This window comes from Callorhinus ursinus, unplaced genomic scaffold (assembly GCF_003265705.2).
Source record: "Callorhinus ursinus isolate GAN/ISIS: 27379988/994484 unplaced genomic scaffold, GSC_fseal_2.0 scaffold4, whole genome shotgun sequence".
In the NCBI taxonomy this organism is placed as follows: Eukaryota; Metazoa; Chordata; class Mammalia; order Carnivora; family Otariidae; genus Callorhinus; species Callorhinus ursinus.
The window spans coordinates 55,993,590-56,058,497 of record NW_027397066.1 but is presented as its reverse complement, the minus strand read 5'-3'; the positions used below and the strand labels follow the sequence as shown (position 1 = coordinate 56,058,497).

The following is a 64,908-nucleotide window of genomic DNA, read 5'->3' as shown; positions in this document are numbered from 1 at the left end:
GCACGTCCTACCTTCCAGAAAGTGGTCGCTTCTCTGTTCAGAGAGTTGTTGCTACTCTCCTCTTCGATCTCCTGTTGAGTTCGTAGGTGTTCTGAATGGTTTGATCCCTATTCAGCTGAATTCCTGAGACCAGAGGAAATCCAGTCTCCTACTCCTCTGCCATCTTGCTCCGCCCCTCAAAAATTTGTATCTTTTAAAAAATCATCGTAGTGACTATGTATCATTTTAGTACAGTGTTTGGAGTCAAAGATAAACTACGGTGAAAATTTTCAAAAGATGATTGCAAATTGAAATGCTCACTCACTTTTAAAAATTTATTTATTTATTTATTTTAAGTAATTTCTGCAACCCAACGTGGGTCTTGAACTTACAACCTGGGGATCAAGGGTTGCAAGCTCTTCTGACTGAGCCAGTCAGGTGCTCCGGCTCACTCCCTTTTAAAAGTTAAACACAATGAGGGCACCTGGGTGGCTTGGTTAAGTGTTTGACTCTTGATCTCAGCTGAGGTCTGGATCTCACAGTCATGAGTTCAAGCCGCACACAACGTGGAGCCTACTTAAAAGTTAAACACAATGTATATAAAATTCTTATATGGTTAAGAAATCATTAAAACAAAATTTAGTTCCTTATAATGGGATATTATCTAAGAAGTACAAAGAGATGGAAGTAGTGAAAAGAGGAAAAAAAGAAGTGTAGGGGAAAGCAGAGCAGCAGAAAAAGGGAAAAAGAGAAAGAATAGGAAGAGAAAACAGTGCCTTTAGGAGGGTCTTGTCTTCCCATTGTATGTGTCTCCCTAGAGCAATCTCATCCAAGTGGGGACTTCAGCTGCCAGCTCTATGCTCTTGCCTCCCAAGTCTCTATCTATGCAACAGAGCTCTCTCTGAGCTCCAAAACTATATATGTGGTTGTAGGCAACCAAAGGATTTTCCTTCACATTTCCAATGGGAACTCCAACTGATATCTGCAAAATTAAACTAGTAACATGTCTATCTCATCCTGCCTTGTGTCTTTCTGAAATAGCCCCTTCGGAAGGAGTAATACTAGCATTCACACACTTGTTTAAAGAAAAATTTGAAAGTTATTTTTGACTCCTCACTTGTCAAAACTCCTCTTCATTCCATACTTCCACCTCACATTTCAGCAGGATTCACCAATCCTAACAGTGACCAAATGTTCTCTATTCAGTTCATTTGGTTTCCTGATCCTTTTTGCCTTATTCCATGTCCCCATCTGGGGGGACATGAAAAGCTGTAGTTCGGCTTTTCACAATTTCTTAATGTACTATGTAATAATTTCCAAACTGAAGCCCTACTACTCTGCCTTCCACCCTTCCTGCAACTCCTTTCCCTTGGTAACCAGAATGTCCTTCCAAAAATGTGAATGCCTTCATGGTGCTCCCCTGCTTACAATCCTTTGTTTACTTTCCACAGCTGCAGGATGAAATCCAAACTCTCTGGGTGTACAAGATCCTCCGCATTCTGGCTAATGTTTTTTAAAACCGGCTACGCCAGCATGAAGGACTGGCAGTTTTCTAGATATCCTATGTTCTTACTGCCCTTGGTGCTCTTACCTGGAATCTGCATGGCTTCTCTGTCTCCTGTTGCTCCAGTGAGTAGATAACTTCTACTCATCTTTTAAAAGTTTGTTTGGCTATGGTCCCTAAGCCTTCCTGTGTCCTCACATTATGCCCAATACTGTCCCCTGAGCTATACTGTATTATCTACTCTTCTCCCCAGACCACCCCTACATACGTCTAGACTGAGAGTTTCTTCTTAAGATTGGAACTTAAAAACCCCAAATCTCTGTATTCTTAGTGTCTGGCAAAGTACCTCCCACAGAGCTAGCACTAATAAATGTTTCCTCACAGAGTGCAGGTTGAGAGTGAGAAGAAGGGTTGGTAGGTTAGGAAGCAAATATTTTAAATGCTCTTATAATTTTTATTTGAATAATGTACACTACTCTTTGAGATAAGGTTCAACTCTAGACTAAACCTTAGTTTTTTTGTTTTTATTTTTACATTGTAAGATGTTCATTATTTCATTTTAAAGGGGAATTTTTTTTAAAATGAAGTTTTTTTTTTAATGAATCCTGAAGATTTTGCACACACAAAGAAACGACGGGGGTCTTATACATGACTTTCTAACTTCAAATATTTCACCTAGTTCAGTTAGTTTGAAATCACATTCACTTTTTGAGAGATAATGGTTTCCTGAAGATTATATTTTCATAGGTGTTTACTTATTGCAAGTGTTTGGTTAAGTAAATTCAGTTTTGATCTTGTAGACATAATAAGTGATGGGAATAAAAAAAAATCACAGTAAAAAAACACAGTAAAAAAGAAAATATTTTGTTCCTGTTCACTTCATGTTTGGCTCAGATAAAAGAAACCACAGGACATATTGGGGGTTTTTCACTATGACATTTATTTTGACAAGTTCTAACTTAGTTTGCTTTCTATTACCTGTTCTGGTGAACATTACAGAAAATTAAGTTATCCTGAGAGGAATATTTTATTTAAAGGAAAATTGGATGAAAACTTACTGCAAGTCTATTACATGGCAGGAGTATGTGGGACGCTAAGAATCCAACAGTGAGCAAAGCAGAATTCTTCTACCTCATAGAACAAGTTAGGGAGCCAAGCAGTAATTAAATAAAGACACAAATATCCAGTTAGAAGTGGTGGTAAGTGCAATGAAGAATAAGTACAGGTGCTATGGGAGGGTATGTAATGGGACAGTTTTGATTGAGAGGAGTAAGGAATGCAAACGGAAGACCACTTTGGTGAAGTGACATTTAAGCTGACATCTGTAAAGTGAGTAATGTTAGCTAGATAATGAGTATGGGAAGAGGGTTTGAGGCAGACAGACGGCTAAATTTCAAGAAGTCCAGTGTGGCGGGAGGATAGAGGTCAACAGGAGGAATGGTTGAGATAAAGCTGGAGAAATGCCAACAGTAAGACTTATTACTTCTTACACAGGGCTTTTTAAACCATGGTGAGGTCTTGGATTTTGCATTTTATCTTAGTTTCAAGAGTAGTTCCAAAAGAACTGTTTCAAAATACAACAGAAGCTCTTTCTTAGCCACATTCAGTTGCTGAAAACTTTAAATCTTTTTTAAAAAATATTCATTTATTTTAGTAATCATTATACCCAATATGGGGCTTGAACTCACAACCCCAAGATCAAGAGTCACACACTCTTCTGATTGAGTTAGCGAGGTGCCCTGAAAGCTTTAAATCTTAAAAAATATTATGTCCCTCCTCTTTCTCTTGGGGCACATTTTAGTTTTTGGATTGGCTGCAATTAATATCTTCTGGCATTTCTTATATGTATCCTTTATTAGGGACTCTATTGTAAACTGAGGAATTTTAGATAGATTCCAGAATGGACTGGGTATTTCCAAATATCCATACACTTACCCTGTTAGGAATTCCTTCTTGTCACGTTGATTCTTATCAGCTACTCTATGTGAGCATCCTCTTGATGGTAACTAGAAATTAAAAAACAAGATTAAGAAGGAGAATTTATAGGAAAAAACTGGTGATTATATATAGCCCTTTTGCTGGTAACAAAAAAGTTTGATGAACTTATTTCTAGTCTGATGATCTTTTCTTAAACAATGGGTAGTTGTGAGTAGATATTGGCAGGCATGCTCGTGCATATATTCTTTTCTTAGGCAAATAGAGACTCATATTCTTCTGATGAACAGATTGTACATTCAAGTCCATTTTGAAAAGTCTCTCAACTCTTGAATCCCTGGGGTGTGTCTATGGGAAGACCTTTAGTTGATGGAAACTTATTGTCCTTGGTGTCTTTTAATATTATTTTATATAATATCTAACATGCTTTCAGGAGGAACTAAAATATCAGGAGAATTTAAGATTGTCAATTCTCTGGAAATGACATCAAGGGGTTAGAGTTCATTGATATTTAATATTAGTAAGGTAAACGTACTTAAAAGGGAGAGTAAATGCAAACAGGAGTTACTAACCTGTCTCAGATCTTTAGCTATTACTTCAGGCTAAATTCCAGGGACAGTATGATGTCTTAGGCAATGTGACGCAGGGTCTTGACTCTCTAGTCGAATGTTTGAACATCCAGTACTTGTGAAAAATTAAAGTGAAATGAACTGGAAGAAATAAATGAATTGTTCATAATATTATGTTTATAACATTAAATGTCTAAATTTGTTGAGACAGTTTTGTGGGAGAGTTAAATTCAGATAGATTTTACATTAACATAAGTTATTTCTTACAGTTTATAAAAAAGTGTGATTCTTAAGTATAACTTTTAGTATATTTTTAAGTTCTTTTTCTGTGTTTATATGCATATATATGCATATGTTTATATGCATATCTCTAGCACTGTAATGAAACTTAAAAGGAACAAATTCAATCAGTTATCCGTTTTTATTTAGGATGGATTATTTTGATAAAAGAGTAAAATCGTTAAAATAAGCCAGACTATTTTCTATCTTGTGACCTTTGTTCATGGAGACATTGAGAACTAAGGATAAATTGTAAGGAATCTCACAATAGTTTCTATTCCACTTTCCATGCTAAAGTGGATTGTAGAAAGGTTAGACAAACAATTTACACTTTAGAGTAGGTTCGTTTGGGACAAGCATCTTAGTTACTGATTGATGCTAATATGTTTTTGTGTGAAATGACTGTTGAACTTGGAGAGGCTGTTAACAGAACTTTATAGGTTTTGCACTAAATTTAACCTTCACATTGGCATTTCCTCTTTCTTTTTGTACAACTCCAAACCTAGGAATTCTAAAGTTCAGACAGGCTGTCCTTCATGTTGGAAGTTATTTTAACACTTGTGCACAATATTCCATTTTTTGTTCCATTCATCTGTGCTCAGGTGAGAGAGAAGTGTCTTAAACTAAGCAGGGGGACCTCAGAGATGTCGTGACGCAAAGTGCACCTCCTTAAAATCTCCAAGGTGGAGTGCACCCACCTGGGGATATGTATAAGATGGTCAATTAAATGTGGAAAGGAAATTCTAGAACTTAGTCTTTAATTAAAAATAAAAAATAAAGTAAGCATTACTGGTAGCTAACGTAGGTACTGATGGGCCCAAATGTCAAAGATTCATATGTCATGTTTCTACTGAGGAAGCTTGCTTTTTGTTGGTAGACTATTGAGTTAGTATAATAGGGGGCATGTTGCAATGTTTTGTTTTATTTGGTAGTATGCATAGTGAAGTATATGTTGAGAAAAGAAAGGGAGTTTCATAGCGTGGGGTGACCACTGTATTGTAATGTAATATGGTTTAGGTATGTTAGATGAAGAAATTTATCAATTATATTGTTTTAAATAGTAAAATCTTTAAAAAAATTTTTTTTAATGAAATAGAGCGACAATGAAAATCTTTCTTATGGGGTGCCTGGGTGGCTCAGTTGCTTAAGCGTCTGCCTTTGGCTCAGGTCATGATCTCAGGGTCCTGGGATCGAGTCCAGTGTTGAGCTCCCTCCTTGAGCTCCTCCCCAAAAGAATCTTTCTTATGGTGCAGAGGTTTGATAGTAAAGTTTTAGTTAAGTGTTTAAAAAGTCTGTCAAATTTAAAGATGAGATGCATTTTCTTTTACAAAAGGCTTTAAATTTTCTAAACTTTTTCTAGGTTGCTGTTGGCAGTAAGCAACATTTTGATTCTTTGAAAAGTTAGAAGCATTAATATGCCCCTACAAAGTAATTCCTAAAATGAACATACAATGATGAATGAAAAAGTAACTGTTTCTTGAGTACAACTTGTTTTACGAAAAACACAATTTGTAAAATATGTTTTAGAAATATTTCTATAAGTTTTGTTGTCAAAAATTATTTGTGCCTCCTACATAACCTCTCATATATATATGCTTAAAAAACTCAGGGGCGCCTGGATGGCTCAGTCGTTGAGCAGCTGCCTTCAGCTCGGGTCATGGTCCCAGGGTCCAGGGATCGAGTTCCACATCAGGATCCCTGCTCGGCGGGGAGTCTGCTTCTCCCTCTGCCTCTGCTGCTCCCCCTGCTTGTACATGCTCTCTCTCTGTGTCAAATAAATAAATAAAATCTTTAAAAAAAACTCGGAAAATAATACTCTAAACTATTTGAAAACCTTCCAAAGGAAGAGTTTCAGTGGGTTTTGAAACAGTTTGTTAAAAAATGCAAGACCATCTGACTGTTTTATGAGAAAAACTGATTGATAGTAGGAAAAAGGATATAATAAAATACTTATAGACTGGTGAATAGGATGGAAAAACAGGTGTCATGATTCGGCAGTCATAGCCAATCCAAGCTCGGTATGATAATTTGGTAAGCACAACCCAAATGTTCTGTTTGGATCTACACTTACTTGTGAGGTCATATGTGCAGCTGTGACTGCCTATAAAGCCGATTATTAAAATAAACTGAACACTAAAGCAAACTTTTGAATTTCTGTATTTTATAGTATTAAATATTTTAAAAAAGTAATAGAGTTAATTTCATTACTCCCAGTAAATTTCTTAAAATTATTAATGTATTTATGAAAAGTATTTGTTATAACTAACAAGTAAATAAAAATTTAAAGCATTGGGTTTTCTTCCCTATCTTTATCTCATTTGTCTTTACTTTCGTCTTCCCTCATTCTCAAAGGAGACTATTACTTTTATCTGCCTGGTTCCTCGACTTTTATAATACAGAATCAGAGGCCTGTTAGAGAGAACAATACTGGTAGATCAGAAAAAGAGGTAAGGGGAACTCAAAATGAAAGGCTGCCTGGGTTAATATATTGGGGAAAGTTTTTTGGGGCTAGTTGAGAGTACAAGAGAAGCCTGGGGTAGGGATGATATCTTCATCAAGGCTCTTCTCAGAGCCAGCTCCATGCCTGGCACATAATGGGTGCTCAGCAAATATTAGGATGATTGATGCACAATTAACTTGCAGGTTAGAAACAAAACAAAATGAACACTTTAACATTCTCCTTAGTCTAATTGAATTCTAAGCAATTTCATAAAAAGAAAGTCTAAAATTCAATGTTTTGAAAAATGCAGTGCAAAGAACCTAAATAAAAATCTGTCTCTGAGTAGATGTGTGTCAGAATTACCTTGAAAGCATTTAAAAATGCATGACGGCACTCTCTTTTGTTAAATAGAAATTCTACTACGCATTATTTTTGTTGCTCTTTTGGAATAATATGCTACTTTTCTAAATGGGAAAATCAGAAAGATACAACAAAGGAAACATTTCCCCTTGCATAACCTAGTTATCTCTACAATGCATTACTTTGATGTACTGGTGGCCTCTTAACACACAACCAGAGATCACAGAATCAAAAGATTCACAGACCAAATTGGAATGTTTGAGTCCCATGGTTTATTAAATCAATTAAATTTTTTTTATAGATTTGATTTATTTATTTGACAGAGAGAGAGAGATAGAGTGAGAGCACAAGCAGGGGGAGGGACAGAGGGAGAGAGAGAAGCGGGCTCCCCGCTGAGCAAGGAGCCCAATGTGAGATTCGATTCCAGTTGCCCCTATTAAATCAATTTAAAACACTCGTTGAGGGGCACCTGGCCGGTTCAGTTGGTAGAGCATGCGACTCTTGATCTCAGGGTTGTAAGTTCAAGCCTACTTAAAAAAAAATGATTAAAAAAACCCACCACTCATTGAGAAGTAAGAAGAAAGAGATGGGGCAGGTGCAGCGCTTCGGATAGGGTGCAGGTAGGTGGATTCCTGTGTTACACAGCACTCATCTGTCCTGTCTCTCTCTGACACACCCCATTCCCACCGATGGCATCGTCACAAAACCAGAGTGGAGGTTTGGGCAAGGAAGCTCGACAGGAGAGTGACCTGGGCTGATTGTGCCCTTTTCTTTCTCAAAGAGAGGCAGGGAAAGTATGCCTGGCTATTGCTGCAGCTCACCAATTAGCCTGCTGAAAAACTATGGAGTTTATAACATATGGGGCCCAAATGGGATCAGTGTCACCAGTGGATGGCAGAAGAAGAGATGACAGTTGTCAACCTAGAAGTACCATTGTCATCACTTGGTCTGTACATCTTTTTCTATCTCTAAGTAACATTCTTGTTTGTTCCTCATTGTTTCATTTGTTCTACCTTTTAGCATGTCTCACAGGTTATTAATCTATTTGCTATCTATATTTAACACATTTTATGAATTCTGCCTATGTATCACAAGCCATTTACTTACCCTTTATCTAATGTATTCAAGCATACCTCAGAGATGTAAATTTGATTCCAGACCACCGCAATAAAGTGAATATGGCAATAAAGTGAGTCAAATGAACTTCTTGGCTTCCCAGTGTGTATAAAAGTTATGTTTACACTCTACTGTAGTCTATTAAGTGTGAGCATTATGTGTAAAAAATGTACATACCTTAAAAAATACTTCATTACTTAAAAATACCAGCCATCATCTGAACTTCCAGTGAGTTGTGATCCTGAATCACAGATCACCAATAGCAAACACAATAATAATGAAAAGGTTTGAAATGTTGCAAAAATTACCAAAATGTGGCACAGAGACACAGAGTAAGCAAATACTGTTGGAAAAATTGCAGATAGACTTGCTCCATGCATGGTTGCCACAAACCTTCAATTTGTAAAAAAAACACAGTATCTGCAAAAGGCGGTAAAGTGCAGCACAATAAAAGGAGGCGTTCCTGTACTGTTTTGCCTATGTCTCACAAGCTATTATGCTAAATGTGGCTTATGGATTTTATCCATTTGTTGGATTTTTTTGTTTGTTTTTCTTGTTTTCTATGGCAATATTGAATATTCTCAAATAATGCAGAAAACACATATCACACACTCCCTTTTTTATGGGCCCCAAATATCTATGCAGTTGATCTTGAACAACATGAGTTTAAACTGTGCGGATCCACTTGTAAGTGGATTTTTCCTTCTATAAATACAGTACAGTATTGTACATGAATTTTCTCTTTATGATTTTCTTAATAACATTTTCTTTTTTTCTAGCTTACTTTATTGTAGGAACACCATATATAATACATATAACATACAAAAATATGTTAATTGACAGTTTATGTTATTGTAAAGGCTTCAGGTCACCAGCAGTCTAACAGTAGTTAAGTTTTTGGGGAGTCAAAAGTTATAGGTAGATTTTTGACTATGAGTGGTTGGCATCCCTAACTCTTGTTCAAAGGCCAGCTGTACCTTCCTTTATGATTGTGTAATAACTAATGTCTGTCTGAGAAGGTGCAATTAGATAATTTTAAGACTGTACCTTTATTACCTTATTGTCAAGAAAAACTGTTTTAAATAAGATGGTTTAGTTTACTAAAAAGTTTTGGTACACTTTTATTTTAATGGCTGCAAATATGTTGGAATTTGATCATCCTGTGAATTTTATGGGTGAGTCGCTTTCTTGGGTACTACACAGATATGCATGGAGCAGGCCCTGGTTCTCCACTGCCTGGGATTCAAAGTTCTTCTTCCTGGCTCAAGGGAATGTCTTCTGGTGTGGCGTAAGCTTTTCTCTTTCCTTTTTTTAAAATTTTTATTTATTTTATTTTTGAAGATTTTATTTGAGAGCAAGAGAAAGCACGCATATGAGCAGGGGGAGGGGCAGAGAGAGAGGGACAAGCAGACTCCCCGCTGAGCAGGGAGCCCGATGTGGGACTTGATCCCAGGACCCTGAGATGACGACCTGAGCCGAAGGCACCGTTTAACCGACTGAGCCACCCAGGCGCCCAACCTTTCTCTTTCAAACTCCATTCACAGTGACTTAGGCTCTTGGAAGTAAAAGCCAGTAAGACTTATGGACTGTTTCTGCTGTCTAGCTATACACCTTCCTTCTTCAGGTGATGAAGCTCACATCCTGCTATGTGACTGAATATGCAACAAGGGAAAAGAAATATAAATTGATATCTGAAATAATGTTTAGTTGGTGTCCACTGAGGTGAAGTTGTAATCCTCTGGTCTGAAGGGTCTGAGGAGGCTTCTCTCATGTGTCTGATGTCTCGGCAGAGAGGCCTATAAGGCTGGGGCCGTCTACCAGAGAGCCTACATAATAAGACCTCTCCAGCATGATGGTTTCAGGGTACTCAGACTTCTTTATTTCCAGATACATATTTTCTGATATTACTGTAAACTGCCTTTTCTTTTTAATTGTGATTTCTTCTCGAAAGCTGCTGCCTCTTTCGGTCTCTGGCGCCTCAGTGACAGGAGCTGCCACCACGGCTGCCTATCCAGAATGGATGGACGTTCAGAACGAAGAGCTTCTTGAGCAAGAGAAATAAGCCGGCCTCTGCACAGCACCCGGCCCAATAATCTGCAGGCCTGCAACGCCTTCCGCTACAACGGGCTGATTCACCGCAAGACTGTGGGCTTAGAGCTGGCAGCTGAAGGCAAAGGTGTCCTGGTGGTCATAAAGTGGAGATGGGCCAGAAGAATCCTCCATTCCTACCTTTGACCACCATCAACAAGAACGAACGCAGGCAGCACCTGTCACGTGATCTGCAAGATCTGCAGGAACATGTACCGCCCCCATCTGCGCACGCCTGCTATCCGATCTGCGCATGCCTGCTATGCGTCCTGCGCAGCCGGTGACGTCCTGCGTAGTCAGAAGCTGCGGGTTTCCTGAAGAGTTCGCCCGCGATCCGAGAGTCGGCTAATAACCCTTGCTCACCCAAAGCGATAAAATTGTCAGTTTTTCTCGACAACAAAAACAAAATATTTAGAAATGCAGGTAACTCTTACTGTAGGCACCTTGCTAAGTTTTCTCATTATTTTAAATATTTTGCCCGTAGTTTTTCTATAACAATGACTATGGCCTGTACAACTAATAATTTTATTTCTTCCTTTCAGACTTAGGTCTAAGTTCCTTTTCTGTCTTACAGCACTGGCCAGACCAGTGCAATAGTACTCTTGCATAATACTGAAATTTAAAGTAAGTGTATCTAGGGGTGCCTGGATAGCTCATGGGTTAAGTGTCTGACTTTTGATCTCTGCTCACGTCTTGACCTTAGGGTGTTGAGTTCAGGTCTCCCAGTGGGCTCCATGCTAGCCGGAGCCTTCTTAAAAAGAATTAAGTTTATCTAATGTTTTCCACTTAGAATGATTTTTTTTTCTAGATTAAAAAACATTCTTAAGCTTAAGGGAATTCCTTTATATTTCTAAGTTAATATAAATTAAAAAAATGAGCTGCGTTGAGCTTATTAAATGCTTTTCTCCGTACATCTATGGAAATGATCATTTGGTCTTTTAACATCTTTGTTGTATTGAATTACATTTACGAATTTTTCTTTTCACATTTAACCGTGTTTAATTTTCACTCAATTTGGTCGTTTCTTTAATAATTCTTTAATAGGATTTTGGTTCCTAATACCTACTGCTTCCCGCCCCCATCTCTTTATGAGTGAAATAGGCCTATAATTTTCCTTTCTCTGTTTGGTATCATGGTTGAGTTGGGGAGCTTTCTCTCTATCTTAATGTCTGGAAGAATTTGTATAAAAATTGGACTAATCTGTATACTGACAATTTTGCAGACCTATTTTCTTCCCTGTAAAACCTCTGGACCTATTTTTTTCTTGAGGGAAGATTTTTAACTATCTCTTCAATTTATGTAATAGTTATAGGGCTATTTGAGTTTTTTCTTTTTGAACCAGTCTGTAAGATATTTTTTTAGGAATATGTCCATTCAGTAAGTTTGAAAAATTGTTGGCATATATTTATTTGTTCATGGCATTTTCTTACCTTACTTTTTAACGTTCACTTTGTGTGTAGTAACTGTGTTTTAACTTATCATATTGTTAACTTGTGCTTTTTCTCTCCTACTCTTGATCTGTCTTACTAAAGATTATTTTTTAGTTTTTGCTAAAAACTAACCTTTGGCTTTTAAATCTTCTTTATTCTACCCTTATGTTCTATTTAATTTATTTTGACTCCTATTTATTGTCTTTCTTCTGTGTTATTTGGGATTATACTGTTGTTCATTTTATAACTTAAGAAGGATGTTTAATTCATTTTAAAAGAGAGTATAAACTCTACTACAGTATTTGGCCATTATTACTTCATGTATCTTATAATATCGGGTTTTTTCTATTATTTAATTTTTTAATTAAAAACTCTTTTTTGGCAGTGTTTTGCATGGCAGAACTCTGTGTAACAAAGCCTTTGAGTCTTTGAATGCCTAAGATTATTGCCCTCATATGCTGATGGCAGTTCAGTTAAATATAAAATTCTGGGTTCTTGTCCATTAGTACTTTGTAAACACCACTCCATTGTCATCTTACATCCAGTGTTGGTAATGAAAAATCTTATGTCAATCTGATTTTTTTCTTTCTTTTGAAAGCTTTTAGAGTTTTCTCTTGGTTTTTAATATTCTTAAATTACACCAAATGTGTTTAGGGCCGTTTCTGTATCATTTCCCTTTTGCTCTGAGATCTCTCATCTTTCTAAAGATTTTTTTTTTAAAGATTTTATTCATTTGAGAGAGAAAGAGAGAGGGAGAGGGAGTGCATGTGCATGGGGTGGGAGGGGCAGAGGGAGGGAGAGAAGCAGGGAGCCCAATGCTGGGCTCTATCCCAGGACCCTGGGATCATGACCTGAGCTGAAGGCAGATGATTAACCGATGGAGCCACCCAGCCGTCCCTCTGTTGTCTTTTTAAATCTGAGAAATACATCTGTATTTTCTCTTCAAATACTGTTTTTTACCCATTTTTATTTTTTTTCAGGGAATTCCGTTAGTCGGATATTAGCACTCCACTTCTATCCCCCATATCTCATACTTTTTTTTTTTTAATACTTCCTATTTACATGTTCTTGTTTTTTCTTTCTGGGAGATTCCCTCAGTTTGTTCTTCCAATTTGCTAATCCATTCCTCCACTATATCATTCTCTATATCCCAGTGTTTGGGCTCTTTCAGTTATTTTATTTTCATACATAATATTTCTGCTTGCTTTTTTTAAAATTTTTTCATATTGCTAACATCTTTCCTTATTTCTTTTAGTAATTTTAGCAAGATAACTATTTGTCCATTGTTCTAATAGTTCTGTTTCTGATAGATGCCATATTCCAACATGTATTTTTCTTTTGAAATAATTGTGCTCCTCAAATATTTTGTTGATTATTCTTATGAGCTTAGTTTTCCCTGGTAGTATGAGCTTCTTCACCAGTCAGTACTCAGTCCCTGATAGCCCCAAATTGCTCAGTGTGTTGGGGTGGGGTGGGGTCACTGGCCTTTGAGTCTGTCATTCCTAGTTCATAAAGCAATTCTTAGGCTAGAGAGCCGCTCTGCATCACACAGAGAAGAAACATTAGGAGGAAATGCATCTTAAATTGTAACTCACAGCCCTGGGACTTAGAGGGGAAAGGTGCAACTCTTCAAAGTTTCTTAGTTCCTGTCTGTTTTCTTCTAACTTTTCATAAGCTGTTTTAGATTGGGTTCCCCAGGTAAGAGACTGAGATGAAGATTTGTTTGTGGGAATTTATTGGAGTGTGGTCTCAGGAACAACACTTGTAAGGATGTAGGGGAAGCAGGATTGGGTGGGGGTGGGGGGAGTGAACTTTGATGCTGTTGCAGCACGGGTTTAGCTTATCCCACAGGAACTCTGGAGTGAGGAGAGACCTTCAGAATGTCTGACACTGAGGCAAGGGGGATGGAATTTGGTACCATCTTCTCATCCCCATTGACCAGTAATTGAATGCAGGCTATGCCTATTTTCTGGTATGTTTTCATGTTCTGCACTCTTTTCTGGGGTGGTTTCAAGTTTGGTTGTGGTCATTGAGATGGCTTTAGGTTGAGTGGTGATCTCAGGGTGGTTTTGGGTTCAGTGATGGTCTCTTTTTTTTAAGTTTTAGAGAGAGCACGAGTGGGGAGGGGTAGAAGGAGAAGGAGAGAGAGAATCTTAAGTAGGCTCCTTGCTCAGTGTGTAGCCTAATGTGGGGCTCGATCTCACGAACCTGAGATCACGACCTGAACAGAAATCAAGAGGCGGATGCCTAACCAACTGAGCCACCCAAGCACTCCCAGTGATGGTCTCTTGAATGGAGTCATGTTGGTTAATGATTTCTGGAATGGTTTTGGGTTTAGCAGTGGTTTCTGGGGTTGGTGTGGTTTAAGGTTTAGCAGTGTTTCCTAAGGAGGTTCAAATTTAGCACTGGTCATTGGTTGTCTCAGTTTTTTTTTTTTTTTTTTGAGGGGAAAGTTTACGGTGATTTCAGGTTCAGCAGTAATCTCTGGGGTAGTTTTAATTGCTGGGTGGTCTCTGGTGATTTTAGGATGAGCAGTGTTTTTTGGGGTAGTTTCTTTTTAGCTGTGGTCTCGGGTGTTTTTATGTTCAGCAGTGATTCTTGATGGGGTTTCAAGTTTAGCGCTGGTTGTTTGTGTGGTTTCAGGATCAAGGGTGTTATGTGTGGTGGTTTTGAGTTCAGTGGTGATCCCTTGGCTGCTTTCAGGTATAGGAGTTTTCTGGGGGTGGTTTTAAGTTTGGTGATGGTCACTGAGTTTGTTTTGGTGTTTTGAGTTCATCAGTGGTCTTTGGGTTGGTTTTTGTTTCAGTGGCAGTCTCTTGTCTGATTTTGTGTTCAGTAGTGGACTCTGGGTTGGTTTTGGGTTCAGCAGTGGTTTCCAGTATGGTTTCGGAGTTAATAGTGGTGCCTGAAGTGGTTTTAGTTTCAGCCACAGTTTGTGGAGTAGATCTGGGTTCAAAGGTGGTTTTTGTGGTGTTTGTGAATTTGGTGGTGGTCACTGAGGAGGTTGTTTGGGGTGGTTTTGCATTCATCTTTAGTCTCTTGTGTAGCTTGTTCAGCAGCAGTATTTTCTGGGGTGGATTCATTTTCAGAGGTGATTGAAGAAACGTCTAGAGTATGTTCAATAATAATTGGAGTGCTGGTAGATTTATGTAGAATGCTAATAACATCTTGGCTGGGCAGAAAGGAGGCAGCAGGTGTTTTTGAAGGGATTTTTGGAGCAGTTATTTTATGTTGATTGTGAAAGACAAAGTTATCAAGATAAATTATACAACCTGAAAATGGCATTCGATGTGGCTTCTTACAAATTTTTTTAGGTAGATGGTTCTTTTTTGGTTTAATTTTTTTTGTAAAGGTAGCAGTTACTTTCCATTGATGTTTGTGTGATATGTGTGGGAGTCTTTGAAACTGAATAATTCTGCTTTTATGCAAAAGACCATATTTTGAGAAGAATAAAGTGTTTGGGTTTGTTTTCCCACTGAAGACATCCTGTGGGTTTTTTTTTTTTCTTACTCTCACTAGGCTGTAAAAAGAGGAAGGAGACTATTATTCATGAATAAAATAATTATTGAAATTTAGACAAATCAGACATCATTTACATTTGAAGCATATTTTTATTTAGTTACTGAAGTGTATCACACATACATAAAACATAATGTATATATATTTCAATCAATTAAGGTAAATACCTGTGTAACTATAGCACAGATAAAAAAATATATAACATTGCCATCATTCCAGAAGACTCCCTTGGCCCTTTGCAATTTTTATTCTTCCTTTCTCCTCAAAGTTAACCACCATCCTTACTTCTAAAACTTGTGTAGACCTGTTTTCTGAATTTTGTTTGAATGGAATATACAATATAAAGTGATTCATGTATGGCTTCTTTTGTTCAACATTATGTTTATGATATTATCCATGTTGTGTGTAACTGTAATACATTTTTTTGAAGTCACCATAGAGTAAATAGTCCCTTCTATAAATTTACCACAATGTATCCATTCAATACTTTATGAACCTTTAGAATATTTTCAGTGTTTCGTTATTAGAAATGATGCTGCTGTGAACTCCTTGGTGCCTGTGTATTGCTATAGCTGTATAGGCATTTTCTTGGGGGGAATATACTAATGTTGTTTACTTGATGACTCAGTATATACAGATCTTGAATATTAGTGTATAAAACCATACTGTTTCCAAAGTGATTCTACTAACTTGCTCTGCTGGTAGTGTATGAGAATTCCAGTTGCTCCAAACTTCACCAACATTTACTGTTGCCAGTCTTTTAAATTTTAATCATTTTGATTAGTATGTAGTATTATCTCATTATGGTTTGTATTTCCATTTCCCTCTACATATGAGGTGACTCTTACTACAAATATTTAATGGCTACTTGAATATGATCAAAGTCTTAAAGATATTCTATTACCTTCTAGATACTTTAATGTATTGTCTTTTTACTTTGAGATCTACAATTCAGTAGTTGTTTTGGGGAAAGAAAGGTGGGATGATACGAGTTTGGGGTCAGGTCTGATTTTTTTCCCCCAATTTGGATTGTAATTGACTCAGTAATTTTATTGAAAAGAGTATTTTTTCTCTATTGATTTACAGTGTTACCTTTCTTATAGATTAGTTGTCCATATATCTTTGGGTCTGTTTCTGGGTTTTCTGTTTTGTTCTGGGAGTTTTTTTGTTCATCTTTTGCCAAAACCACACATTGTGATCACTCTTGCTTTATATTGTCTTTGTGATCAGTAGAGCAATCCTATGAATGAACCTACCAACTAACTTCCTTCCTTCTTCCCTTCCCTTCTGTTCCTTTCCCTTCCCTTCCTCCTTCCTTCCTTCTTTCCAAGATTATCTTGGCTTTTCTTAAACTTTTGCATTTCTGTGTAAGTTTAATGATTGGTTTGTCAATTTACAGAAAAGACATCTTGTGCTTTTTTTTAAAAAAGATTTTATTTTTAAGTAATCTCTTCACACAACATAGGGCTCAGATTTACAATCCTGAGATCAAGAGTCACGTGCTCTACCAACTGAGCCAGGCAGGCGTCACATCTCGTGTTTTTGGTTGGGATGGTATTGAATCTATAGATCAGTTTGGGAAGAATGATTATTTTTATAATAATGAATCTTCCAATCCATGGACATTTTATGTTTCTCTATATCTTTCCATGTTTAGGCAGATTTTAATTTTTTCTTTATACTGATACCTTGTATAACACCCTTAGTCTCCTAATTTTTTGAATACTGTCTGTTATTTCACTGTTGGGAGGAATATTGAAATCAGTTACTAGTTTTTTTCCCAACCCTTTTTCTCCTAGAATTTAATTTGAATTATTTGTTTACTTTCTTTTATGTCTATAAAGCAATCAATGAGCTTGTTGTACTTTCTATATATTCTCCTACTAGCGACTAGTACAATTTCTGAAAGTTGTACTGTAGCTTCATTATGAGAGCATATAACCATTACATACACATCTCCCTTATATCCATAATTAAATCTTAGTTATACAGGAAAATACATATTCATTACTCATCATGAACACATTTTTGATACCTTTTGTAGCATTTGTTTTTTTTTCTTTTTTCTTATAAATTAGGATATAGTTGGCATATAACATTGTATTAGATTTAGGTGTACAACAATTACATGATTTTGTATACAATGCAAAATGCTCACTATAGTAAGTTTACTTAACATCCATCACCACACATAGTCAGTTTTTTTTCTTATGATGAGAACTTTTAAAGATCTACTTTCTTAGTAGCTTTATAATACACAATACAGTATTATGAACTGTAGTCACCAGGCTGTATAGTAAATCTGAAGGACTTATCTTATAACTGGAAGTTTGTACTTTTTGACCATTTTACATATTTTGCCACCCCACAACCCTGCCCTACCTCTGTTCTCTGTTAGAACCACCATTCTGATGTGTTCCCTGTATCTGAGTTCTGTTTTGTTTTTTGTTTTTTTACATTCCACATATAAGTGAGATATTATGGTATTTGTCTTTGTCTGACCTATTTCACTTAGCATAATGCCCTCAAGGTACATCCATGTTGTCACGAATGGCAAAATTTCCTTCTTTTGTACAACTGAATAATGTTCCATTGTATATATATATACACACACCACATTTTCTTTATCCATTCATCTGTTGATGGACACTTATGTTGTTTCCTTTGCCTGGGCTATTATAAATAATGCTGCAGTGAACATCGGGGTGCAGGTTTCTTTTCTATTCCTTTCTCTTTTTTATTGTACAGATCCCAGTACATGAGCTAGAGACCTCAACTTAAAATAGTTACAGAGGTGAGACAAAAGAGACAAACTAAACTGGTCATTAAACTTTCTCCAACAGCCATGGATAAGGTGAACTTGAGGGAAGGTGCAGATATGTAAAGGAAAAAGAAAAGAAGAGGAAAGAAAGAGGAAGTTTCTGTCCCAACTTTTTCTGATTGCTTGTTTCCATGTTTCTGAAATGAGCCGAGAAAAGCTGCCAACCAAGAAGGTACAGGATAAGGAAATGGATGTAACATATAGCTTCTTAGTGTCTAGTGAGAAAAGGAAAGGGACTCTGACGCTCCATTTCCAAATAACAGAACAGGTGTTATTTAATTATGCAATCCTTTCTATTCTCTTAGATGTTGGCAAAATTTTCTGTGCACCATTTTAATGTTTTGTGATGTAATTCTTTTATGATTTAACATGTCACTTAAATTTATATTTCCTGCCTGTTCTTTCCACCCTGATTTTAACCATACAAAAAACTTACACAAAAGAGGAGAAAATTCATGCAGGACAAATAAGAATATAGTATTGGGGCAATTCTTGATTAAGGTTAGCATTTTACATAACAATACAGGATATAGCAAAAGTCAACTCAAAATGTAATATGTTGCAACTGCATTATAATTAACCAAGTCCATACTGAAATTTTACACCAACTGTAAATCATGGACTAAGACAAAACTCAGTAAAACTCATGCCTGAGCCAGAGTTTGCTTTCCTTGACTTTAAAAAAATTTTTTTAATTTAAATTCAATTTAGTTAACTTATAGTCTATTATTAGTTTCAGGGGTAGAATTTAGTGATTCTCATCAGTTGCATATAACACCCAGTGCTAATTACATCAAGTGCCCTCCTTAATCCCATCACCCAATAACCCCATTCCCCCACCCACCTCCCCTCAGCAGCCCTCAGTTTGTTCCTTATTAAGAGTCTCTTACGGTTTGCCTCCCTCTCTGTTTTTATCTTACTTTAATTTTCCTTCCCTTCCCCTCTATTCATCTGTTCTGTTCCTTAAATTCTACATATGAGTGAAATCATAATGAGTGAAATCATATGCTGTCTTTCTCTGATTGACTTTTAAATTTTATTTTATTATGTTATGTTAGTCACCATACAATACATCATTAGTTTTTGATGTAGTGATCCATGATTCATTGTTTTCATATAACACCCAGTGCTCCTTGCAGTATGTTCCCTCCTTAATACCCATTATGGGCTAACCCATCCCCCCCACCTCCTCCCCTTTAAAACCCTCAGTTTGTTTCTCAGAGTCCATAGTCTCTCATGGTTCGTCTCTCCCTCTGATTACCCGCCTTCATTTTCCCCTTCCTTTTCCTAATGTCCTCCACGCTATTCCTTATGTTCCACAAATAAGTGAAAACATATGATAATTGACTTTCTCTACTTGACTTATTTCACTTAGCATAATCTCCTCCAGTCCCATCCATGTTGATGTAAAAGTTGGGTATTCATCCTTTCTGATGGCTGAGTAATATTCCATCGTATATATGGACCAAATCTTTATCCATTTACCTGTTGAAGGGCATCTCAGCTATTTCCACAGTTTGGCTACTGTGGACTTTGCTGCTATGAACATTGGGGTACATGTGGCCCTTCTTTTCACTACATCTCTATCCTTGGGGTAAATGCCCAGTAGTGCAATCACTGGGTCATAGGGTAGCTCTATTTTTAACTTTTTGAGGAACCTCCACACTGTTTTCCAAAGTGGCTGTACCAGCTTGCATTCCTACCAACAGTGTAAGAGGGTTCCCCTTTCTCCACAACCTCTCCAACATTTGTTGTTTCTTGCCTTGTCAATTTTTGCCATTCTAACTGGTCTGAGGTGGTAGCTCAGTGTGGTTTTGATTTGAATTTCCCTGATGGCTAATGATGATGAACATTTTTCATGTGTCTGTTAGCCATTTGTATGTCTTCTTTGAAGAAGTGTCTGTTCATGTCTTTTGCCCATTTTTTGACTTGAGTATTTGTTTTTTGGGTGTTGAGTTTGAGAAGTTCTTTATAGATCTTGGATATCAGCCCTTTATCTGTAGTGTCATTTGCAAATATCTTCTCCCATTCTGTGGGTTGCCTCTTTGTTTCATTGACTGTTTTCCTTTGCTGTGCAGAAGCTTTTTATCTTGATGAAGTTCCAAAAGTTCATTTTTGCTTTTGTTTCACTAGCCTTTGGAGATGTGTCTTGAAAGAAGTTCCTGGGGCCGTTGTCAAAGAGGTGACTGCCTATGTTCTCCTCTAGGATTTTGATGGATTCCTGTCTCACATTGAGATCTTTCATCCATTTTGAGTTTATCTTTGTGTATGGTGTTAGAGAATGCTCGAGTTTCATTCTTCTGCATGTGGCTGTCCAATTTCCCTAGCACCATTTATTGAAGAGACTGTCTTTTTTACATTGGATATTTTTTCCTGCTTTGTCAAAGATTATTTGACCATAGAGTTGAGGGTCCATATCTGGGCTCTCTATTCTGTTCCATTGGTCTGTATATCTGTTTTTGTGCCAGTACCATGCTGTCTTGGTGATCACTGCTTTGTAATATATCTTGAAATCCGGCAACGTGATGCCCCCACCTTTGTTTTTCTTTTTCAACATATCCTTGGCGATTCGCGGTCTTTTCTGATTCCATACAAATTATGGGCTTCTTTGTTCCAGCCCTTTGAAAAATGTCATTGGAATTTTGATCTGGATGGCACTGAAGGTATAGATTGCTCTGGGTAGCATAGATATTTTAACAGTGTTTATTATTCCGATCCATGAGCATGGAATGTTTTTCCATCTTTTTGTGTCTTCAATTTCTTTCATGAGTGTTCTGTAGTTGCTAGAGTATAGATCCTTTACCTCTTTGGTTAGGTTTATTCCGAGGTATCTTATGGTTTTTGGTGCTATTGTAAATGGAATCGTTTCTCTAATTTCTTTTTTGACAGTTGCATTGTTAGTGTATAAGAAAGCAACTGATTTCTGTGCATTGATTTTGTGTCTTGCCACATTACTGAATTGCTGTATGAGTTCTAGTAATTTAGGGGTGGAGTCTTTTGGGTTTTCCACATAAAGGATCATGTCATCTGTGAAAAGAGAGAGTTTGACTTCTTCTTTGCCAATTTGAATACTTTGCTGTCTGATTGCTGTTGCTGGGATTTCTAGAACTATGTTGAACAATAGTGGCGAGAGTGGGCATCCTTGACGTGTTCCTAATCTTAAGGGAAAGGCTCTCAGCTTTACCCCATTGAGGATGATATTTGCTGTGGGTTTTTCATAGATGGATTTTATGAACTTGAGGAATGTTGCCTCTATCCCTATACTCTGAAGAGTTTTAATCAGGAAAGGATACCCTATTTTGTCAAATGCTTTTTCTACATCAATTGAGAGGACCATATGGTTCTCTCTTTCATTAATGTGTTCTATCACATTGATTGATTTGTGAATGTTGAATCACCCTTGCATCCTGGGGATAAATCCCATTCTCTTGGTGGATGATCCTTTTAATGTATTGTTGGATCCTATTAGCTAGGATTTTGTTGAGGATTTTGGAACCCATATTTATCGCAGATATTGATCTGAAATTCTCCCTTTTGATGGGGTCTTTGCCTGGTTTGGGGATTAAGATAATGCTGGCCTCATAGAATGAGTCTGGAAGCTTTCCTTCTGTTTCTGTTTTTTGAAAGAGCTTCAAGAGAAGAGGTATTATTTCTTCTTTGAATGTTTGGTAGAATTCCCCAGGGAATCCATCAGGCCCTGACTAGGTTTTTGGGTGGTTTTTGATTACTGCTTCAATCTCATTACTGGTTATTGGTCTATTCAGGTTGTCAGTTTCTTCCTGTTTCAGTGTTGGGAATTTGTAGGTTTCCAGGAAGGCATCCATTTCATCCAGGTTGCTCAGCTGATTGGCATATATTTGTTGATGTTAATTTCTAATAATTGTTTTTATTTCCTTGGTGTTAGTCATGATCTCTCCCCTTTCATTCATAATTTTATTAATTTGGGTCTTTTCTCTTTTCTTTTGGTTAAGTCTGGCCAGTGGTTTAGCGATCTTATTAATTCATTCAAAGAACCAGCTTCTAGTTTCGTTGATCTGGTCTACTGTGTTTCTGGTTTCTAATTCATTGATCTCTGCTCTAATCTTATTTCTCTTCTAATGCATGGCTTAGGCATTGTTTGTTGCTTTTTCTCTAGTTTTGTAAGGTGTAGGGTTAGATGGTGAATTCGGGATTTTTCTATTTTTTTGAGTGAGGCTTGGATGGCTATGTATTTCCCCCTTAGGACCGCCTTTGCAGTATCCCATAGGTTTTGGACTGATGCGTTTTTGTTCTCATTGGTTTCCATGAATTGAAGTTCTTCTTTGATTTCCTGGTTGACCCAAACATTCTTGAGCAGAGTGGTCTTTAGCTTCCAAGTGTTTGAATTTCTTCCAATTTTTTTCTTGTGATTGAGTTCCAGTTTTAAAGCATTATGGTCTGAGAATATGCAGGGAATAATCTCAGTCTTTTGGTATCGGTGGAGACCTGATTTGTGACCCAGTATATGGTCTATTCTGGGGAAAGTTCCATGTGCACTCGAGAACAATGAGTATTCTGTTGTTTTAGGGTGGAATGTTCTGTATATATCTATGAGGTCGATCTCGTCCAGTGTGTCATTCAAAGCTCTTGTTTCTTTGTTGATTTTCTGCTTAGATGATCTGTCTATTGCTGAGAGTGGAGTATTGAGGTCTCCTAAAATTAACGTATTGTTATCTATATGACTCTATTTTGGTTAACAGTTGGCTTATGTAGATGGCTGCTCCCATGTTGGGCGTGTAGATATTTACAATTGTTAGATCTTCTTGTTGGATAGACACTTTAAGAATGATATAGTGTCCTTTTGTGTCTCTAATTACAGTCTTTAGTTTAAAATCTAATTTTTCTGATATAAGATTGCTACCCCAGCTTTCTTTGAGGTCCATTGTCATGGAAGGTGGATCTCCATCCCTTCACTTTCAGTCTGGATGTATCTTTAGGTTCAAAATGAGTCTCTTGCAGACAGCATATGGATGGGTCCTGTCTTTTTACCCAGTCTGCAACCCTGTGCCGTTTTGTGGGAGCCTTTAGGCCATTCACGTTGAGAGTGATCGTTGAAAGATATGAATTAATTGTCATCATGTTGCCTGTGAAGACCTTGTTTTTATAGATTGTCCCTGTAAATTTCTTTTCTGTATCACTCTTGGGGTCTTTCTCCTTTTATAGAACCCCCCTTAATATTTCTTGCAGGGCCAGTTTAGTGGTCACATATTCTTTCAGTTTCTGCCGGTCTTGGAAGCCCTGCATCTTTCCATCCATTCTAAACGACAGCCTTGCCGGATAAAGTATTCTTGGCTGCATGTTCTTGTTTAGTACCCTGAATATGTCTTGACAGATCTCTGTGGATAGGTCTGAGGTTATTCTGATGTTCCTCCCTCTGTATGTAAAGAATCTCTTCCCCCTATTTGCCCTTAAGATGGTTTCCTTGGTTCTAAGATTTGTGAGTTTTACTATTACATGCCAGCATGTTGGCCTGTTTTCCTTGATCTTGGAGGGGTCCTCTCTGCCTCTAGGACACGAATGTTTGTTTCATTTCCCAGATTAGGGAAGTTCTCAGCTATAGTTTGCCCAAATATATCTTCTAGTCCTCTCTCTCTCTCCACCCCCCTCAGGGATTCCAATAATTCTGACTGGAACATTTCATGGTGTCGCTTATTTCTGATTCTATTTTCATGGATTCTGAGTTGTTTTTCCCTGGCCTCTTTTCTCTTTTATCTATTAATTGGTCTTCTAGGTGACTAATTCGTTCTTCTGCCTCGCTTACCCTAGCTGTTAGATTATCTAGATTAGATTGGATCTCATTGGTAGCATTTTTTTTCAAAGATTTTATTTATTTATCTGAGAGAGAGAATGGGAGAGAGAGAATGAGAAGGGGGAGGGTCAGAGGGAGAAGCAGACTCCTTGCTGAGCAGGGAGCCCGATGTGGACTTGATCCCGGGACTCCAGAATCATGACCCAAGCCTAAGGCAGTCGCCCAACCAACTGAGCCACCCAGGCACCCCTCATTGATAGCATTTTTAAGTTCTGCCAATTTAGTTTTCATTTCTGGCCTTAGAGACTCTATGTTGCCATTAATTGATTTCTTCATTCTAGCTGTTGTCTTCATAATTGCTAGCCTGAATTCCATCTCCAACATCTTGGTTATATCTGAATCCATTTGTAAATCTGTGGCATAAGTCATAGTCTCTGAGTCTTTCCTATTTTGGGGGTTCCCCCTCCTAGTCATTCTTTTGAGGGGTGGTTGAGGTAATGTACGGAGTCCAAATTATTGACCACAACCCAAGCAAGATGCACCTGTTTTATAGGGACCTTAGGGTTGCTGGCCTCTTATTCTCCCAGCCTGTCTTCTGGGGGAGGGGCCTGCCTGGCTGTTACTCAAGCAACCCTGTTTAGGCAGAGTTGCCGTGCCCTCTGTGGGGGGGATGGGCTCAGTGATAACCGGTTTTTTGGGGCTTTTTTTCTCCGGCGGCTTTCTTTGGTGGCTTTCCACATCTCTTCCCAGAGAGCAGAAGAGACATTTCCAACCCTCTGCCTCAGAGCAGAGAGATCGCAGTCTGTTCTTCAGTGAGCTCTTCCAGCTACACTATCTCTGTTTCTGTCTGTGCTGCTATAAACTGCAGCATCCAGGGTTGTGTGCCCCTTAGCAGTGCTCCCAGTCCTCGCTTCCAGGTCGGGGCACGTCTCTGCCCTTTGTGCTTCTAAAACCACCAGCCGTCCCCAGTTGACATGTGTGACCCCCCCGCTCTGGATTTCCATCCGGGGGGCTGCCCTAAAGTTCTTACCCCACCGCTAGCAGTCTGAGAGTCTGTGCCTGGTCCCCAGCATGGGTGGCTGTCGCTCACTGGGGGTGCAGGATCCACATGGCTCCCTCCCCCTGCCGTTTATCCTCTGATATCTGCCTGCGGAATCACAGCTCCCCGCTTCGTACCTCGAAACCAATTGCTTGCAATATTCTGTTTGTAGAGATCCAGATCTATCTTTTTACGTCTCAGGCTGATTTTGTCGGTGTTCAGAGTGGTCTGGTAGATATCCAGCTCAATTCCGGGGACCGATTGGAATAGGGTCCCCTACTCCTCCACCATCTTTTCCCTCCCTCAGCTTTTGGATATTTATGAAGACTGTCATTATAGTACTCTAGTTCCTGGATGAGGAATCTTTCCTTACCAGGGTCCACTGGCCAGGCCCTGAGTGGGCTATGTCTCCTCCTGGTTTTGTCAGTTTGCTCATCCCTGACTGACTTATTTTGCTTAGCTAATACCCTCGAGTTCTACCCACATCATTGCAAATGGCAAGATTTCATTCTTTTGGATGGCCAAGTAATATTCCATTGTGTGTTTGTGTGTGTGTATATATATGTATCACATCTTCTTTATTCATCTTTTGATGGACATCTAGGCTCTTTTCATATTTTGGCTGTTGTGGACATTGCTATAAACATTGGAGTGCATGTGCCCCTTTGAATCACTATTTTTGTATCTTTTGGATAAATACCTAGTGCAATTGCTGGATCATAGGGTAGTTATATTTTTAACTTTTTTATAAAAAAGATTTTATTTATTTATTTGTGAGAGACAGAGAGAGAGCACAAGCCGGGGGAGTGGCAGGCAGAGGGAGAAGCAGGCTTCCCGCTGAGCAAGAAGCCTGATGTGGGACTCGATCCCAGGACCCTGGGATCATGACCTGAGCCAAAGGCACATGCTTAACTGACTGAGCCACCCAGGTGTCCCTGTTTTGAACTTTTTTTTTAATTAAAATATTTTATTTATTCATTTGAGAGAGAGAGAAAGAGCACAAGCAGGGGGAGTGGCAGGCAGAGGGAGAGGGGGAAGCAGGCTCCTCGCTGAGCAGGGAGCCCGACGTGGGACTCGATCCCAGGACTCCAGGATCATGACCTGGTCTGAAGGCAGATGCTCAACCATCTGAGCCACCTTGCCGCCCTATTTTTACCTTTTTGAGGAACCTCCATACTGTTTTCCAGACTGCATCAGTTTGCATTCCCACCAACAGTGTAAGAGGGTTCTCCTTTTTTTACATCCTTACCCTTGCTTTGACAACTACTAATTTGCATAGGATAAGCAGGAGAGGAGAAAATACTACATTTCTTTGGTCCAATCCATGGTAATAAAGGATAGCTAATTCTTTTTTACTTACCAATTAGATTTTTAAAAAAAGATTTATTTATTTTAGAGAGAGAGAATCTGCATGCACTCATGTGGGAGGGGCAGAGGGAGAAGGAGAGAGAATCTCAAGTAGACTCTGCGCTGAGCACAGACGCTGCTGGTGAGCCCAGTCTCATGACCCTGAGATCATGACCTGAGCCCAAATCAAGAGTCAGACACTTAGCTGACTGCACCACCCAGGTGCCCCACCAATTAAATTTTTAAATAACAAATCCAACAGAAACAGAACTGCATCCAAACAAACTATATCCAAAGGTCACTATGTAAATATAAACTGTGTTCTAAATGACATTATTAAACTTATAGAAAGAATAAAACCAATAGAACCTATCATTTATTAGAGCCTAGCATGTGCTAGTTAGTAGGCTAAGTAGTTTATGTACATCATCTTGTTTAACCTTTTTAGAAAATTTTATGTATTTGTTTATTAAAGTCCATAGTTTACATTAGGGTTCACTCTTTATATTGTACATTCTATGGATTTTGGTAATGAAAAGTGTCATGTGTCCACCATTATAAGATCGTACAGAGTAGTTTCACTGCCCTAAAAATCCCTTGTTCTTCATTTGTTCATCTACAGCCTCCCACTCCCCACCCCTAGCAACCATCGATTATTTTTACTGTCTTCAGAGTTTTGTATTTTTCAATATGTCACATAATCTGAATCATACAGTATGTAGCCTTTCCAGACTGGTTTCCTTTACTTACCAGTATGCACTTAAGGTTCCTCTATGTCTTTTCATGACTAGTAGCTCATTTCTTTTTATTAGTGAATTAGTACCCATCATATGGAGGTACCACAATTTGTTTATCCATTCAATTATTGAAGAGTATCTTGGTTGCTTTCAAATTTTGGCAATTTTGAATAAAGCTTCTATAAACGTTCGTGTGCAGGTTTTTATGTAGACATAAGTTGTCAACTCCTTTGGGTAAATACTGAGGAACAGATCTTCTGGATCATGTAGTAAGGCTATGTTTAGCTTTTTGAGAAACTGCCAAACTGTCTGCCAAGGTGTCTGTACTGTTTCGCATTCTCATTGCTTCATCTTTTAGTAACCCTTTGATGTATGTATTTTGCACCTGTTACTTAGATGGGAAAACTGAGATTCCAAGAGGTTACATAATTTGCCCAAAGTTACACAGCAGAGAATGGGCTAATGCTGGCATTCAAATTTGAGTTGGTCTGGTTTTAGAACTGGTGATCTTTCTGTTACACTATGCTGTGTCTTTGAGCAAATCAAGCATTAAGCTGGGTAGGGTCTTTTAATGGTGTATGTGTATGTAACCAGTTTCTACTATGTACGTATGTACGTATGTATTAGTGCCTCTGAGTTTAAAGCTAGACATCAGGAAAATATTCTATTGCGTAAGCCTAAAAACTTTCCTCATTTCCCTGGGACGGGGAGTCACTCTTCCCCACCTCCTGTGCCACAGCTCTGGAGAGGAGCTACAAGGCCCTATGAATATGGTAGAGGGCAGGTGCTAGAGGTAGCTGTTCCTGAGTCCAGCTTTAGCTATAGGCGAGAAGACAGTTTGCTATCATTATACTTTGCATTCATTCAATAAAAGCACTTTAAGTAATGCACATACTAATCAAAAGATTTCTGAATTCAAGGCTTTGTTTTTAAAGAACTAGGAAACTAGCAGCTGTCTGTTCTAGGATGGAAGGCCGGGGGAAAAAGTCACTGGCTGTCACTTGTAAGTTGTTTTGCCAGAAACAACTTAACATGATTGTTCTAGACTCAACTGTAAGCTAACTAAGCTATTTCATCACTTACAATTTTCAGCTCAAGACAGGGGAGTTTTGCATTGTACTTTTAAGGTGTCATCTGAAATAGTCCTCATTCTCAACAGGGGCACAAATCCAGATGGACTTGTACCTCGGTTAACTGATTATGACAAGATATAGCGTAGGTGTTGGGGAGGAGTGACAGGAAGTGATAGTTGGGGGGAACAGGAGGCATGGCCAGACTAGGTTCACTGTCTGAACTAGGTTCACTAGGCTTTGAGGCCCAACCCTGTCTTTTACTTAGTATGATCTTGAAGCATAATATGGAGACCATTCCACCATTGGGAATAATATTTGCTACCAAGGTAATACACATGTCAGCCATATTGTATTCTGTAAAGTGTATAGTAAAATTCCATGTTCTCAAAGATAATTCTTTCTTTTTCTCTCTTTTCCTGCCAGCGTTTCCAGCAACATTAGTCACACCAGCTTTCAAACAGGGTGCAGAATGTCCTACTCCAAGGGGCACCTGGGTGGCTCAGTCAGTTAAGCATCTGCCTTCGGCTCAGGTCCTAGGATCGAGCCCCGCATCAGGCTCCCTGTTCAGTGGGGAGTCTGCTTCTCTCTCTCCCTCTGTCCCTCCTTCTCCCCCTGGTCATGCTCTCTCTCGCTCTCTTGTGCTCTCTCTGAAATAAATAAAATAAAATAGTTATGGAGAATATTTCTTTGGCTGCCACTTGTAGAATTGGCTGGAATTCTCTCAAAGAGGACCCAGGTTGAGGGGAAGGGATGAAATTGTTCCATATGAAAACAGGCTAAGTTCATGGAAATTTTATGAAAATTCGGGAGCTATAGCCTGTTTAGAACATACGTGTTGGAGAGATGATAAGCTCAGCACTAAAGACTGCACACTGTACTGTCTCAAACTCATAAAACATTTTTAGATAGTAAATATGTACTTCCTTATTTCATCTTCATTTTTTTGAAAGACAATAACAGACTGCAAAAGTTTCTAGGATCTGTTTTATTAGTAAAACTGAAACCATCTGTGCCAATTTGAATACCTTTTATTTCTTTTTGTTGTCTGATTGCTGTTGCTAGGACTTCTAGTACTATGTTGAACAATAGTGGTGAGAGTGGGCATCCTTGTTGTGTTCCTGATCTTAAGGGAAATGCTCTCAGCTTTTCTCCATTGAGAATGATATGTGCTGTGGGCTTTTCATAGATGGTTTTTATGAAATTGAGGAATGTTTCCTCTATCCCTACACTCTGAAGAGTTTTAATCAGGAAAGGATACTCTGTCAAATGCTTTTTCTGCATCAAATGAGAGGACCATATGGTTCTTCTCTCTCCTCTTATTAATGTGTTCTATCACACTGATTGATTTGCAAATGTTGAACCACCCTTGCCTCCCAGGGATAAATCCCACCTGGTCGTGATGGATAATCCTTTTAATATACTGTTGGATCCTATTAGCTTGGATCTTGTTGAGAATTTTGGCATCCATATTCATCAGGGATATTGGTCTGAAATTCTCCTTTTTGATGGGGTCTTTGCCTGGTTTGGGGATCAAGGTAATGCTGGCCTCATACCATGAGTCTGGAAGTTTTCCTTCTGTTTCTATTTTTTGAAACAGCTTCAGGAGAATAGGCATTATTTCTTCTGTGAATGTTTGGTAGAATTCCCCAGGGAATCCATCAGGCCCTGGACTCTTGTTTTTTGGGAGGTTTTTGATTACTGCTTCAGTCTCCTTACTGGTTATTGGTCTATTCAGGTTGTCAATTTCTTCCTGTTTCAGTCTTGGTAGTTTATAGGTTTTAAGTAAGGCATCCATTTCTTCCAGGTTGCTTAATTTATTGGCATATAGTTGTCAATAATAATTTCTAATAATTGTTTCTATTTCCTTGGTGTTAGTCGTGATCTCTCCCCTTTCATTCATAATTTTATCAGTTTGGGTCCTGTCTATTTTCTTTTTGATAAGTCATACTCTCTCTCTTCACAGATGACATGATACTTTATGTGGAAAACTCAAAAGACTCCACCGCTAAATTACTAGAACTCATACAGCAATTCAGTAATGTGGCAGGATACAAAATCAATGCACAGAAATCATTTGCTTTCCTATACACTAATAATGCAACTGTAGAAAGAGAAATTAGGGAGTTGATTCCATTTACAATAGCACCAAAAACTATAAGATACCTTGGAATAAACCTAACCAAAGAGGTATAGGATCTATACTCTAGGAACGACAGAACACTCATGAAAGAAATTGAAGAAGACGCAAAAAGATGGAAAAAGATTCCATGCCATCCTGATTAAAATACCAATGGCATTTTTCAAAGTGCTGGAACAAACAATCATAAAATTTGTATGGAACCAGAAAAGACCCCGAATCGCCAAGAAAATATTGAGAAAGAAAAACAAAGCTGGGGGCATCACGTTGCCTGATTTCCAGCCATATTACAAAGCTGTGATCACCAAGACAGCATGGTACTGGCAGAAAAATAGACACATAGATCAGTGGAACAGAATAGAGAGCCCAGATATGGACCCTCAATTCTATGGTCAACTAATCTTCGACAAAGCAGGAAGAAATATGCAATGGAAAAAAGACAGTCTCTTCAGTAAATGGTGCTGGGAGAATTGGACAGCTATATACAGAAGAATGAAACTCAACCATTCTCTTATACCATACACAAAGATAAACCCTAAATGGACGAAAGACCTCAGTGTGAGTCAAGAATCCATTAAAGTCCTAGAAAACATAGGCAGTAACCTCTTTGACATTGGCCACAGCAACTTCTTTCAAGATACATCTCCAAAAGCTAGTGAAACAAAAGCAAAAATGAACTTTTGGGACTTCATCAAGATATAAAGCTTCTGCACAGCAAAGGAAACAGTCAATAAAACCAAAGAGGCAACCCATGGAATGGGAGAAGATATTTGCGAATGACACTATAGACAAAGGGCTGATATCCAAGATCTATAAAGAACTTCTCAAACTCAACACCCAAAAAACAAATACTCAAGTCAAAAAATGGGCAGAAGTCATGAACAGACACTTCTCCAAAGAAGACATAAAAATGGCTAACAGACACATGAAAAATGTTCATCATCATTAGCCATCAGGGAAATTCAAATCAAAACCACACCTTAGAGCTACCGCCTTAGACCAGTTAGAATGGCAAAAATTGACAAGGCAAGAAACAACAAATGTTGGAGAAGTTGTGGAGAAAGGGGAACCCTCTTACACTGTTGGTGGGAATTCAAGTTGGTATAGCCACTTTGGAAAACAGTGTGGAGGTTCCTCAAAAAGTTAAAAATAGAGCTACCCTATGACCCAGCAATTGCACTACTGGGCATTTACCCCAAGGATAGAGATGTAGTGAAAAGAAGGGCCACATGTACCCCAATGTTCATAGCAGCAAAGTCCACAATAGCCAAACTGTGGAAAGAGCTGAGATGCCTTTCAACGGATGAATGGATAAAGAAGATGTGGTCCATATATACAATGGAATATTACTCAGCCATCAGAAAGGATGAATACCCAACTTTTCCATCAACATGGATGGGACTGGAGGAGATTATGCTAAGTGAAATAAGTCAAGCAGAGAAAGTCAATTATATGGTTTCACTTATTTGTGGAACATAAGGAATAACATGGAGGACATTAGGAGAAGGAAGGGAAAAATGGAGGGAATTCAGAAGGGCAGATGAACCAAGAGAGACTATGGACTCTGGGAAACAAACTGAGGGTTTTAGAGGGGAAGGGTGTGGGGGGATGGGTTAGCGTGGTGGTGTGTATTAAGGAGGGCACGTATTGCATGGAGCTCTGGGTGTTATATGCAAATAATGAATCATGGAACTCTACATCAAAAACTAATCATGCACTGTATGGTGATTAACATAACGTAAAAAAAAAAAAAAAAGGGAGAAAATTAAAAAAAAAAAACCTGATACCATCTGGGGAGAGTGTTCTATTTGTATAGAATACTTAGAATAAATATGTCTTAATTCTTCAGTTTTTACAGAGTGCTAACTCATGCATTTTTGCTAGAAGGTCATAAAAAACTAGAGTCAGTCTAGTTTTCAGAGCCCTCAGCCCATTCTTTTCTTGTCTCTGGATCTGTTCCATCCTGGTTTTTTACAGGTCTGGACCCTGTGCTTCTGCTCTTTGTGCTTTTGAATGAGCTTGGTTTCCCCATCATTACCCCCTGTGTTCCTATATAAGACTGTGGCTTGTGTTCAGTCCTGTAGTGTTTTGGGCTCTGGGCTGCTTTGGATGGTATATATTACCCTGGCCCCTAAGACACAACCGACTCTGCTTGTACTCCAGCTACTCCCCAGGAAGAATGCAGGCCTTGCAAATTGTATTTCTTCTATACTGACACAAATCAAAGCACCTCATTAAGTAATTTGTTCTAATCAATGACTGGTAACTATATTTTTTTACAATGACAAGAAGCATCACATTTATGTTGAAAGGTTTTATAGTAAAAATTGAAGTTGCGAAATTCAACTTTAATTCCAACACAGATACTTCAGAGAAATATCAAAGTTTTAAAAATTCTAAACATTTGAGTTACTAAAATCAGTGGGGAAAACAATACCTCTGTAAGATTTAACCAGATATTTTCCAAGATAGTGGTTTTGTTTTCCTTGGATAAATATCTAGCAGTGGAATTAATGGATCATATGGTATTTCTGTTTTAAAGTAGGCTCTATGCTCAGTGTGGAGCTCAGTGTGGGGCTTGAACTCATGATCCCAAGATCAAGAGGCCTGAGCCACCCAGGCGCCCCTCTATTTTAAATTTTTTTGAGGAATTTAAATACTGTTTCCCTAGTGGCTGCCCCAATTTACAGTCCTACAGACAGTGCACAAAGGTTCCCCCCCCCTTTTTTAAATGATTTATTTATTCATGAGAGTCAGAGAGAGAGAGAAACAGAGGCAGAGGGAGAAGCAGGCTCCCCGCCTAGCAGGGAGCCCGATGTGGGGTTTGATCCCAGGACCCCGGGATCATGACCTGAGTCGAAGGCAGACGCTTAACCATCTGAGCCACCCAGGCGCCCCCAAAGGTTCCCTTTTCTATATACCCCCACCAGCACTTGTTATTTTTTGTCTTTTTGATAATAGTCATTCAAACAGGTGTGAAGTGATACCTCACTGTGGTTTTGATTTGCATTTCCTCATGATCAGTTGTGTTGAGCAACTTTTATGTACCTGTTGGCCATTTTTTGTCTTTTTCAGAAGAATGTCTTTTTGGTTCCTCTGCCCATTTTTAAATCAGATTGTTTTTTCTCTATTAAGTTGTACGAGTTCTTTATATATTTTGGATATTAACCCCTTATCAGTTATATGATTTGTAAGTATTTTCTCTCAGCCATAGGTTGCCTTTTCACTTTGTTGATGGTTTCATTTCCTGTGCAGCTTTTTAATTTGATGTAGTATCACTTGTTTATTTTTGCTTTTGATATCAAATCCAAAAAAATTATTGTCCAGATCAGTGTCAAAGAGCTTATCCTCTTTGTTTTCTTCTAGGAGCTTTATGGTGTCAGGTCTCATGTTTCTCTAATCCATTTTGAGTTGATTTTTATGTATGATGTAAGATAGCACTCTGGTTTCATTCTTTTGCTTGCATATGGATGTTCAGTTCTTCCAACACTATTTATTGAAAAAACTATCTTTCCCCACTTTGTATTCTTGGCTCCTTTGTCCTAAGTTAATTGACCATATATGTGTGTGTTTATTTCTGGGTTCTCTGTTTTGTTTCATTGAGCTATGTGTCTGTTTTTGTGCCACTACTGTACTGTGTTGATTAATATAACTTTGTAATATAGTTTGAAAACAGAATGTGTGCTGCCTCTAGCTTTGTTTTTCTTTCTCAAGGTTGCTTGGCTATTCAGGGTCTTTTTTGGTTCCCTACAAATTTTAGGATTGTTTTTTCCCTTTCTGTGAAAAATGCCACTGGAATGTTGACAAAGATTGCATTGAGTCTAAGATTGCTTTGGGTAGGATAGACATCTTAACAATATTAATTTTCCCAGTCCATGAGCAGGGTATATCTTTTCATTTATTTGTTTCTCCTTAAGTTTTTTCACCAGTGTCTTACGGTTTTCAGTGTACCATTCTTTTACCTCTTTGTTAAATTTATTCCTAGGTAGATTATTATTTCTGATGCAATTGTAAATGGAATTGTTTTCTTAATTTCTCTTTCTGGTAGTTCTTTTTGATCTAGTCTGAGATGAGACTGAAGGAACAGAATTAAGTGAGAGGATTGGGGGTCTTTTGTAGTCTGGGAAGCATAGGGCAAACACAATTTGGATTGGAAATGTATTTGTAAATTAAGACTAAGTAAAGATTAAGTTAATCTAAGTAAATTAACCACTTTGCTTAAAGGATTTGAAAAACCCCCCAGTGTTCAGAGATATTGAGTGTTCTACCCAGGTCATTGGCTAATTAGTGGCAGAGTTGACAAGAATCCAGATGTTCACTTTCACCCTTCTCAGAATCTAAGTGATAAGTGGCTTCCAGATACACACAATGAAAATAGATTGCCATGTGAAGTCTTTATTAGTTGACAAAAAAATCTAAATAAAATCATCAGAGTTCTCAGTAGTAGTAACACAAAGTAAAAATACCTCCACATCCCAAATTAACATTATCTTTCTATACCACGTAGGTAGTTTTTATTCTCCTGTTGACTAGAATCAGGGTTTATTTTCAGAGACAATTTTGCAAAAATGACATCAGGGCAGTAGTTTGGTATGGTTTGCTTTAAAACACATTTAAATAGATGGCTAAAACTTTTAGAAAATATTCTGCTGAATACATTTCACACTGAATTAATTGAATTAGTAAGATGAAATTAATTGAATTCATAGTAAAATATTATAACCACCATGTGAACATACACAAAAAGTCTTCTTGTGATTCACAGAGGCTAGAATGAAGTACATTGGATTGAAATTAACTTAGAGATAATACAGTAAATATCAACCATAAAACCTAAACAATTATGTGCTCTCAAGTATGTAGTGCCAGAGATCTGGCTTGTTCTTGGCTGCCAGATTTTGTTTTCACCACTTAAGATCTTCTTTTCAAATCAACTTTCTTCTTCCTTGGTTCACATTTTGTGGAATGGAATTGGATTTAAAGATTTAAGATGATTGTCTAAAGAATTTTTGTCTTTAATCAGTAATGCAATGATAGGTCTATCTAGATTTACATGTTTTTGTTTGAGAGACCTAATTTTAACCCTTTTTATTTGTGGGATTAGTTCAGGTGGGTTCTTGGTTGGGGGTACAGAGTAGTGACCTTATGGTTTCCAACATTTAGGAAAAGTAAAGGGCTCCTGATTCATATAATTTTCTCTGTTTAGCTAATGTCTCCCCCCACTCCCCAGCGGGCTATCTCCACAAAGTGGAGATTCCACAAAGTGATCTTAAATTATGGTTATGCACCTGTTTTGTGGGATAGAGGTGGTTTTTCATGTTAATAAGTCATGTGAGGTAAATCGATTCAAAGATTAGTAATAGTGCTTTACATTTGAGGAATATTATAATTTCACTTTGAGATTGGTCATAAAAGTAAAGGTGGTAGTTCTGCACTCATAAATCATATCTGACAACAGAACACTTCATGATATATGATGTACTATTTCTTTTGTGTAATACCAGAAATGTACTTTATTATATTATAAATATATTGCCAGAATTGAGAATTTGCATTTTGGCTGGAAGGTGAGGTTGTTTGTTCAACAGTAGTTTGAGTAGTGGCTGGAGTGGTAGTTTGGGGTGTGGGTGCAGTTGTAGTTTGGGAAGTTTCAGGTGCAGGAGTGGTTGGGGAAGGATTAGGTGTGGTATTTGGGGCAGCTGTGGTGTCCGGCAAAGCTGGGGAAGGTTGTGGTGCTGGTGTAGTTAGGGAAGATGTAGATGGTGCAGCTGTAAGCTCTGGCAGAGGTGGGGGAGATGTCAGTGGGGCAGCTGTGGTGTCCGGCAAAGCTGGGGAAGGTTGTGGTGCTTGTGTAGTTAGGGAAGATGTAGATGGGGCAGCTGTAGGCTCTGGCAGAGGTGGGGAAGATGTCAGTGGGGCAGCTGTGGTGTCTGGCAAAGCTGGGGAAGGTTGTGGTGTTGGGGTAACTGCAGGAGAGCCCGTGTTATTTTCTTTTACAAATATGGTGGTGGTAGTCTGAATAAGAGAAGTCACACCTGGAGATTCAGTAATTTTGTTGGAAGTAGATGTGGGACTCAAAGATGGGATTTGAGTGGTAGCCCCTGAGGTGTTGTTATTGACCACGGTGTTATTTTTAACTGGACACCTAGATGGCTGGCGATGTTTTGGCCTTGGCTTTCTCTTGATTGGATATGAAGGCCTTGGGTATTTGTATGGACCAAAAATTAAATGCTTTTGAATTAACATATTCCAGTTAGGTTGAAATTTTTGATACAGTGGTAATCGGCGGTCTAATATATGTTGTAGGACATAATTCTTTCTGTGCTGTGTTTTCCATGGCCTTTTTCGACCTTCACTGAGCTGTGGGAAGAAAGAAAACGCAAGAACTGAAAACATCCATTGATTTATCAACTAGGGGATTATTGCTGAATGTTGGATGGGCAGTATTTATGGAGTTTTGGGAATGGAAACCAGATTGCAGTGGGTTTAGTGAGTATTGTTCTAATTTCACCAAATCTCAAGAACAACTTGCTATTAGTTTATTTTGTCAAGCATTTATTTCTGAGCTAGCTACAATGGATATATTCCTGTGGGTTCAAGCTTGGAGGATTAGCTAGATCTGCCCTTTGTGCTTATAGTTCCTCTCTTCTTCCTCTGTTAGAAAATGATTAGGTTACTGCCTGAGGACCGAGCAAAAGGCCACCCTGTTTGCTGCGCTCTGTTCATGAAACTTCTGTTAAAGACGTTCAACTGAGATCAAGGAGTCTTTTCTGAATCACACCTTTCACATCTGCCATCATCAAAAAACAAAACAACAAAATCCCAAACAACCAACTTAACAAATATCCCACTTCACCTTTTATATCCTCCACATCGAAGAAAACTTAGTTTTTAGCTTTTTTAAATTGGAAAAAGAACTTTAGCCATTAATATTTATTTAAAGTAGGTTTCACACCCTACGTGGGGCTCGAACTCATGATAGCAAGTTCAAGAGTCACAAGCTCTACAGACTGAGCCAGCCAGGTGCCCTGGCCGTTACCTTTAATTGTAAATTATAATTACAGAAACTCGGGTCAATGAATCCTATGATATTGTAGGAAAATTTTGCATGTTTATGCATTTTGTCTGCAGAGAACCTATAGCTTTCATGATTTCTCAAAGATGTTCACATCTGAAAAGAATACTGATTTAGTCCAGTTCCACAACCAATACTTGATCTTTTTTTCCAGTACACCTGAATGGCTTTCCAGCCTATGCTTGACAACTTTTTCTAATTCTCTACCATGTCTCACCAGGTTGCCTGGTAGGGAGTTCTTGATACTAAATGGATTTTTTTGCGGGGGGGGATTTCCATTCTTAGCAGAACAGAGAATTTTTTTTTTCAGGTATTCATTCTTGGTCCTAATTTTGCACTTGGCAGCACATAGAAGATCCTAGAGACCTTCAAAATTCGAAAATATTTTACCATGTCATCTGGGTTTTATATTCTTCAAGATTAACATTCTTAGTTCCTGACATTATTTGAGTTAGAGTTCCACTACTGTTTCAGTATCTTATCTCTAAACATACTGCAATTTGTTTATATCATTTTTTTCCTGCATTTCATCTCATACTAAAATTATCAGTTATATTAATTTAGAGAAAAGAAATATTAACATAAGGATAAGGGAGCACATGCCAGAATTCCAAGCAAGGATAGGTTACTTTTTACCTCCTGATAATTTACACATAAACCCTTCTGAGACCACCCAATAGATAAATCATTCCGGTCTCACACTATAAAGCTTGGCATAGGCAAAGGTGACAACTTTTGAGAGACCAGCAGTGTTGTTCAGCTAAGATAACTTCTTCAGAGACTAATATATACAACCTTAAAATAACTTTGGAAAGCATGAGTTGTTTGAAAAAATTTATTCAGGACGTTTTAGTTCATAACTTAGAATGTTCTTAAATGAAAATATTGGCTTGTGACCCACATAACTGGTATTTTTGCATAGCTCTCTTATAAATGGGCATAGAATTCCAGAGTCTGCAACTCTGAATCTGGGATGCTCATGGAACGTCTCAGAAGATGTTCTTATAGGGTAATATTTTTCTAATACGAAATAAACAGGTCATATTGTTCTGGCAAATTTTTCAAGATTCAGTATGTGATCCAGATAATTAGAAAATTGCTTTGATTGAAGCAGGATTGGGGGCCTTGAATTCCACCAGCTCCTTCTCTACTTTTTCTTGTGGTGTTTGAGGATGGTGAGAAGAACTCCCAGATCTTGAAGGAGGATGTTTGAAACACACTGCAGCAGACCATCAGGAGAGGTTTGGGTCTGTCCGGCATCTGCCATTAATACTGAGTGACTTTGGGCAAATCACTTAATTTCACTGGATCTCAGTGTACTCATTTATGAAGTGATGCAAATTAAATTGCAGATCTGAAGTCTAATTCTATGACTTCTATACTTTGAAATATTTAATACTGTTCATTCCCTTAATCAGATGATTAAATTCATGAGGGTGGGGATTTTGTCTTGTTAATCTCTGTATGTCCAATATCTAGAACTATGCCTGGCTCATAATAGGCACCCCTTAGATATTTACTGAATGAACAAATGCATAGAATTGATAATAAGCCAGATTTCTCATCAAATAAAATCTTAACATTTATAAGTGTTTATTATGTGAAAAAGTTTCAGCTATTTTAATTTAGATGACCAAAAAATACCTGTGATGTTTTACTAACTTTGTTAGCATAGAACATGTATCAAATGAGCAGTTTGACTAGTTTACTTAAAATATATTGACTAATTATCATTAAGATCGGCAGTTATGGATGGCTCTGACAGGACTTTTTGACTAGAATTGGGATTAGGGAAGTTTGAGAGGGGGACAGGTTGAAAATGCCTCTAAGGGTTTGAGCTTAGATTTAAGGATGGAAGTGCTTATAAATATAAAGCCAGGAAGAGCATATTTAATACATCCTCATTTGCCTGTTCACATCTGTCATTATCTTTGTAAAAAAGTCCTTTTACTTTTTGTGCACTTACCTTTGTGTCAGGCCTTATTTTAAATGGTTTCCAAATATAAGTTTTCTTAATTCCTTAGCAACACCAGAAGGTGAGTTCTATTATTATTCTCATTATACAGATGAAGAAACTGAATCCCAAAGAGATTAAGTAAATTTTAGGAAATGTGCTTTATAAGAAAAATAGAAGGCCATGTCCTTCTATTTTTGATAAGGGAGAGGGGCAGAGGGAGAGGGAGAAGCAAACTCCCCTGCTGAGTAGGGAGCCCATTGCAGGGATCACGACCTGAGCTGAAGGCAGATGCTTAACCAACTGAGCCACCCACGTGTCCCAGACCCTAAATATCTTTTAAAGGTAGGGCCCATTTTACAATCTCTTGGTTTTGGAAACTACTTTCCTGTCCCCTTTGTGCTTCCTTCATTTTCCCTATCCATATCCAAAGCACCTACATGTTTTCTCTAGGTAATCTTATAAGGTCCCATAGCTTCAAATACCTTTAAAACATAAACTTTACTCTTAAACTTCTTTTTGAACTCCAGACAGTGTATATCCAATTGCCTTTTGACATCTCCTTATAGAAGTCTAATAGCCTTTCAAATTTAACATGTCTAAAACTCTTGTGTTCATTTCTTTCTTTCACTACACACCTAAGCAGCATAAGTTATGGCAGACTTAATCACCAAACTATATCTTAAATCCACCCTCATATTTTGTTTTAATTGCTGACATTTAGTGCAAGATACCATCATCTTTTATCTGGACCACTGCCTTAGCTTCTTGCCTGTTTTCTCTACCTTAGCTTTTGTCCCCTGAAATCTGTTTTCTCCCCAGGACCCAAAGTCAGGTCCTTCCCCTGTGGACACACTAGTCATCCTGAGGTTTCCCAGTATACTGAAAATGGTATCCGTGTTCTACACCGATGAGGCCCTATATGATCCATTTTTTCTGCATCTCCATCTTACTTCATCACACCAATGATAAAGTTAGTGATGTGGAAATATTGATTAAAATGAATGAAATGAATCATTTCCTAGTGCTTTAATTAGCTGTTTTTTTTATGTTTCACAGAAAACAAAAGATGTTAAGCTTCTTAGAAATAGGAATTGCGTGTACTTTTCAAGTCTCAATTAGGTATACACACTAAATGTTATCGATATATAAGAATAACAGTTACTTGGGTGGATACTTACTGAGAAGCAAGCACTCAGTGCACAGATGCACGCCAGCAGTGTCAGAGTCTTCATCTTTTTCTGCTAATTCTTGGGAAAAGCAGAAAAGTTGCTCACTATTAGTTATGATATTGTGAGAGATGGGATGTGTTTTGACAAATGACTTAGTTTTGTTAGAAAGTACAATTTAAAAGACAGCAGTGGTTTCTGACAATTGTGTATATATTTTCATTCCATAGTGGTGAGGCAAAATTACTTCAAGCTAAAACACATTCTTTAAGAGAGAAAGTAATGGAGGAAAGTCAAGAATTATTATTCTTATAACTAGTTTGTAGGATGGGCATTTTCCACTGATACTAAAGTTTGCCTAGGAAGGGCAGGATCTTAGGAAGTTTAACAATAAGAGAATGAAATAGTTTCCTTTTTATTTCTATTCTAATCCTAGAAACTTCCCTGTTTGATGAACCATGATACAAATTATCTGATGTTTATTGAGCAGTAAATGTTCATGATTTTGTAAATGTTCTATGATGTTCTTTTAAGCAAGGAAAGTGTTCCTTGTTTCTGTTTTATAAGGCTGTTACTTAGGACTAAGAACCATATCAAATGGACTCTTTCCCAAACTTCTTTCTACTGAAGATTTTGCTACCTGATGCCCTTTTTCTAAATCCCTAAAGGATGGAATTATGTTTTATTCATTTTTATATCATTGTAGTCAGTAGAGTGCAGATTTAATCAATTAAAAAATACTTCCAAAAATAATTGTACTTTGGTTTTAGGTTGTAGGAGGGGAGAGTAAGGAAAGGACATGGCCTTCTATTTTTATTTTGATCATGTATACAATATGTACATATCAACTTGATTTCAGAAAACAAAGGTAAAATTATTATGTAGAACAAGTACTGTTAGGGCAAGTAAATTCCCACGTCAATGTGGTGTGCTGTCAGATCAGATAGATCAATAGATCAATAGAGCCCTGCTGTTTATCACACTGGTGTTAGAGTCAGTCATACTTGGTTTAAATCACCGCTTTGCCACTTACTGTATGACTTTGAGTGAATTGCAAACCTGCATTTTAAGGTTGTACTGAAGATTGACTGGAATGATGTATATTACAGATTGTACTGGGCACAATGTCTGGTCTATGATAAAGGCTTAGTGGTGGTAATTATTATAGTACGAGTATACCAAGAAGAAAACCATCTGGCCCAACTGGAGAAAGGAGTTGTTATTATTATATTATCAGATTCCTAATATCCTGTCAGAGTTTCTTCTCAAGATTAAAAAATATTCTCCACTGGGTGGCTCAGTTGTTAAGCGTCTGCCTTCAGCTCGGGTCGTGATCCCAGGGTGCTGGGATCGAGCCCCACATCGGGCTCCCTGCTCCGCGGGAAGCCTGCTTCTCCCTCTCCCACTGCCCCTGCTTGTGTTCCTTCTCTAGCTGTGTCTCTCTCTGTCAAATAAATAAAATTAAAAAAAAATTCTCCACTGATTATATTTTCTTCTAATAGCATATGAGTTGAGTCTGTTATCACATAGTGTAGCAGTTCACAAGAAGAGAGGAGAATAACTATTATAACAACTACTACTATTATTACTCAATATATGTGTATAACTTGAAAGCTGCTTAGTTAACATTAGATATATTAGTCCCCGATATATCTAAAATATTCATATACCTGGCTTGGTGTGATTCTTCTTAGGATGTTCGATCCAATTGATGGCTTTCAGCTGATCCTTTTAGGATGGTAACTGGAAGCAAAGGAGGAGAAAGCACAAGAGAATTTTCAGGTTTTATAGCTCTTCAGTAGAATTTTTTGGAAATAGGAAATGTATGAGATTCATGTTAAGGTCACTTCTGTCAAAGAATTTGATTTCAAAGACAAAGAGAGGATAGTTGTAATTTGCCGGGGTTGAAAGCAGTCCTTTGTGCATCAGTTTCTTCCTGATCAATATGGTAACAATAAGCTTCTCAGTGAATAATTTACTTGATTGATGAGAAGTATGATAGTGAATGATGACACTTAAGAAGACTTGGACAGCCATGGCTCAGGTCTTCCAAGTAGGAACAGATCTTCCACACTTTCCTGTTGGCTTCTCAAAGTAAGCAGAGGGATTGCCCTCTGACAGTTTCATATGATGGAGCACCATTTTTCCTCTGTCAAGAAGTATGATTCAGCTAAGGTCAGAGGATTAAAAAAAATAACATGATGCTAAATCCTGGTAAAGAACATTTGTTTCAGAGCTGAAAGATAAACACTGACTTCTTTCATGTGAGCAGTTTTTGAAATTTTGTCTTTTTATTTTGAGAAAACTTCAAATATACAGGAAAGTGAGGACAGTTGCAAAATGAACAACCATACACTTGTTCCCTAGATTTCTGTCTTTTTAACCTTTTGCTATAGATGCTTAATTGATTGTTTTGCTGTAATATTTTCAGGTAAATTACAGAAATCATGAGAGCTGATCTCTAAATATTTCATAATAATATTTCTTTAAATCGTTAACTCCAAAAAAACCTTTGTCTTGTAACAAAACAACTGTAACATCTAACAACATTGGTGATTCACACATAACATAAAACTCAGGCCATATGCGAATTTCCTGAATTTTGCCAAAATAATTTTTAGTTGTTTTGTTCTAACCAGGACTCAGATAAAGAACATGCATTACATTTACTTGTTTTATCTCTGGTTTCTTTTATTCTAAAACATTCTCCTCTCTTTTCTCCCATGATATGATCTTTTGAATGATTAGACCAGTTGTCTTATAAGTACTTATTTTTAAAAAGTTTAGAAACCATTTTTATAGATTTCAGAATTAGATACTTTTACTGTGTAAAATCATCAAATTGGAATACAATTTTGAAGCTGTGATTGCACTTCTAGCTAGTCAGTTTGTTCTTTTTCACATCTGATCCCAGGGTAAGGGCAGGTTCAGAAGTAAATTGGGTTTGATTCGTTGCTTCTCCAGTTAATAAAAATATAGTATTTGGCAAGTTATCTAATTTCTCTAAACCTCATTTTCCTATCTACAAAATAGGAATGGCATCTATCTTATAAAATTGCTATGAGAAAAACATTAGATAATTTAAAGGGTCTCATATGGTGCTTTAAAATTTTAAGCCTTCAGCCATTGAATTGCCATCAGAGGGTAGTAGTTTTTGACATGGCATTGAGTTAGTGCATATAGGTTATAATATCAATTTCTTTCCCCCCTTTTGCTAGTAACCAGTGATATATATTTACATTATGCTTGTTGTAGTCAAAATTGACTGTGGAATAGAATTTTTATTGATATGAAACAGGTTTTTCTGAGTCTATGGCTTCATTAGAACAATTCTCAAACTACCTTAAGTTCTTAATTGATGATTTGTAATGACCTGAAAAATTGATAGGATTTCTAGAAATGTTTATTTCCAGTCTTGATCCACACCTGTAGATTTAGTTTTCTTTAAATATTGGAAAAGCGGGGCGCCTGGGTGGCTCATTCGGTTGAACGACTGCCTTCGGCTCAGGTCATGATCCTGGAGTCCTGGGATCGAGTCCCACATCAGGCTCCCAGCTCGGTGGGGAGTCTGCTTCTCCCTCTGACCCTCTTCCCTCTCGTGCTTTCTATCTCTCCTTCTCTCTCTCTCAAATAAGTAAGTAAAATCTTTAAAAAAAATAAAAAAATATTGGAAAAGCATAAGAATCCAGTACTGTTTAGCTTTTATTTTTTAATTAATGAGTATCATTTATTCTTTGAATGTTCTTGCAGTATGGGATCCACTTGGCATTTTAGGAATTCATAATCATACCAGAGCAATTATACATGTCAATGATATAATTCTTGGAAATAATGTATGGAAATTACCAACATCTAGACTATAAATCAGCATTATGACATATTTTAAATTAGCACTGAGTTTTGTGACATGGGGTACAACTGATAACCTCACAGCATACTGGCCATTGAGTTCTGCTCTTCTGGAGTACAAAACTGGCTGATTTTCTGCTCCTCACTCACTACACTCCACCTCTACACTAAAATATTTCATGGTTGGAAAAAAAAAAAGATTCTCACCTGATTCAATCAGGATCAGATGTTAGTTAATAGAAAAGTCCATTAAAGCAGACTTCATAGTGGAAGGCTTTTACTAACCTTCTTTCTACACTGACACCAACCCCATGGATTTTTCAGATTCTTTTACGCTTTCTAATATTTGGTAGACATAATTAGAATATGGAGAACATCAGTTATTTCAATCAGTGGATTAAGACAATTTTTATTGTATCAGTGTTATCTTGGGATTTGTTTTTGTAGTTCGAAATGTATCTTCTGTTTTTACTAAAGTTGAGAGTTGACTTCCGTTTAGAGTTTTGAGGAAGTCTTTGCGGGATGGAAGAGACAATAGAATCCACTTGCAGGTTTACAGAAATAATCTGAGATAAAAAGCAAGTGAATTTATTAATAACACCATGGAAGATTGGCCTGGAAAAGTGGTAGGGAGTAGTGTCTCAGCTTGGTCTAGTCTTGGCAGGGACTCTATAATCTATCATCTATCTATGCAAGAAAAAAAGAAAGCATTATTTGCATCTTCTTTAGTTTTTGATTTCTTACTATGATCTGTTTTATCTATATTATCAATCCTAATATCTTAAATGTGTCCTTTTTCTTTTCTTTTTTTTAAAGATTTTATTTATTTATTTGAGAGAGAGAATGAAATAGAGCATGAGATGGGGGAGGGTCCAAGGGAGAAGCAGACTCACTGCTGAGCAGGGAGCCCGATGCGGGACTCGATCCCAGGACTCCAGGATCATGACCTGACCCGAAGGCAATCGCTTAACCAACTGAGCCACCCAGGCGCCCCATGTCTGTTTTCTTTTCAAAGTAATTCCATATACTTCATAACTATCAATGTTCTAGAACAGTTATTGGAATTATTAGAAGTATAGTATTCTGGAAATTTGTCGGGCACTCATTTTACTTAATGTAACAAAGCCAGTGGACCAACAATGGATAATGGTGACATTGAAATCTTCTTAATACTGCTTTCTCTCTGTCTGTTATGGGAAGGTTAGATAAATAGTTTGTACTTTCCAGTTAATACCTCATTTGGTATTTTCCATTTCTCCCACTTAAGTTAACTTGTCAGTCTTTCTTTGTCATGGCCATACCTTTTGTATCAGCTATGTACTTCTGGATTCATGTTCTAAAACTAACCCTGCAGATATTTTTGCAATACTTTATTGATTTCAAGATTTCAGTTTGATTCTTTCTTTCTTGTTTGGATTCAGCAAAATCTAAGCTAAGTCATTCCACTAAGACTCTTCCTCATTGAGAGAAATTACAATTATTTTTGTAATTGCTGTGCCTGCTTCTGAGGTTTTAAGTCTGCTTTAAAGATGGCATTTTGTATTGGGATAGGAGACAGAGACACAGGGTAAGAAGGTCTTGGACTTAAAGGGCAGGAAAGGAAACATGTCATTCTGTAGTGGAGAGCAGGTCAGTGGACAGTAATTTTACAGCAAAAATGGAGGTGATTCTTGGCATCTGTCCATGATTAGGCCTCCCCATAAAATAATTTCTCAGATTGAATTGTGAAGTGGATTAACAGCATTTGTATTTATTACCATATCATTTTAATGCAGATACGTAATAAAACAGTAGTTGAGGAGGACAGACTTTTCTGATATATTCTTGAATCATCCTTTGTTTAAGCAACTGCTGAGAAAAAGATTGTGTTTAAATTCTACCTGATCAAAAAGACAGGTAAACATTATGAAGGAGAGACTCTCCAAACTGCTTTCCAGTGAAAACAAAGCAAAATGGAGACATCTAATTAAAGTGATAGTCTCTGGGCAAGTTGCATAGAAATACTGGAAATCCATAATTTTTCTTTTATTTTTTGCTAATAATAAGAAAGAAAGCAAAAGAAGAGCTTTAAATGTGCAGGAATCTTTTTTCTGATTAGCCTGAGCACAATCAAAAAGGAAAAGGAAAAATATTGCAAAGGCAAATTTGCAGTGATTTTGGTTTTCCTGTAGTCATAATAAGATGGATCCTAAGATGTCCCAGGAAGGAATTGTGCTCAAGTAAAGAGAACAAATAATACGCAAAGGTCTAAATGAATCTATGAAAAAATTATAGAATGAAATGTGTATTACAATTTAGGTTTAGTGAAAATGGTAACCACTTTGCTACCAGAGCAGGGTTTAGTAAACCATAGCATTCAAACCTTATTTGGCCTGTGGTTTGGTTTTGTACCAGCAAATGAAGACAGGTGTTTGCATTTTTAAAGGATTGTAAAAACAAACAGCAGAAAATACCCACAAAACCTAAAACATTTACTATCCGGCTCTACAGAAAAAGTTTGCTTATGTCTGCTTTAACTAGAGGAACTTTAAACCATGTAATGTTTGTGTTTGCCTAGTTTTAAAAGTCCTTTGAAGAAAAAAAAAACCAGGAATATTTTCTGGAAAAGTTGGTGTATTTCTGCAGAGCCATGTACTATTGGGCTATATATTCAATTGTCTGGGCTCTGCTATCTGATTTACTAGCTGCGTGGGACTTTATGTAAGTTATTCAACTCTTCTGAGATTTAGTTTCTTCATTAGTAATATATGTATGTGATTATGGGATTTACCTCTGGGGTTTTCGTGAATATTAAGTGGGATAGTGCATATTACATGCTTAGCAGTACTTGACTAAAAAGAAATGCCCAATAAAAGTTAGCTGTTATTTACTGTGAAAGCGTTAGATGCAAGCATTCCAGAATCATCATTTTTTAAAATTAATTCAATTATTTATTTGACAGAGAGAGAGAGAGAGAGAGAGAGAGACCACAAGCAGGGGGAGTGGCAGAGGAAAAGGGAGAAGCAGGCTCCCTGTTGAGCAGGGAACCTGATGTGGGACTGGATCCCAGGACCCTGAGATCATGACCTGAGTCCAAGGCAGCCGCTTAACCAACTGAGCCACCCAGGCACCCGAATTCCAGAATTATTGCAACAAGGAAACAGACTTAACAGTGTTATACAGGTAGAATTTTCATGACATCCTAGTTTCTGCCCAATGAGGAAATTTATACTCAGTTTGGAGCCCATGCAAGAATTTCTCTTCCCACTTAAACTTGTGAAATTAACTCAGAACATTGTCATAGGTAGGAAGAAAATACTTGTAGCTGGCTAGAGACCTTGGCACAAAGCTCACAGTAGAGATATGTATGCAGAACCACAGTACCAAAAAGCCCTACAAAACAAACAAAAGCTGTTTTCAGGTTGAATAAAACAAAATTACAGATATTTTACAGAGCATGCCAAGAAACTAACCCATTTCATTTATACCTGATAAAGTGAACTTTGAACCACTGTACAAGTAGAAACTGAAGAAAAGCCACATCTCACCCTGAATTGCCTTGAGACAAGAATAATGAGGTTACAAAAAGAAACTCCTTTTTGTGCTTGTTAGATGCAAAACATGACAGCCTAAATAATATCAGGGGTGTTAGGATAAGAGAATTATCTATAAGGGCTTGTGTCATTGGAGAATATAACTAGCCTAGTGTTTTAAAGGCAGAACTTTCTAAATGATAGCAACTTAAATATCTTTCATGGACTTTACCAGTATAGCGAACCCAGTTTCAGAGAACATGATTGGGAGATTACATATGTCCATGTATCTTTGGGCATGTCCAGGCATGGTTCACTTACATGGCTTGATGGGGTGGTGGTCATGAGGAGCAGGAATTTGGATTTAATACATTCACTGAGATGGGCTTTTTGGGAATGGAGCCAGCTGTGGTTTCTTGGAAGTAGCTCAGTGTAGCAGGTAGAAAATGGCATTCAAAGTCAACAGACAATAAATGTAAAATAAGTAAGCAGTTGGCACCAAGGGTTACAGTCCAGGGGGGAATTTCCTGACAGACAGTTGAGGGACAGCAATACAAAATCTAGAAAGGAATAGGTAATATTTGGAAATGGAAGCCAACAGGAAGGCATCAGCAGAGCACTAAATCTTAACTGGTATCCAGTCTAAAGGGCTAGATTTGGGAGTCAGGAGTTTCAAGGGCAAGTACCTTTACAAAAGATGAATTGACTGTGTATGTGTGGATTTTTGATGGATTACCTCTTCTAGTCCATTGAACTTTATGTCTATCTTGACAGCAATACCACATCATGTTGATTACGTTAGGTTTATATTGTCTTACATTAGGAAGTGTAAGAACTCCAACTTTTTCTTCCTTTACAAATTTGTTTTGACTATTCTAATTCCTTGACTTTCCATATACGCTTTAGAATCAGCTTGTCAGTTTCTACAAAAAATATATTGAGATTTTGATTGGGATTGCATTTGATGTGTAAGACTAGTTTGGAGAGAATTGAATCTTAACTACTAAGTCTTACAATTCCTAAGCATAGTATCTGTGCCCACTTGGATCTTATTTATTGTTTGTTTGTTTAAGTTTTATTTAAATTTCAGCTAGTGAACATACAGTATTAGTTTTGGGTATACAATATAGTGATTCGACACTTCCACATAACACCCAGTGCTCATTGTAACAAGTGTACTCTTTCATTTCCATTACCTGTTTCACTCATCCCCCCACCCACTTCCATTCTGGTAATCATCAGTTTGTTCTCCATAGTTAAGTCTGTTTCTTGGTTTGCCCCTCTCTTTCTTATTTTCCCTTTGCTCATTTGTTTTCTTAAATTCCACATGAGTTAAATCATATGGTATTTGTCTTTCTCTGACTGACTTACTCCACTTAGCATAATATGCTCTAGTTCCATCCACGTTGTTGCAAATGGCAAGATTTCATTCTTTTTATGGCTGAGTAATATTCCATTTGTGTGTATCTGTGTGTGTGTGTGTATATACCACTTCTTTATCCATTCATCAGTTGATGGACACTTGAGCTGTTTCTGTAATTGACTATTGTAGATAATGCTTCTATAAATACCAGGGTATACATAGCCTTTGAATTAGTAGTTTTTCCACAGTGGCTGCACCAGTTTGTGTTCCCACCAACAGTGAAAGAGGGTTTCCCTTTCTCCACATCCTTGCTAACACCTGTTGTTTCATGTGTTGTTGATTTTAGCCATTCTGACAGGTATGAGGCGATATTTCACTGTAGTTTTGATTCACATTTCCCTGATGATGAGTGATGTTGAGCATCTTTTTATGTGTCTGTTAACCATCTGTATGTCTTCTTTGGAAAAATGTCTATTCATATCTTCTGCCCATTTTTTAACTGGGTTATTTGTTTTTTGGGTGTTCAGTTGTATAAGTTCTTTATATATTTTGGATGCTAACCCTTTATCAGATAATGTCATTTGCAAATATCTTGTCCCTTTCTGAAGGTTGCCTTTTAGTGTTGTTTCCTTTGCTGTGCAGAGGTGTGTTATTTTGATGAAGTCCCCATAGTTTATTTCTGCTTTTGTTTCCCTGGCCTCAGGAGACGTGTCTAGGAAGAAGTTGCTGCGGCCTATATCACAGAAGTTACTGCCTGTGTTCTCTTCAAGGATTTTTATGTTTTCAGGTCTCACATTTAGGTCTTTCATTTATTTTGAATTTACTTTTGTGTATGGTGTAAGAAAGTGGTCCAGTTTCACTCTTTTGCATGTTGCTGTCTAGTGTTTCCCAGCACCATGTGTTGAAGAGACTGTCTTTTATCCCCCTGAATACCCTTTCCTGCTTTGTTGAAAATTAGTTGACCATATGGTTGTGAATCCATTTCTGTGTTTTCTATTCTGTTCCCTTGATCTATATGTCTGTTTTTGTTCTAGTACTATGCTGTCTTGATGACTGTAGCCCTGTATCATAACTTGAAGTCCAGAATTGTGATGTCTCCAGCTTTGTTTTTATTTTTCAAGATTGTTTTGGCTATTTGGGGTCTTTTGTATTTCTATACAATTTTTAGGATTATTTGTTTTAGTTCTGTTAAAAATGCTGGTAGTATTTTGATAAGGATTGCATTAAATATGTAGATTGCTCTGGGTAATATAGACATTTTAACAATATTTGTTCTTCCAGTCCATCAGCATGGAATGTCTTTCCATATCTTTGTGTTCTCTTGAATTTCTTTCGTAAGTGTTTTATAGTTTTCAGAGTTTCTTTTACCTCTTTGTTTAGGTTTAGTCCTAGGTATCTTATGGTTTTTGGTGCAGTTGTAGAATGGATCAATATCTTGATTTCTCTTTCTGCTGCTTCATTATTGGTGTGTAGAAATGCATCAGATTTTCTTTTTTTTCCAAGTGAAACCAGACAATTTATTTGTGCTAAGTGAATGGAAATAATATATTTAGAGTTAGAGTTCTGTACATTATAACCTTGAGACTTTACTGATTTTGTGTATCAGTTCTAGCAAGTTTTTGGTGGAGTCTTTCAGGTGTTCTATATAGAGTATCATGTCATCTGCAAATAGTGAAAGTTTTACTTCTTCCTTGCTGATTTAGATGCCTTTATTTCTTTTTGTTGTCCGTTGCTGCGGCTAGGACTTCCAGTACTATGTTAAATAACAGTGGTGAGAGTGGACATCCCTGTCTTGTTTCTGACCTTAGAGGAAAAGCTCTCAGTTTTTCCCATTGAGGATGATATTAGTTGTGGGTTTTTCATATATGACCTTTATTATGTTGATGCGTACCCTCTCTATCCCTGCTTTGTTGAGGGTTTTTATCAAGAATGGAGATTGTACTTTGTCAAATGCTTTTTCTGCATCTATTGAGAGGATCATATGGTTCTTATCCTTTCTTTTATTAATGTGGTGTATCATGTTCATTGATTTGAGAATATTGAACCACCCTTGCAACCCAGAAATAAATCCCACTGGATCATGGTGAATGATTCTTTTAATGTACTAATATTTTGTTGAGAATTTTTACATCCATGTTCATCAGAGATATTGGCCTGTAGTTCTCTTTTTTAGTGGAGTCTTTGGTTTTGGAATCAGTGTAATGCTTGGTTCATACAATGAGTTTGGAAGTTTTCCTTCCATTTCTATTTTTTTTGTAATAGTTTGAGAAGAATAATCATTAACTCTTCTTTAAAGGTTTGGTAGAATTCCCTTGTGAAGCCATCTGGCCCTGTACTTTTGTTTGTTGGGAGATTTTTGATTACTGATTCAATTTCTTTGCTGGCTGTAGGTCTTTTCAAGTTTTCTGTTTCTTTCTATTTTAGTTTTGGTAGTTTATATGTTTCTACCAATTTATCCACTTATTCTAGATTGCCCAGTTTGTTGGCATATATAACTTTTTCATAATATTCTCTTATAATTGTATTTCTGTGGTGTTGGTTGTTATTTCTCCCCTCTCATTTGTGGTTTTATTTATTTGGGTCCTTTCTCTTTTCTTTTTAATAAATCTGACTAGTGGTTTATTATTTTATTAATTTTTTTCAAAGAACCAGCTCCTGGTTTCATTGATCTGTTTTTTTTTTATATATCATTTATTTCTGCTCTAATCTTTATTATTTTCCTTCTGCTTACTTTAGGCTTTATTTGTTCTTTTTCCGGCTCCTTAAGGCATAAGATTAGATTGCTTATTTGAGGTTTTCTTGCTTCTTGGGGTAGGCCTATATTGCTGTATACTTCCCTTTTATGCTCCCTTTTGTTGCATCCCTAATGTTTTGGACTGTTGTGTTTTCATTTTCATTTGTTTCTATGTATTTTTAAGTTTCTTCTTTAATTTCCTGGTTGACCCATTCATTCTTTTGTAGGATGTTCTTTAATCTCCACGAATTTGTGGTCTTTCCAGGGGGTGCCTCGGTGGCTCAGTTGTTAAGCGTCTGACTTTGGCTCAGGTCATGATCTCAGGGTCCTGGCTTCAAGCCCCGCATCTGGCTCCCTGCTCAGTGGAAAGCCTGCTTCTCCCTCTCCCACTCCCCCTGCTTGTGTCCCCTCTCTTGCTGTGTCTCTCTCTGTCAAATAAATAAATAAAATCTTTAAAAAAATTTTGTGGTCTTTCCAGTTTTTTTTTTTTTTATACGGTGGTATTCAAGTTTCATAGTGTTGTGGTCAGAAAATATGCATGGTATGATCTCAGTCTTTTTGTACTTGTTGAGGCCTGATTTTTGACCTAGTATGTGATCTGTTCTGGAGAATGTCCCATGTACACTTGAAAAGAATGTGTATTCTGCTTTAGGATGAAATGTTCTCAATATATTTGTCAAGTCTATCTGGTCCAGTGTGTCATTCAAAGTCATTGTTTCCTTATTGATTTTCTGCTTAGATGATTTGTCCATTGATGTAAGTGGGGTGTAAAAGTCCCCTATTATTTTATTATTATCAGTGAGTTCCTTTATGTTTGTTATTGATTGTTTTAAAAAATTGGGTGCTCCCAAGTCGCAGGAAAAATATTTACAATTGTTAGATCTTCTTGTTGGGTAGACCCCTTTATTATGATATAGTGCCTTTCTTCATCTCTTCTTACAGTCTTTGGTTTAAAATCTAGTTTGGCTGGGGGCACCTGGGAGGCTCAGTTGGTTAAGTGTCTGCCTTTGGCTCAGGTCATGATCCCAGGGGCCTGGGATTGAGTCCTGCATGGGGTCCCTGCTCGGCGTGGAGCCTGCTTTTCCCTCTACCCCTCCCCCCTACTTGTGCTCTCCCTCTCTCTCATGCTCTTCTCTCTCAAATAAATAAATAAAATCTAAAAAATAAAATATAGTTTGACTGATAGAAGTATTGCTATTCTGGTTTTCTTTTGGCATCTATTTGCATGGTAAGTGTTTCTCCATTTCCTCACTTTCAATCTACAGATGTCTTTAGGTCTAAAATGAATCTCTTGCAGGCAGCATGTAGATGGGTCTTACTTTGTTTTATCCATTCTGACACCCTATGGCTTTTGATTGGAGCATTTAGTCCATTTACATTCAGAATAGTTATTGATAGGTATGAGTTTGTTGTCATTTTATTACTTGTTTTGTTGTTGTTTCTGGAGATTTTCTCTCTTCCTTTTTAGTCTTTGTCACTTTTGGTCTTTTTTTCCCACTCAAAGAGTCCCCTTTAATATATCTTGCATGGCTGGTTTAGTGGTTATTAACTCCTTTAGTTTTTGTTTGTCTGGGAAACTCTTTATCTCTCTATTCTGAATGATAGCCTTGCTGTATAGAATATTCTTGGCTTCAGATTTTTCTCATTCAGCACCTTGAATATATCATGCTACTTTTTGCTGGCTAGCCAAGTTTCTGTGGATAGAACTTCTGCTAACTTTATTGGTCTTCCCTGTGCAAGTTAGGGACTTCTTTTGTCTTGGCTGCTTTTAGGATTTTTTTCTTTAGCTCTGTATTTTGCAAATTTAATTACAATATGGCTTGGTGTTGGCCTGCTTTTGTTGATTTTGATGGGAGTTCTTGTGCCTCCGGATTTGGTTGTCTGTTTCCTTCACCAAATTAGGTAAGTTTTTAGCTGTAATTTCCTCAAATAAATCTTTGACCTCTTTTCTCTCTCTTCTTCTGGGCCTCCTATGATACAAATATTATTGTTTAATGGAGTCACTCAGTTCCCTTAGTTTCATGATCCAGGATTTTTCTTCCCTTCTTTTGTTTAGCTTCATTATTTTCCATAATTCTATCTTTGTATCATTTATTCATTCCTATGCTTCTTCCATCCTTGTAGTCATTGTATTCATTTGGTTCCGAATCTTGGTTGTTGCATTTTTCATTTCGGCCTGGTTGGTTTCAAGCTCTTTTATCTTTGTGGTAAGGGTATCACTGATGTCTTTTATGCTTTTCTCAAGCCCAGCTAGTATCCTTTTGATTGTTACTTTAAATTTTGGATCAGGCATATTATTTATATCTGTTTTGATTAGGTGTTTCCCATGACATTTTCTTGTTCTTTCCTTTGGGATGAATTCCTCTGTCTTGTCATTTTGTCTAGGTCTCTGTCTTCTTCTCTGTGTTAGGAAATCCTGTTATGTTTCCTGCTCCTGAGAGTAATGGCTTTATGAAGAAGAGACGGTATAATGCTCAGGGCCTGGTACGTCAGGAAGCATCTCTGGTGTGTGCTGCATGCACTCTGCTGCTTTGTTATGGCTGCACTGTCCCTCTGATCAGTCCTCGCAGAGTTTCTTCTTGTCTGCAATAGGGGAATGTTTGCATCTTGTCCAGCCAGGGTGTGGCAGATTTTGCTAGGTATGCTCTGTCTGCTTGTTAAAAGAGACCTGATGCTATTTCTATTCGAATTGAAGCTTTGGAGACCCCTATGGTCTGGAGACATGGTGTGTGTGGGGGACTGTGCTGGTCATTTGGGGGAGGGGCCCAATGCACTGATTCTGAGGCACACTTGCCTGAGAAAAGCAGTATCAGTAGAGTGCAGGGGGGCAGGACTTGGTGTAAACAGGTTATGCAGCCAGTGTTGACGCTCTGCTGTTTACTGCAGTTGGTTTATGCTGAGGGACGGGGAAGGGAAATGGCACCAGCCAGCTCCTTTGTCTCTGGAGAGGGGAGTTCGTGTTTACTGTTGTCAGGGAAGCCCTCCCAGAAGAGCGAATAATTTCCCCTCATGTGTCCTGAGCATTTTTCAGATGGCTGTTTTCACACCGTCTTTGTCCAGGTTGCTTGCCTGCCTTCCCACGATTGTCCTCTTTTCTCCTTCTAGTTGTGCAGTTTTTTCTGATAGTCCTTAGATTGATTTCCTGGGTATTCACAATGATTTGATATTTATCTAGCTGTGTTTGAGGGAGTAGACAAGCCTACAGCCCTCCTAGTACTCCACCATCTTAGCTTCTTCCTGTATCTCTTACTAATTTTTTAAATATATTTGGGTGTTTCCATGTTGTTGCATAAATATTTACAACTGTTATATCTTCTTGTTGGATTTTCCCCTTTATGATTATATAGTGCCCTTCTTTGTTTCTCTTGTTAACAGTTTTTGTTTTAATGTCTAGTTTTTCTGATACAAGTATTTCTATTCTGGCTTTCTTTTCACATCCATTTGCATGATAAATGTTTCTCCCTCCCCTCACTTTCAATCTGCAGGTGTCTTTAGGTCTAAATTGAGTCTCTGTATGCAGCATGTAGATGGGTTTTATTTGTTTTATCCATTGTGGCTCCGTATGTCTTTTGATTGGAGCATTTGGTCCATTTATATTCAAAGTAATTATTGAAAGATACGTATTTATTGCCAATTTATTACTTGTTTTGTCATTGTTTCTGGAGATTTTCTCTGATCTTTCTTGTCTTTGTCACTTTTGTTTTCTCCTTTCCACTCAAAGAGTCCCCTTTAATATTTCTTGTAGGGCTGGTTTAGTGGTCACAAACTCCTTTAGTTTTTGTTTGTCTGGGAAACTAGTTATCTCTTCTATTCTGAATGATAATCTTACTGGATAGAATATTCTTGGCTTCAGATTTTTCCTGTTCAGCACTTTGAATATATCATGCCATTCTCTTAAGTTGAAAAACCTCCTGGTAGCTTTATGAGTTTTCCCTTGTAAGTTAAGGACTTATTTTTTCTTGCTACTTTTTTTTTTGCTTGTTTCTTTTAAGATATTTATCACTCTATTTTGCAAATATAATTATAATATATCTTGGTGTTGGCCTGCTTTTGTTGATTTTGATGGGAGTTCTCCTGTGCCTCCTGGACCTGAATGTCTATTTCCTTCCCCAGTTTAGGGAAGTTTTCAGCTATTAATTCTTCAAATAAATTATCTGCCCCCATTTCTCTCTTTTTTTGGGATTCCTGTGATAGGAATGTTATTATGTTTGATGGTGTCACTGAGTTTCTTAAGTCCATTCTCATGTTGCATAATTCTTCTGTCTTTTTTTCAACCTTATTACTTTCTGTTACTTTGTCTTGTAGGTCATTAATTCATGCCTCTGCGTCTTCCAGCCTGCTGCTCATTGCATCTAGTCTGTTTCTAATCTCATTTATTGTACTCTTCATCTCTGATTGCCTCTTTTTTTTAGCTCTTTTTTCTCTATGATAAGATTCTTATTGATGTCTTCTGTTCTTTTCTCAAGCCCAGTGAGTATCTGTGATCATTGCTTTAAATTCTCCAACAGGCATGGTACTTATATCAGTTTAACTTAGATCTCTGTGGCATTATCTTTTTCTTTCATTTTGGATAAATTTCTCTGTCTTGGCATTTGTCTAAGTCTCTGCCTTCTTTTCTGTGTTAGAAAAGTTAGCTGTGTCTCCTGCTACTGAAAGTAATGCCTCATGAAGAAGTGGTCATGTAGTACCTTGGGCCTGGCACTTATTGGAGTATTTCTGGTTTGTGCTATGTGTACTCTGCTGTTTTGGCTGCTCTGTCCTTTAGGCCATTTGTCTGCAGAGGCTCTTCTGCTTGCTGTGGGCATTGTTTGGTCCCTGACCTGAATGTGACAGAGTTTTAATTAGGTGTGCTCTCGTCTTCTTGTCAAATGAGTCCTGACATCACCTCCACCATAACTGAGGCCTGCAGAACTCTGGTTGGGAGATGTGGTGTAGTCAGGGGTTTGTACTGGTCTTCTGGAGGAGGGACCTGCTCTACTGCGATTGAGGTAAGCGTGATTGAAAAGGGCAGTTTCACTAGAGGGGGTTGGGGCTTAGTGTAAGCAAGTTAGGCAGCCAGTGTTCATGCTGTGCTGCTTCCTGCTTATGGTGAGGGGTGGGGTAGGAAAATGGTGCCAGCCAGCTTCTTTCTGGAGGGATATCTTCACGAATGCTGCCTCTTAGGGACCTGCTCTGAGAAGAAGGAATAATCTCCCCACTCACTGCCCCAGGCACTCTTTAGATCACTGTTTCCACACTGTCTGCCCCTGGGTTGTTTGCCTGCTTTCTTTCTAGGAGCAGTGCAGTGCCATCTGGGCTCTATCTCAGCCACACCTGCTGACTTTTAAAACTCCGGGCTTTAAGCACTGCTCTTTCCAAGAACTCATGAAATTCCTGTTTTCTAAGCCAATGGCTTTGGGGAAATGTTCTCCTTGTGCATTCACCTGTGTTCTCCTGTCTCTCTTGCCCTCCTCTGTGACCATGGCTCCCTCTCCTCCACAGCACCCTTGATTGTTTCTCCCATAAACTATGTCTCTGTACTTCCTACGTTCTTTGATGTGGTCTTCTCTTCCTTTTGTTGTGGAGTTTATTCTGTCAGTGTTCAGGATATTTCTGGGGATATTTAGGATGATCTGATAGTTGTCTAATCAGGTGAGTCTGAGGTCTTCCTACTCCACCATTTTCCTTTCCACTCTGTCAGTATTTTTTAATTTTTAGATTTTAGTTGTTTATTCATAGTATATAGAAATACAGTGGGTCCTATAGGATACCAGGATATCATGTATCCTATAACCTTGCTAATCTCACTTATTAACTTTAATAACTTTTTTTTTTGCAGATTCCTTGGGATTTCTATGTAGAGAATTTTTTTTCCCTTTCCAGTTGTATTTTGTTTCTTGTCTTATTACATTAGCTAGAATCTCAGCACAATCTTATATAAATGTAGTCATGATTTTTTTCCTGATTTTAGGGGTAAGCATTCAGGGTTTCATCATTAAGTATTTGTTGGAGGAGATATGAGTATATATTCTAAATGTGCCTTGGTTTGTGTAGACACTGGGTCTGCCTTAATCTAAGATTTCCCGTTACTATGCAAATCAAGCTGCCATGATTAGGGGATTAGAGAATCTGAATACCATTTTTGGATACCCTTGTCAAATAGACTGATTGGGAGTCACATTTCAAAGCTCATGATGTATAAGACTGGGCAAAAGAATATGACATTGAATGGAAGTCCCATCTCCCCTATAACTCACAAATAGCATGATTGGTAGCAAGGAAAAGTGGAATATTAGAGAAACAAACTAAATTATTAGGTAAAACTACCTTGGTCAGGTGGACTAAAGTACTATCCTGGGCTTCAGTACATTTGAATGATAAGCTAGTAGGCCTTTTGCTTCATATGCAAAACTGGGGACCCTTGCCAAGACACCCATATCACACAGGTTTGGAAGGTGCTGGAGATAGCCATTGGTCCGACTCTCACTGTGGATCACTGAGCTATGTTGCTGAGAATGTCAAACTCCATCATGCCTGGGAAAGGTGATACCTACTGGAATTTGGAATGGGCTGTCCCCCTGGAATGGGTGAGTTACTTTGTATGTCTGGGTGAGGGGGAATTTCTCAATCTTCACTGGGATCCCACTGTCCTACTGCAACCTGTACTTGTTGAAATATATTATACCTGGAATGGAGCATGTACCATTGAGAAAAGGAAGAAGATGGAGGCCTAATCTGGCATATCCTGTCTCCAGTTCATCTCCTCATGCTTGTTAGTGCTGCCTCCCTTGGCCAACATGTATGATATTTAGAGATTTAACCAGGTTAAATTTCTAAAGCTGCCAACCTCCCTTTTCTCAAGGATAGGTGGGTACATTTTATTTTCCAGTGGTATGAAATTTGGCTGCTTTCTTCTCTCCTCTGGCCTAGAGCATGTTGTAAGACACATAGTATCCCTTGCTAAATTCATCCAGCAAGCCTTAAATGATAGCTGACAAAGCCTGTCCTTACTGAACACTGAGATGTCTCTAAGGAGAAAAGCTATTCTCCAAAACAGAATGGACTTGGACATTATTACTGCCTCATAAGAAGGCATTTATCATCTTATTCAAACAGAACATTGTGTGTTCATACCTGATGAATGAGTCTGCTAATGTTTCATCTTCATTAAATCACATGATGCCAGTGAATGCCCTGAGCGATCAGACACCCAAACTGAGGGAGTTATTAAGTCAGTGATTTGGATCATGGGGCTCTTGGTAGGAAAAGTTGTTACTTATTATTGGGAATTATTATCTTAATCTGTGTTTTCTCTTGCATGTGTCTGTATTGTTGCTGTGGTGTCTGCCTTCAATGTAGCCAAGGAGCCACCATACTGCTAATAAAATCCCTTGCTGACTGCTTTGGGCACAGTGTGGAAGAAGGGGTTGTGGAAGATCATAACAGCAGGTTAGGAGGGCTGGAGTGTTGGAGGAAGTCATGGAGAGGATGTGATCTCTCTTGTCTTGTGCATGGACTTGGGGCATCAGAGGCTCCTCAACCCCTCTCCTGTCCTTGGAATGTACATTCTTCCCCACCCCAATTGTTTGTACAATGGGAGCCATTTTCAAGGATGCAGCCTTGAAAGAACAATGTATTGTTGAGACCTTCTGGACTGAATATAAGACAAGCCTTGTATGTGAGTTTCCTAGTTTCTTAAAACTGCCATCTTCCAGTCTGGAGTGGTCTGCCTCTTTCTTCCATCTCTTTTTGCCCTGTGTTAACCAGGGGCCAGTTTGTGAACCAACAGTGTTATCTTAGATATGGCTGTTATGTTTTGTTTTGTTTGCTGGTACTTATTATTAGTTTGAGAACATTCCCTTCTACTCTTTACTGACTTCTGTCATGAATGAATGTTGAATTATTTTGTATTATGGTTTTTCTGTATTCATTGACATGACTATATGGTTTCATTTTAATCTTTCCATATGGCGAATTACGTTGGCTGATTTTGAATGTTACATTGACAGTACATTCCTGGGATGAACCGCACTTAGGTCATGACAGATCATCTTCTTAATATATTCTTTGATTTGACCTATGGTCACAAAGGATAATGGCCTGTAGTTTTCTTTTATTACAGTGTCTTGGTCTGGTTTTGGTTTCAGGGCAATGTTGGCATTCTAAAATAAGTTGGGGGGTGTTGCCTCTTCTTCTGTTTTCTGGAAGGTTTTGTATAGAATTGGTGTTATTTCTGGGACACATGGGTGGCTCAATTAGTTAAGTGTCCAACTCTTGATTTCAGCTCAGATTATGATCTCCAGGTCGTGAAATCTAGCCCCACATCAGGCTCCACATTGGGTGTGGTGTCTGCTTAAGGTTCTCTCTCTCCCTCTCCCTCTGCCCGTCCTCCCTGCTCTCGCTCTCAAAAAAAAAAAAAAGATTGGTATTATTTCTTAAATATTTTGTAGAACTTCTCTGTGAAGCCATTTGTGCTTGTTGTTTGTGGGAAAATACTTAAATAAAAAATTCAATTTCTTTAATACATCTAGTGCTATTCAGTTTATCTGTTTCTTCCTGCATGAGCTTTGGTAGTTTCTGTCTTTTGAGGAAATTGTTGTGATCCATCTAAGTTGTCAAAGTTATTGACATAAAGTTGATCATAATATTCCTTATTAATCATTTAATGTTTAACAAGTTTGTAGTGTTTTTCTCCTCTCATCTGTGATTTTGGTAACTTGTGTCTTCTCTTTTTTCTCTGATCAGACTGGCTAAATGGTTCAGTAATTTTATTCATCTTCTCAAAGAAGCAGCTTTTGGTTTAATTGATTTTCTTTATTTTTGCCTGCTTTTGTACCCATTTGTATTATTTTCTTTCTTCAGACTATTTTAGGTTTAATATATCTGTCTTCTGGTTTCCTAAAATGAAGCTGATGTCTTTGATTTGAGACCTTTCTTCTTTTCTGATATAAGCATTTAGTAATATAAAATTTCCCTAAGCACTGTTTTAGCTACATCCCACAAATATGACATGTATTGTGTTTTTCTTTATATTTAGTTGAAGATATTTTTAAATTTGTCTTTGGATTTATTCTTTAATTGGTGGATAATTTTAAAAATGTCATTTAATTTCTAATTTTTAGGAGATTTTTCATCTATTTTGCTATTGTTTCATTTTAGCTTAATTTTGTTGTGGTTGTGATATCAGATCTCATAAGTTTAGTTATTGAGACTTTAAAAATTTTTTCATGGTCAGGACGCCTAGGTGGCTTAGTTGCTTTTGGGCGTCTGACTCTTGATTTCAGCTCAGATTGTGACCTCGGGGTTGTGAGATTGAGCCCTGTGCAGGCTCACTCACTGGGCATAGAGCCTGCTTGGGATTCTCTCTCATTCTGACTCTGCCTGCCTCTGTCTCTGTCTCTCTCTCAAAAAAAAAAAAAAAATCATGGTCTATCTTGGTGACTGCTCCACAGTCCTTTGAAAAGAATATGTATTCTGTTGTTTGATGGAGTGTTCTATAAAGATCCATTAGGTCAAATTGATTTATAGTGTAGTCCAGGATGAATTTTTTTTGACTGCATAAACTGCACAAATTTAGGCTGCTAATCTGGACAAGGATGACTTGTAGTTACATCTTCTCTGGGGTCATTTTTTCTTCTCTCTGCTTTCTTCAGCATCAAGGTCTATTTTCTTGCAGTCCACTGGTAGTGATGGTGGATGAAATAGGCTATTTCTGGTTTATCTGACTTTGAGGTTGTACTATAATGGTAGTACAAACTAGTAGAGTCTGTTCTCTTCTACAATCTTACTACCCCAAATCTAGAAGACTTTGAAAATTGACATTCAAGTTTTATAGGTTTGCAAAATTCCCTTTGGGCCAAATCATCTTCACTGTTCTGCCCTTACCTTTCTGAGTTCCTGTTAGAAAAGCCACCTCTGTTTGACTCTCTTGTCAGCTATATTTTTGGGACTAGCAATCCTATTTAAGCTAATTAATGATTAGAGATGATGTGAAGAGGAAGTGAATTTCTATTTGATTAGCTTAGAACCATTGAACAGCAGAAGAACTTAGAAGTTACCTAGTTAACTAATTGTATTACTTACAAAGAAATAAAGTTATTTAAAATTCAAAATCACAGAATAAATTTAATTAGTGACCAAAACTGGATTAGAACCCTGATTCACTGATTCTCATTTTACTCTGTTATTTACTCTGTCATGCTGCCACCTTTTAAATTGCACTGATCAAAAAAATAGGAAAATAACAAAGCAAGCTAGAATAATTGGGATCCCAGAAGAAGAAGAAAGGGAGAGAGGAGCAGAAGATATATTGGAGCAAATTATAGCAGAGAACTTCCCTAATTTGGGGAAGGAAACAGGCATCAAAATCCAGGAGACACAGAGAAACCCCCTCAAAATCAATAAAAATAGGTCAACACCCTGACATCTAATAGTAAAACTTACGAGTCTCAGAGACAAAGAGAAAATCCTGAAAGCAGCTCGGGATAAGAGATCTGTAACCTACAATGGCAGAAACATTAGATTGGCAACAGACCTATCCACAGAGACCTGGCAGGCCAGAAAGGACTGACATGATATATTCAGAGCACTACATGATAAAAATATGCAGCCGAGAATACTATATCCAGCTAGGCTGTCATTGAAAATAGAAGGCGAGATAAAAAGCTTCCAGGACAAAAAAAAACTAAAGGACTTTGCAAACACGGAACCAGCCCAACAAGAAATATTGAAAGGGGTCCTCTAAACAAAGAGAGCCTAAAAGTAACATAGACCAGAAAGGAACACAGACAATATACAGTAACAGTCACCTTACAGGCAATACAATGGCACTAAATTCATATCTTTCAATAATTACCCTGAATGTAAATGGGCTAAATGCCCCCATCAAAAGACACAGGGTATCAGATTGGATTAAAAAACAAGACCCATCAATATGCTGTTTGCAAGAGACTCATTTTAGACCCAAAGGCACTGCCAAGATTGAAAGTGAGGGAGTGGAAAACAATTTACCATCCTAACAGACACCAGAAGAAAGCTGGGGTGGCAATCCTTATATCAGAAAAATTAGATTTTAAACCAAAGACTATAATAAGAGATGAGGAAGGACACTATATCCTACTTAAAGGGTCTATTCAACAAGAAGATCTAACAATTGTAATATCTATGCCCTTAATATGGGAGTAGCCAATTATATAAGCCAATTAATAACAAAAACAAAGAAACACATTGACAACAATACAATAATAGTGGGGGACTTTAACACCCCCCTGACTGAAATGGACAGATCATCTAAGCAAAAGATCAACAAGGAAATAAAGACTTTAAATGACACACTGGACCAAATGGACTTCACAGATATATACAGAACATTCCATCCCAAAGCAACAGAATAGACATTCTTCTCTAGTGCCCATGGAACATTCTCCAGAATAGATCACATCCTAGGTCACAAATCAGGTCTCAACTGGTACCAAAAGATTGGGATTATTCCCCGCATATTTTCAGACCACAATGCTTTGAAACTAGAACTCAGTCACAAGAGGAAAGTCGGAAAGAACTCAAATACATGGAGGCTAAAGAGCATCGGGTCAACCAGGAAATTAAAGAAGAATTTAAAAAATTCATGGAAACCAATGAAAATGAAAACACAAGTGTTCAAAATCTTTGGGATACAGCAAAGGCAGTCGTGAGAGGAAAGTATATAGCAATACAAGCCTTTCTCAAGAAACAAGAAAGGTCTCAAATACACAACCTAACCCTACACCTAAAGGAGCTGGAGAAAGAACAGCAAATAAAGCCTAAACCCAGCAGGAGAAGAGAAATAATCAAGATCAGAGCAGAAATCAATGAACTAGAAACCAAAAGAACAGTAGAACAGATCAAAGAAACTAGGAGCTGGTTCTTTGAAAGAATTAACAAGATTGATAAACCCCTGGCCAGACTTATCAAAAAGAAAAGAGAAATGACCCAAATCAACAAATCATGAATGAAAGAGGAGAGATCACCACCAACACCAAAGAAATACAATTATAAGAACATATTATGAGCAACTATATGCCAGCAAATTAGATAATCTGGAAGAAACGGATGCATTCCGAGAGATGTGTCAGCTACCAAAATTGAACCAGGAAGAAATAGAAAACCTGAACAGACCTATAACCACTAAGGAAATTGAAGCAGTTATCAAAAATCCCCAAACAAACAAAAGCCCAGGGCCAGATGTCTTCCCAGGGGAGTTCTACCAAACATTTAAAGAAGAATTAATACCTATTCATCTGAAACTGTTCTGAAAAATAGAAATGGAAGGAAAACTTCCAAACTCATTTTATGGGGTCACCATTACCTTGATCCCCAAATCAGACAAAGACCGCTTCAAAAAGAATTACAGACCAATATCCTTGATGAACATGGATGCAAAAATTCTCACCAAAATACTAGCCAATATGATCTAAAAGTACATTAAAAGGATTATTCACCACGACCAAGTGGGATTTAACCCTGGGCTGCAAGGTTGGTTCAATATCCGCAAATCAATCAGTTTGATAAAATACATTAATAAAAGGAAGAACAAGAATCATACGATCCTCTCAATAGATGCAGAAAGAGCATTTGAGAAAATACAGCATCCTTTCTTGATCAAAATTCTTCAGAGTATAGGGATAGAGGGTACATACCTTAATATCATTAAAGCCGTCTATGAAAAATCCACAGCGAATATCATTCTCACTGGAGAAAAACCGAGAGCTTTCGCCCTAAGATCAGGAACATGGCAGGGATGTCCACTATCACCATTGCTATTGAACATAGTATTAGAGGCTCTAACCACAGCAATCAGACAATAAAAAGAAATAAAAGGCATCTGAATTGTCAAAGAAGAAGTCAAACTCTCACTGTTTGCAGATGATATGATACTTTATGTGGAAAACCCAAAAGACTCCACCCCAAAACTGCTAGAACTCATACACGAATTCAGTAAGTGGCAGGCTATAAAATCAACGCACAGAAATCAGTGGCATTCCTATACACAAACAACAAGACAGAAGAAAGAGAAATTAAGGAGTTGATCCCATTTACAATTGCACCCAAAACCATAAGATACCTAGGAATAAATCTAACCAAAGAGGCAAAGAATC

The 64,908-nt window shown here is 37.7% G+C and overlaps 1 protein-coding gene across 1 annotated transcript; it reads right to left on the bottom strand.

Moving 5' to 3' along the window:
* Positions 1-35,262: 35,262 nt before the first annotated feature.
* MUC7 (mucin 7, secreted) lies at positions 35,263-42,075 on the bottom strand. Its single transcript, XM_025886980.2, has 3 exons — positions 42,009-42,075; positions 40,351-40,419; positions 35,263-36,500 (listed from the first exon to the last, which is right to left on the bottom strand). Exons 2-3 carry the CDS (start codon positions 40,402-40,404, stop codon positions 35,622-35,624), a joined length of 933 nt encoding a protein of 310 aa, XP_025742765.2. The 5' UTR covers positions 40,405-40,419; positions 42,009-42,075; the 3' UTR covers positions 35,263-35,621.
* Positions 42,076-64,908: the final 22,833 nt, after the last annotated feature.

Excerpts from the sequence above, each read along its gene's own strand:
- MUC7 (XM_025886980.2), bottom strand. The coding sequence starts at position 40,404 with ATGAAGACTCTGACACTGCTGGCGTGCATCTGTGCACTGAGTGCTTGC. Across the intron at positions 36,501-40,350 it reads CACTGAGTGCTTGCTTCTCA|CTCAGTGAAGGTCGAAAAAG; the intron begins GTAAGTATCCAC and ends TTCTTCCCACAG.